This window comes from Euphorbia lathyris, chromosome 8 (assembly GCF_963576675.1).
Source record: "Euphorbia lathyris chromosome 8, ddEupLath1.1, whole genome shotgun sequence".
Taxonomy (NCBI): Eukaryota; Viridiplantae; Streptophyta; class Magnoliopsida; order Malpighiales; family Euphorbiaceae; genus Euphorbia; species Euphorbia lathyris.
In genome coordinates, this window is record NC_088917.1 from 28398965 (window position 1) to 28471053 (window position 72089).

General features: G+C 34.2%; 3 protein-coding genes across 4 annotated transcripts; 2 read left to right on the top strand and 1 right to left on the bottom strand.

Moving 5' to 3' along the window:
* Positions 1-7979: 7979 nt before the first annotated feature.
* On the top strand, positions 7980-19818 carry LOC136202342 (uncharacterized). 2 transcript variants are annotated; one of them, XM_065992903.1, is made up of 15 exons: positions 7980-8151; positions 10782-11314; positions 11386-11659; positions 12211-12491; positions 14174-14356; positions 14474-15223; positions 15345-15439; positions 15540-15599; positions 15683-15771; positions 15925-16452; positions 16990-17049; positions 17294-17364; positions 17461-17518; positions 18303-18576; positions 18745-19818. In XM_065992903.1, the coding sequence occupies exons 2-15, from the start codon at positions 10908-10910 to the stop codon at positions 19437-19439; spliced, it is 3825 nt and encodes a 1274-aa protein (XP_065848975.1). In that variant the 5' UTR covers positions 7980-8151; positions 10782-10907; the 3' UTR covers positions 19440-19818. The 2 variants fall into 2 exon arrangements, with proteins under 2 accessions (XP_065848975.1, XP_065848974.1); XM_065992902.1 differs by having other exon boundaries at positions 7982-8151; positions 11386-11665.
* Positions 19819-49332: 29514 nt separating this feature from the next.
* LOC136204197 (protein phosphatase 2C 56) lies at positions 49333-51633 on the top strand. The gene is made up of 4 exons (XM_065995405.1): positions 49333-50429; positions 50539-50838; positions 50925-51030; positions 51127-51633. The coding sequence occupies exons 1-4, from the start codon at positions 49914-49916 to the stop codon at positions 51480-51482; spliced, it is 1278 nt and encodes a 425-aa protein (XP_065851477.1). The 5' UTR covers positions 49333-49913; the 3' UTR covers positions 51483-51633.
* Positions 51634-52645: 1012 nt separating this feature from the next.
* On the bottom strand, positions 52646-57224 carry LOC136202899 (mitogen-activated protein kinase kinase SIPKK). The gene is made up of 9 exons (XM_065993877.1): positions 56942-57224; positions 56780-56864; positions 55543-55677; positions 54699-54923; positions 54425-54607; positions 54070-54293; positions 53594-53639; positions 53402-53499; positions 52646-52972 (listed from the first exon to the last, which is right to left on the bottom strand). The coding sequence occupies exons 1-8, from the start codon at positions 57022-57024 to the stop codon at positions 53410-53412; spliced, it is 1071 nt and encodes a 356-aa protein (XP_065849949.1). The 5' UTR covers positions 57025-57224; the 3' UTR covers positions 52646-52972; positions 53402-53409.
* Between the last annotated feature and the right edge of the window lie 14865 nt (positions 57225-72089).

Genomic DNA, 72089 nt, shown 5'->3' on the forward strand with positions numbered 1-72089 from the left:
GCTAAGAGTTTCACCACAACTAGAAGAATAATCTCAACAACCTCAAGAATAAATGTTGGTAAAGAGAAATCCACTAGAAAAATGAGAAATACAATTCTTGTTTATTATATTATATATCTTCAAATGGTTGCTTACTTACTCTTGCTAACCTCTTAGTTCGCCGAGCTATTTCTTTAGAAATCTGACCTCTTTGTAATTCCCATGCTGAAATTGATGTCCGTTTTTTATTATCATGCCAGTATGTTGTCTTAGTTTGGAGGAATTCAAGTTTCGGTACTGATTTTGTTTATAACATTTCATATGCAGAATAGTTTATTGATTTATGTAGAAATAGAAACATAGATGTTATTAACATAGATGCTCTGATCTTTTGGGAAATATGGAACAACCAAAATATGTGGGTTTGGAAAAGTAAATGTATCTCGTCTGCAATTGTTGTCAAAATGCTCTCTCCTTGCTTAACAGTTGGAGTCTTGCACGTTCTATTTTACAGCAGACATCCTTTAATTCAACTATTATTACTTATATTTAGAAGGCTTCGGATCATGATTATTTGAAATACAATATGGATGGCTTGATTTTTTCTAACTCAAACTCCATTGCTTTTGGTTGTGTTATCCGTGATGAGTTCGGTCACTTTAAAGGTGCAGCCGGTGGTCCACTTGTTGGTTTTTGTGATCCTCTTTTTGCGGAAGTTTTAAGCTTGAAGGAAGTCATGTCTTGGATTTTTTAATAGGTATTTTCCGTATAGTGTTCGAGATTGACTATGTTATTTTATTTCATGATCTTAATGATAATATCTCAGATTTTAATTATTTGGTCTTCTTGTTGAATACTGTTTTTCTTTAACTAGAGCTTTTGACAGTAGTACATTCTCTTTGTTAGAAGATTTGCGAATAATGTCGCTCATGCGTTAGTGTAATATTCCGAATTTTAAATATGATTTTTTTAAAATATATCTAATTACATTTATGTTTTTTTTTTGTTGTTGTTGTTATTTTCCTTTGAAAAAAAGGATAATTGGTAATTTTTATTTTTTTTTATATTTTTACAACTTATTGATATATAGATATATGAGGTTTTCTAGTATTAGAATTCTAGTATATATTTTGTACAAAAAAAATGATTCTGTTTTCCGAAAAAAAAGAGTAAATAAAATAAAGTGTAGTGGATTTACTTATAATTACTCTATTATCTTAGTAATATATTTTAATATCTAATAGAATCCACTACATCTTTTACACCTTATTTTTCTCCTATTATCAAGTAACCATTTTATTTAAACTTCTACCAAATAAATAAATAAACAAAACCAGTTTTAAGAGTGGAACGTTTTCTTGCAAACTTGAAATCTTCTCTTTTTCGCCAAAATGTTTTATTTAGCCATTATTTAGCCACAATTATCAGATTTGAAAAAAAGTTGGAAAACAATTGCGCTAACTCTTCAAACAGAACTCGCCGCCCCCCTTCTCTCTTCTTCCTCCTCCTTCATTTTTTCTTTTTTCTTCAATCTTCCAAACCGTTAAAGCTTAATCAGTTACAAAAAGAAACTAGATCTTGAGGAGAAAGAAAGGAAGATTGTCTTCCTTCTTCCTCCTCCCATCTATGACTCTATTTTTACTTTTTTAGCTTTTATTGGTGTTTTGTTTCTTTTTTCTCAGTTGAAGTTCATACTTTTCTTTGGTTTTTTTCCGCTTGATTTGCATCTGTGAGCTATATCTCTTCTATTTACACTTTTTCCGGGTTTAGCACAAGCGGAAGCGTCTTATCTTATACGTAGATCCATAGATCCATAGATCTACGGGGTTGCACCAATATAAAGGACTCAGATCCGAATAGTCGGAAGAATCTAGATGATGATGATTGGTTTGAAGCTGCTTTCAGGTGGATTTGGATTCGAGAGAAGTATGAGATTTGTTGTCCTGTTGTTTTAGATATACCTTTTATTGTATTTTTTGCTCTTTGTAGTTTTTATATTCCCTTTGTGGTATTTTTTGCTCTGTAGTCTTTCTATTCCATTTGTGGATCATATATTAGGCTTTGGCCTATATATGGGTAAGGTTTTAATCCTTACTATTGTCATGTTGTACTCGTATTTACTTATCTAATGGAATATATATGCATTATTATCAAAAAAAAAAAACTCTTCAAACAGAAAGGTAATTTACATTAGTTATTTGTTCTTTTGTAAAATCATATATTCATTATATAATATAAATTCACTCCTCAATAGTTTAATTTGATTCCGTCTTATTCGATGTTGTAGAATCGCATTGAGTATGTGATATGAAATTTTGGAGTAATTTGGATATGTTGATCGAATAGGAAGTTTGACGGTGTTCAGATGGGTTAGGAAGATTGATAGCTAAGATTTGGATCTGACTATTATTCGGAGTTCGAGGTGAGTGATAATTATGGTTCATGACACTATTTGTTTGATTTTGAAATCTCTATCATGAAATCTGTTTGATAAAAGTATTTCGTTCGGTCCTTTGGTAATTAATATTAAAAGGTTTGATAAATATAATTCTATCCGATTTTTAAAATTATCACCTATTTTCGTTCCTTTAAGATTGTTGTGATGAACTTTCCTAAAAATGTTATTTGTTCAAAATAGCCCTTATTCTAGTTAGATGATAAAACATTTTCTTGAGCTTAAACTTATTTGTCAAATATTTTTTGCATTAGAGCGTAGGTTTCTGGGAACAGGCCTTTTATACATTTTTTTAGGGTAAAGTACAAAAATAAACCTTGTGGTTACACATGTTTTCGAACAACACCCACGTGGTTTAAAAGTTTGCAAAATGGTACCATGTACTTCATTCCGTTAGCAAACACATACCAAATTGACTAACGGTGTTAAAAGTCAAACGGAAAAAAGTTAATTTGCTCCTTATATTTATTGATTTTATAAATTAACCACCCTTATTATCTAATTATCACAAATAAATCCCAAAATAAAAATTAAAAATCAAATACACCATCTTTTTTATCTCTTTAATTTCTTATTTTTGTTATTCTCTCTCCTCTTTGTTAATCTACGTCTCTAAAAACAAATTAAGAAAATCAAGCTCTCTCAAATCCCCAAACAACCTCCACAACTTGATCATGAATTCCGTCGCTCCATTATCGATCTCCCAAATGTTCCAGAAGTTCGCAATCGCCTTCAAGACTAAAACTATCGAGTTCTTGGCCGACGAGACTGCCGACGATGATTACCGCTCTGATGTCGAAGGTTTCTCCCTCCTCGACTCTTCCAAGGATTTCATTCCTGGCCAGAAAGTTATCATTTTGAAGCCGGACCAACCCCTTTATCAAAATTCAACTCCGGAGAAGAATCTTAAGGAGGTACCGCTGCAACAACCGGCCATAATTAAGTCTCCTGAGCTTACCTAGATCAGGCCTTTGAATACCCAGTTGGCTCCGCCTTTGATTTCGTCGGTGTTTGCTACAATTTCTTCTTTTGAAGCTTCGTATCTTCAGCTACAGACTTCGCGCGTGCCTTTCAATGTGGAGAGCATAAAGTCCGCAGATGATGTTCTGGTTTCACACCTAAATAGATTGTCTGATTTCAAGCAGTTGTGTTTGAATTTGAGGAGGAATCCTGATTTTGGGGATGATGTGAATATTGGGTCGTGTTTGGAAGCTCAGGTAGAGGAAAACTAGAGCAAGCTGAGAGTTTTGGGGACTGTTTCTGATCGTTTACAAGAAGAGATTGATTGAAGGGACAATGAAGTTTCAGTTTTAGAGATTGTTTTTTTAGTGAGAGAAATTTAATGGATTTGAAAGAGAAATCAACAAAAAGAGGAAAGAGAAGGAATTACAAAAATAAGAAATTAAAGAGAACGAGAAGATGGTGTATTTGATTTTTAATTTTTATTTTGGGGTTTATTGGTGATAATTAGATAATAAGAGGGGTTAATTTATAAAATATATAAATATAAGGACCAAATTAACTCTTTTTCCTTTGACTTTTAACACCGTTAGTCAATTTGGTATGTGTTTGCTAACGGAATGAAGTACATGGTACCATTTTGCAAACTTTTAAACCACATGGGTGTTGTTCGAAAATAGGTGTAACCACAAGGTTTATTTTGTACTTTTCCCTTTTTTTATATCATTTATTTTATTTGGAAATGGAAAACTCTTTTGAGGTTATATTTAATTCTGATAATTGATTGATTTATCTGTTACCGTTTGGATTGAAAATCTGAAATTTTATTCGAATTCTGCCGTTTGGATATTTAAGTTATTCAAAAAATATTATGAGATATAAATTATACACTTTGAAACCGGTACATGTGCTCAGTATTATTTGTATCTGTTTTCATGTCTCACTGACCTTCATATTAGGCTTGCATTATTTGTTATTGTTTTATCTGTGTATGTGTTTGTCTTTGTGTCAGTTGTATTAGAATCATGCATATGGTCGGTGAAGACATTCTGTATCTGAATCTGGTAGCGCTACCATCTGTTTCTGTTATCCGGCCTTTGGTGATGTGGAATATCATCACTCTGATGTTACTGTACCGTGGTTTTGATAATTTCTGTGATTTATTATTATTATTATTATTATTCGATTTACTTGATTTTAGAAAATATCGCAATATTATTTAATTTCTCTGCACCATCACGTTTGATAAATTCTGAAAATAAATTTGAAACTTATCTGCATATCTGCCTGTTCCCCGTCTGTTGTGCTATGATTATCACTCACTGAGATTTTCGCTCGTATAGACGGAAATCTCATACCACGTTGATTTTATATTTTTCAGATTAAGATCTCTATAGCTGCGCAGACATTTGGGTTCGATATTGAAGGAGGATATTGTTAGCTAGATATTGTTATTGTACGGATTGGAGACTTTTGGATATTTAGTGATATATATTTATTTACAGTTTGTATCGTCATGTTAGAAGGCTTTATTAATTAGATAAGTATTATTTTAAAATTAAATTCGAGGCTAGCATAGATTAATGTCATCTTAATTTATGCGCCGGTTATGGCCAGATTCGGGTCGTGACAGTTAGGTAGGGTGTCTTATTCTATGTAAGGTCTCGGAGTTTGGCTCAATGTCCCTCCTATTTATATCTCTGATGCTTTGCTGTTTGATTCTTAACAGAATCCTTAATTTTTTTTAAAAATATATTATATATCTCCAAGTAAGGGTGAGCAAAATAACTAGTAACCGATGCACAAAAGGATAACCGAACCAAAATCTTATATTTGGTTTGATTATTTTTTATCTACTTCAGTTCGGTTTTAATTTGGACTTAGTTTGGTAATCAACTATATCTAATTCATTGTCCGGTGAAAAACGATTATTGAGGTTCTTTGCCCCAATTTCCAGGCAACAACAACTTCAACGTGAACGTCATCCGCGGCACACTCTCTCCCCCTCTCTATTTTCTGTTACTTGTTTTGCCTTTAATTTATAACTAATTCGAATTGGTTGGTTTTAGACATTTGTTGAAAAGTGAGACATTTAATTGTTTAATAATTGCTAAAAATTATAAAATGCATTAGATGGTGATCAAATCTATGCGATAGCAAGAAGAGATGACACGACAGTGCTCTTGCGTTGTGGAAATGCCTATTTGTATGTGTTGCTAGGGATGGATACACGATTAGCCATGCATCAGGCTTTTCATTGTTGAAATGCTTTCTAGAACTTAATGTTTGAGTACAAATAATGCAAGGACACTTGGTTATTCTGTATTCTTAGTATCTTTGGAAATGGGACACCGGACCTTAGTGACCTAGGAAGAAAGTTACCTAAACCATGAACTCTAAACATGCTTGTATTAATTGAACAGATGTGCGAAGCAATTGCCTATTCTGTTATGTGCTAGGACCGTGCCTTCCTAAATCTGATTCACACACCTTATCATTCTGCTGTTTTATATGTTTAAATCAACTTCAACCAACAACTTATGCTGTTAAGGTAACATTTCATTAAGCTTATTCCTCAAACCCTGTAGAAACAATACTTGGTTTTGTCCAACTACATCTGACCTAGTACACTTGCTAGCGTCCATATACAAAACACTAGAGACCGAGGTTGATCCAATGACATATTAGGATGTCTGATGTTTGTCTGGTATGCACTATGGATATTAAGCATGGTCGTCACCTATTTGCAGGGTTTCGTGGATGCCTGCTGGTCGAAGGCTCGAATGGACGCCCTGAGTGCTGAATGGGATTGGATTGAAGAATAGGCTTGGAGTATTATGCAATGACTGGATTGGATATGGCGAGTCGAGCGCCTACTGTCCTTTGGGCAATCTGGCAACATCAGAACAGAGTGTTGTGGCAAGCGAAGCTTCGTACACCGATAGTTGTTGTTTCGGATATATTGAGATTTGTAGCTGGTTGGTGGGAGGTAAGGGCGGTTCCAATTTTCAGTTCAACAACTCCTCGATAGGTGCAAGCGGTTGTTAGATGGGAAAAACCACGATTGGCTAGTGTCAAATGCAACATTTGTACAACTATTTTCTCCGACACCCACAAATTTGGTAAGAAGCGGTTATTAGGGATAACAATGTGGAGTTTCTATCATGTTTCAGTTTGTTTGCTTATGGGACTGTAACACCCAATTAGCTGAAGCCTTGGCACTCCAGGATAGTATTTAGTGGGCGTTGGAGTTACATTGTTCTAATATACAGTTTGAAACAGATGCAAAAAGTGTTGTTGACAGTCTTTCATCTACTACTCGGAATTCTTCAGAGGTTGGTGGTGTGATTGAGGATATCCACATTATATTACTAAATCACCAAGATGTTTCTGTGGCTTTTGTCTCACGGTTAGCGAACGGTGTGATCCATATCATGGCTCGTACAACCCGTTCCAATGCTAATCGTTTTAGTTCTTTTATTATCTCTGATTTTTTGATTTCATCTCTTTGAACAAATACTAGTTCTTCTTCTTAATATACTTGTCTTTTCTTAAAAAAATTAATTAGTACTAGTGGTCACAAAAGTTTGAACAAAGTTTCAAAATGTCCCAAAAGTTTAATTTGTCTCAATAAAATCACTTAAGTATGTTTTTGTCCCAATAAAGTCACTTTGGACATTTTTCCATCATTTTTCCGATGTGTTTGATTACGTCACATCTAATCACATATCTCAATGTCATGTGACATAATAAAAAAAATTAACAAAAAATTAACCCAACTCAATAATGATTGTCAATTAAAATTTTAACCACAAATTTACACAGCATATCGACTGTCAATTAAAACATATAGCTATATTTTTTTAATATGCTAGGTGGATGCTGACGTGACGTTGAGATATCACGTCAGCAATTTCGACAAAAAGATAACTGAAAAATATTCGAAGTGACTTTAATGTGAAAAAAGAAAATTTAAATGATTTTGTTAAAACAATTTGAACTTTTGTAACCCCTTAAAGATATTATCCAAGCTTCAGTGACCGTCAATACTAATTACCGAAAAATAATAAATAAAAGGAAAAAGAGAATGGTTTAGGGGATCATATATTCATATATGTCAATATGTGATGATCTTTTAATATGGTATGTTAAAGTGTTTAGGATCTGAGAATCAATACAAAATAACCTGCAATATATTATAAGATATTATGTGGATTTTATTTTTTGGAAGCTAGATATATGTGGATTTTAATACTATAAAATTGTTAAGAAATGAATCTGAATTTGTATAGAAAAAAAGGCAGAAAATAGAAAATAGATAGACATAGAAATAAGAAAAAAAAAGGTGGCTGTCCGAACCAAAGTGGTTAAAATTATAAGACAGTTTGGAGCTCCAAACCTGTTTCCAACTGAAACTTCGTTTTGCAAGGACCTTACACGACCCAACACACAGACTTTAAAAAAATACTATATTAGCCTGCTTCAAGCTGCATACGAGCCGGCTCCACTTCTTTATTCCTCAATTACCCTTCATTCCACCTCTTTTCACGAGCCCATAACGTGGACAAAATCGTCATTTTACTGAAGCCAATTTCCATTGCCGATCAAAACTCAGGGCGCCTCGTCCTCCATGGCTTTGTACGAACCTTCGATTTGAAGCTCCAACTCTTCTTCCTCACCGATATCAATTTCGATTCTTCAAATCACTCAATCTTCACTTCTCCTACATCGTTTAGCATTTCTTTTAACTATTCAAGGTAGAATTCGTTCTCAATTTTGAATGTGTTTCTCATTTTTTTTTCCTATTCAATTCCACGCTTGATTCAGGTTGTAGGTTCTTTTTTCCCGTTAATTGATTTTCTTTGCTGATTTCGGATGGATTTTGCTTCCATTTTCTGGGGTTTTATGTTAATTTTATTCTGTATTTAGCTTTTTTTTTAATTATTGATTTATTTTGCTTGTTTGTTTATCTAATGGTTTTCTTCAATGAAGTGAAATTGGAATGATATATAGAAGAAGCATATATTGAACAGTGTCTGTGAACTTGTGCTAGATTAAGTTTTTGCAATGAAGCAGCTAATGTGATTCCAAAGATCGTTTCCTGATGGGATGTGAAGCAAGTAAACGAAATATTTGGGCGAGAATGAATCGAAGAAGAGGAAGAAAATAGGGATCGGAATTTCATTTTGTTTTATCGTAATTGATCAAGTTTAGTTAGTGGGAAATAAATTGAAGTGATGAAGTAAAGTTGAATGGCGATTGGAGGCCCAATATAGGGAACTATATCCTCGAGGAGCTATTATAGTTAATTGCTGCTCTTACTGAGTACTGAGTGCATATTGGAACTAGTGGGGGCAATGGTGATCATTTTGCATGTGAAGCTATTGGATATGATCCAACACATCACAGGGGATTTATTATCTAGATTCTTTTGGACAGCATAGATAATTAAGTAATTGATTGAATATGCGCATTATTTTCAATTTTCTATTTAACATTTGCTGAATCAAGTTAATTCTCCATGTACTTAATTATCCAAGTTTTCCTATTTTTGTGAACTAGTGTTGATTTTTTTTTCCCCAGTGCAATGTTCATTAATTACTACACTGACTTATCTATATATGCTTTTGCTGAATGAAAAGTGATACATTACATAACAGTTCATGTTTGGAATGCAACTCTTGTGGTTGTTATCAATGCAATTTGGGATCTGTCATATCTGAAACAATTTCAATCTTCTGCATTTTTTTGAATCTCATTTTGTTAAGTTTACCGTTAAGTTTACCAGTCTCTTTTGCAACTGATTAAAGTTGTAGTGTCCCTGTAGAGTTCTCATGTGTTCTTGGTTTATTATTGATCTCCTCGTTAGGTATAGTAAAAACTATTATGGGAATTTTACTTATCAAACTTTTGGGTTAAGTGGTTCTTTGTCAAGCTACCGGAGCTTCTTAGACCAAGAGGTTCATCTCATTCATTAGTTAAATTTCAGCAAAAGGTGGAGTGAACCTGTGCTTGCACACACTTCAAGCCCCAGGAATCGTGTGCACGGATGTGTTGGAGATCATAAAAACTATTCTTGAAATACCTTGAAGCTTTTGGGTTGAGTGTTCTTTGACACTCTAAAATCTTTAACGCAAAGTGAAAAGGTATTGGTAGCATTAGGAACTATAGATTGTTTAGGTATGAAAACTAATCATGCTATTACTTGACTGGATTTAGGATGATTGTACTGCGCTGAAGGTCAAGTAAGTATACTATTGTCTTGGTGTTGAAGTCGGATTTGAGATTTCCTTGTATTGCTTTGCTGGGCGACAATCGCTTATGAAGTATGAATCAATGATATACTTAATCTTTGAATTATTATATTGATAAATCTATAACTTGTCCAATCTAACAACTTTTGGTTTTAGGTATTTACCACATTCAGAATTATGATTGCCTATCCCAAATGTGACTATGTTATGCTTAAAGCCATTGTATTGACGAAGTGGCACTTGAATTTGCAACTGCAATCCCTAAAAACATGCTTGCGTGAGTTGAGAACAAATATTATAATTTGAAATTTGAATTCACCTGCTATATTAAAGTAATCCTTAGTTGAACAGTTAGAGATACCTTAATAAAGTTTATATATGCAGCATGATATGGAATATTTTTTTCCTTACATTGCTGTATTGGGAACTTGTGCTGGGATTATTTAAGAATTATATCAAATTATAGAAAGATTTGCTGGTGTGAAAATCTAGAACTCACGTTGATTAAAAGATGAAACTTGAAAATTTTGATGAGTGTTCTGTATGTGCATATTGATATCAACAACCACAGGGGGTTGAGAGTGATGTGGTTAATCTTGAAGTTATTACAAGAAAAAGGAAGGAAGTTGAATCAAAATTTTGTCTAAGGATTAGTGACTAATGATTAACTAGAGGATACAGGCTTTAAATTGTCAAACTATAAGTGTATATAATGTTGGTTTTACTTGCTCTCCTATCCATGTTATGCTCTATCCAGGTGCTAGAGAGATGTTGGTTTTACTTGCTACTTTTGAAGGTTCAGTTTGCAATTTCTTAGTCTGTCATGATTTAAAAAAGAGTTCATCTTTCTAGTTCATTATGTCTCATGAACCTTTGGACAAATTTGATAGTGGCATAATGCCATTAATTTTAGTTGTTTGGGTTATATGAATCTTAGCATGGTTTAGTATTCATGAATTTCTCACCAAGCAATTTTTATTGTTTGTGCTGGGCCCTAATGTGCAACTTGTTGTTACTGATTACTTTTGTTTCCGTGATCATCGTATAGTAACAAAATTTGTAAGTTGAGGTAACACATTTGACAGTGGAAAATATTTGGTTTGAGTTCTCATCCTAAAGTTTTTCATTTTCAGGTGCATTGCCATTTAATTTCTTATCAAGGCTCAAATCGGGCTTTATGTGTGGCAGTTCTATATTTTTGTCATGCATTATTGTATCTATTGGGTTTGCAATATTGAGGATGTGAGAAAACCCATGCTATGGCAACATCTAGTAAGTTTGATCTATCTTCTGATGGCTCAGATAGGCCACTATATGCTAGTGGGCAGCGTGGATCCCACTTAACTGCTCAGTTGGACAGATCTGGTAGTTTCCGTGAGAGCATAGAGAACCCAATCCTGTCTTCTCTTCCAAACATGACTAGAAGCAGTTCTGTTTTAGCACAGGGAGATGTAGTGAATTTTTTTCAGTGTATGCACTTTGATCCAAAGGTGGTGGCTCCTGAACATAAGTCTAATCGCCAGGGGGACTTTAAACGACACTTGAATATTGCTCTTGGGGTTCCAGTGGAGGATTCTTCATCTGGTTCTTCAAAAGGCAAGTTGCCTGCACCAGAGGAAATCAAGCGGGCTAGAGCCGGTCTGCGTGAAAGCTCTGTAAAGGCCAGGTAGTTCTTTGTATGATGTGCATCTTGTCTGATAATTGTAACTGGTTTATTAAAATGCGATTCATTAACAGGGAACGCATGAAGCTATTTAATGAAGCCTTGTCTGTATTCAACAAGTTTTTCCCGAGCATTCCGTCAAAGAAGAGGTCTAGATCAGATGGATTTTCTAGTGAACGGCCTAATGCCTTGTTATCAAATGATAGATCTACTCTGGGGCCAAGTCTTAGTAAGATGGGAATGCATAATCATGCTGTGGGTGGTGCTTATGAACTTGAACAGCAGAAGTCAGAGGAAAGAACCAAAAATGTTGTTCCAAACAAGCGAACGCGAACTTCTTTGGTGGATGTGAGGGTTTGTGTCCTCTATTCCTTGTTCTGTCCTTACTTCTCATTGCATGTATATGCTTTGCAGTACCTTTTATTAAGCCTCATTTTATGCAACATGAAATTCTTTCGTCATGCTAGATTTTGGTAACAAATCATTTTTTATTATGTCTGCTGCTTTTTTCAGAGCGTTTATTTATTGGATAGTTTCATTGGTTAATACCCTCTTATTATATATTTTCTCATATTTTCTTTTTGAGTAACTTGGCGCTCTAGTATTTTGCCAACTTTTATTTATTACTACAGTTCCTGTTTTTCGATCCTCCATCTTACCTCATCAACATACTTAAAAAATATGCTCAGTGGGAATGGGTGATATTTCTATAGTTTAGTGTGGGTTATTATTGACTGTTCTCTAAAAGTACTGAAGTCCCTGTTTTGCATAGCATAAATGTTGTGCTGATAGTGTTTCTGTGTTGGATCTTTTTTGCTAACTGCCATAGTTTTTGCTGCATCTTGATTTTCTTTGAAAGGAACTTCTGTTTGAACTAACAAATCTATATGGATGTGCAGAGCAATCCTCCTGTCAGACCATCTAGTACTGTAGATAGAGATAGGGAAATGCTGAGACTTTCAAGTAGTGGTGTAGTTCAGGGTGATGATCGAACATTGTCAATTGGTGATGGTTGGGAAAAGGCAAAAATGAAGAGGAAGCGTTCTGGCATAAAAGCAGATGTTTCACCAAGTGTTGGGACTAAACCCAGTGATGGCTACAGAGAGCTGAAGCAGGGAATGCAGCAAAGACCTAGTACTGAGGCTAGATCAAGGTTAAATAGTGACTCCCATGGCTTCAGGTGTGACTTTTTTAGTTCTGTTATTCCTTCTTGCCTGTTGTGCCTAATTTTAGCTGTACCCTTTGCTTTAACCACTATTTATCATCATGGTCATAATCTATTTCTTTTCACATGGAAATCTTAGTGGTGCTTGACTCTCTCTTTGGTTGACCATTTTGTTGCTGGGATTCCTTGCATGTCAAAACAAGAGCGTCAGTTGCCACATGTTACTAGTTGACAACTAGTTTGTTTCTTGCCAGCATTTAGGTTTAATCTTGAGGATTGTTTGCTATGCAACCCAACATCAAAATGCACCCAATATTGTGGTCACTATTTCCAAATTGAACTACTATTTGGAAATCTGGTGGCTAGACAATCTGGTAGCTGGTCATGATGGGTTCATAAATAGTTTTTCTTTCTTAAGGAAATTTGATTCAATAAATTTAGATTTTCTTATTGCAATATCTAGTCGTTTATGTATATCACATGAAATACTTAAAGAAACTTGTTTTCTCTAATGATACTTTGAAAACTTGCTGCTTCGTTTATTTCCTCCATTGACGTTCATCAATCCAGTAAACATGATTTGATAATAGATATGCCAATTACACACAACTTTATCATCTACGTAACTGGCAACTATTTGGACCTAATAACTGTATATCATATATTGTCAACATGAAATTGTCATAATGGGCCTCTTTGATTTTTATTCTTTTTTCTTGCTCTAAAGCAATGCAATTAGAAACTGGAACTTAAAACAGATTGAACTTGAATAAATGGCTGTTTTGGCGACCAAACTCTTTTGGTTTAAGTTTCACATCCAGTCTGGTTTTTAGTGTATCTGCTGAGGATGATGCAGCTCTTATCTTCATAATATTTGTTGTATAAGATTTCTTAGATCACTGCTTGATAGTTTCTTTCTTTTCAATAATTGTGTTCATTTCCTATCTTTCACTGGCAAGTTAAGAATTTATCATTGGGACCAAATTTCGTCTTATGCATCTAAAGTAATTTTTTTTATTGCTTGTTGTTTGCAATCTTTTCTGTGTCCTTCTATCCCACTACTTCGGTGAAATAATGTGAAAGTTGTATTGATTACATATTAGAATATAGCATTATGGAAAGGCTTTTATGATCTATTAATGATTACCTTATTTGTATCTAGTGCCATCTTATTCAATGTTCTCTTTTGTACCACCTGTTTTTGAAGTGATTGGTAACAACTAGTGCAGAAAGGAGTTATCATCTACTGTTGCTTATAGGTCACTTCTGGAGGCAACAATAATTCCTTTAAATGTTTATTTCTCTGGCGACACATGGACGAGCTGTATACTTTGGATGTATATTTGGGTCTCAAATTTCTTATCAAACTTTTCTGTGATGAGATAGTCATCAACTTATCATTTTGTTACCCTATCACGTGGTCTACCTAGGGCTCTGATGATAAAAACATTTATCAGTGAGAACTGCTCATCTGGTTGCTTGTGGTTAATGCATGGAGTTCTTGTTCAGTGATTTATATAAACAAAATCACTGCATAGTTTTAGCTGTAAGAAATTTGTTTTAGGTTTAACATTTTTAAGTTGTGCCTAGCTTAATAACGTATAAAAAATTTCATCTATTTTGTACTTTCTGGTAAGTTATTTATTTTTATGCAATCTTCAGTTGGTGAGGCTATGTTTGTTTCTGTCTTACTATAGGCCTGGAGTTGCAAATGGCGCTGCAAACATTGGAAAATCAGATGGCATCCCGCCATCAACAGGGTTGAACATGCGATCCTCCATCCCTAGGGTTGATCCAGAAAGCAATTCTCTTCTCAGTAACAGAAGAGAACGACCTATTGGTTCTGATAAGGAAAGGGTGAATGTCAGAGGTGTTAATAAGTATGTAAAGAGGTTTTACTGTACTTATTTATCAAATAAATAGTATCCTTTCCTTTTGTTTTTTCTGTTTCTCAGGTAGCATATTGATTCACGTTTTTCATTCTCTGGAATGTGCAGAGCAAATGTTCGTGATGATTCTAATTCAGCCAGTCCCACGTCAAGCACAAGGTTGAATGCAGCTGTACGAGGTCCACGATCAGGTTCCGGAATTGGCCCCAAGTTGTCCCCAGTTGTCTCTAGAGCAACTGCTGCAAATGATTGGGAGCTTTCTCACTGCTCTAACAAGCCACCTGCTGCTGGAGTTAACAACCGTAAACGAACAGCGTCAACTCGATCTTCATCTCCGCCTGTTGCCCATTGGGCTGGCCAGAGGCCACAGAAAATTTCTCGTACAGCAAGAAGAACTAATTTGATTCCAATTATTTCAAATAATGATGAAAATCCAGCTTTGGACAGTGTGTCTGATGTTTCTGGTAATGAACCGGGAGTAGGGTTTGCCAAGCGTTTAACTAGCAACTCTCCTCAACAAGTTAAATTGAAAAATGAACCTGTTTCTTCTAATGCATTATCTGAAAGTGAGGAATCAGGGGCTCCTGAGATTAAATCTAAAGACAAGGGGAAAAGGTCTGATGATATAGATGAGAAAGCTGGACAGAATGTTCAAAAGGCATCTGCTCTTGGCCTACAATCAAGAAAAAATAAATTGGTTACTGGGGAAGATGCTGGGGATGGAGTACGGAGGCAAGGTAGGAGTGGACGGGGTTTTACAACAAGGTCCCTGATGCCAATGTCAGTGGAGAAGGTTGGCAATATTGGAACAGCTAAGCAGCTTAGAAATGCCAAACATGGTTTTGACAGAAATGAGAGGTTAGATTTTTTTGCTTATGGTCTTTTTCCTAGTTTTCAGCCAATGGTTTTTTTTGTAGCCTAGAAATGTTAGACCTTTCAGATCAAAATCTCACTGTTACATGAAATACTTAAAACTCAGCAAAGTTGGTCGTCCACCAACTAGAAAACTTTCTGACCGTAAGGCATATGCTCGTCAAAAACATACAACGGTCAATGCAACAGCAGATTTTCTTGGTAATATGCTTAAAATCTCTTGGAATTTTTTTTTCTGAATATAATTAATTTGTGATAATAGATTATTATCCCATTTTTCACTTTTGGCTTGATTGATTAGTTGGTTCTGATGATGGGCATGAAGAGCTTTTGGCTGCTGCAAATGCTGCTATTAATCCTGGTACCTTTTTGTGGCTGAAAACCTTGTTTTCAATTTATTGCTGAAATTCTTTTTTTGGTTAATTCATTTTGATTGCATTGCAGCACTTGCATGTCCCAACTCCTTCTGGAGGCAAATGGAGCCATTTTTTGGTTTTATATCTGATGCTGACATTGCTCACTTGAAGCAACAGGTAAGGCACGTTGTTCTTCAATTGGTTGTTATTTGCTATTTTTCTTAATTTATAATCTCACAGTTATAAATTTTAGGAGGAAGTACAGCTTTTGATCTGATCTTCCTTGTAAAGTTTGGATGTTTGCGACTTATGTTTGGTCTTCTTTAATAGGGAGATACTGAATCTGCTGCATCATCACCAACACGCGTTTCATCTGATGTAAATAGTTACAATGCTGTTCGTAGTGGATGTGATTTGATAGAATATGAGGGAGAATTGCCAGTAACAAGAGACATTTCCCTTTATCAAAGGCTCCTTGCCGCTTTTATTTCAGAGGAAGATTTTACTCATGCGAATAGAGATCTAGAGTCTGATACATATGAACCAGGAATTGAGTTTGATGGAGACTTGGGATTAAATGGTCTCAGTCATGTAGATAACTTAAAGTATTCTGGACATACCATGTTTAATGGTTTTAAAGTGACTGGCAAAAGAGAACATGATGAGGCAGAGATTAATGCATTAAGTATCCCAACTACGGGCATATGTTCGAACTTCAGTCCTTCTGTAAATGGAGTGCTTGTTGACCAGGCCATGATTCCTGGGATGTTTTGTTCAGAATTTGAGTATGATGACATGCAGATGACTGAAAATCTTCGTTTGGAGCTTCAGAGTATTGGAATTTTTCCAGAAACAGTGGTAGGCTTATTTTTCAGTGTTTTTTTTTTTTGTTTAATGTTTGTCTATGTGAGTAGAGGGTGAGCCTTGGCGCAATGGTAAAACGTTGTTGTCGTGTGACCGAAGGTCACGGGTTCGAGTCTTAGGAGCGGCCTCTTGCCAAAAAAATTGGCAAGGGAAGGCTTGCTCCCAGTACACCCTTGTGGTGGGACCCCTCCCCGGACCCTCGCTTAGCGAGGATGCATAATGCACCGGGCCGCCCCCCGTTTGTCTATGTGAGTACCACTGTCTTGTTACTTCTAATGTTTGCAGCATATGATTTCACATGTTTTGTTGCAAGCTTCTTTTTCATCTTTCTGATTTTTCATTTTCATTTTCCAATTTTATTCTCGGTGATGGTTGGTGGGGGTGAGAGGCAACTAGTCTATGTGGGTTTGCCTTTCATAGGAGAGATGCTTGAATGTTCTTATGTAATGCTGCTGAGGCCTTGACTTTGACTTATCTTACTAATCGTATTTCTTTTCTTCTCCTCTTTTTATAATTAATCCTGATATGCAGATGGAAGATGATGGAGTCTTTGGAGAGATAAAGGACTTAGAGGAGAAGTATCATGGACAGGTATTGTTGATTGCATATTCAGAAACCACTTGCGTAACTTATCAAATGCTTGCTTTACTGACTGAATTTTTCTTTTGTGGTTTTAATGGAGTTAATAAGGAATTTTAACATTTATCTTCTTTCTTTGAGTTGTAAAATGAAAAGCTTAAACTTTTGCTTGAGCTGCAGCATAGTGCTGTTGGACTTGTCATCTTTCTATAACATCATTCCAATGAAAGCTGATTTTTTTTTTGTCTTTTGATAGGTTTCCAAGAAGAAACGTGTACTTGGTAACCTGTTGAAATCTGCCTCAGAAGTGAAAGAACTTCAGGAAAAGTAAAGATTTTGTTCTTCTTGTGGAATAAATCCCCATCTTTTGTTGTTGAAACAATTTTATCTTACGATGCTTAAAAACAACGTATGTTTGTGTAGGGAATTCGAACAACGTGCTCATGAAAAACTTGTTACAATGGCTTATGAAAAGTACATGGTAATTTTCTTTCATTGAAAACTTCTTCCATTTTCTTTTTAATCTCATATTTCTTTGTCTAGGTTTGTCTACAATGTAGTTTTACTGTTATTTGTGTTACCAACTTGTGTAAGTTGTTCTTCTAGAACAATAGCAAATCCCATAACAAGATTAAGTCATCTTGAAAGAAGGCTTCAGTTTGTAATTATGGTTTAAGAGAAGACATGGAAATTATATGGATACCGAAGGCATCTATGTAATTAAGCCCACTCCAAGATACTCTATTTTTACTTACCAGGACATTGTCTGTCCAGATTGGATTGCACCATAGTGGGTGGTGATACAACCGGTATATTTTGATAAGGTTAATTGTGACAGAGCACTACCATCCTTAGGATCCTAATTGTTATGATGGGATATCTTTGAGAGGTGCATTCCTCTGCAATAGAGGTGCAGCAACCCAAAAATATTTAGATTTGTATTTCGTGTTGTATATTTGGTTTGGTATTTAATACTAATACCTTTGTTCAATTTCTGGTGAATCTATCTTTTTTTTTTTCTTCCGGCCTCGGGGCCTCTAGGTTGGTGAATCTATTTGGCATAACATTTGACTCTTAAAACTTGGACATGGTGAAAAAATGTGGTCTCAATAACGTATATCTATTTAAACAGTTGTATTTTTTCTACATAATAATCAATTCACAAAAAGTTGACAAACATTTTGACTGGTGAAATTGTGTTCTTTAGGTAGTTTATATTTTTGCTGGTAAACTTCGTTGTTAACTAATACATCTTTCTTTGATAGTCTTGTTGGGGTCACAGTGGCACTGGTGGGAAGAGTTCTAGCAACAAAATGGCCAAGCAAGCTGCCTTAGCTTTTGTCAAACGGACATTGGAACGATGCCATAGATTTGAAGATACAGGCAAAAGCTGCTTCAGTGAACCCTTGTTTAGAGATATGTTTCTTTCTGGATCTTCCCACCTGAGTGGTGGAATATCTTCAGGTACTCCGGCAGATGGAGAACCTTCTAAATTAAATACCAGTGGCTCAAGCAGATCTTTGGAAGTTAGAGTTTCAGGTATTCTTCTGGCGACTTCATTTACTTTGCCATTCCATGCATTCATTTGGATTCTTTAAGTCGTTCTTGAAGGCATTAGTTGGTCAAATTAATGTCTTCTTTTTCTACTTGTGCTTTAATTTTATTCATGTGGTACAATTTGGATATTCTTTTCTGTCTTTTCTGCAGCTTCTATGGGTTCACAGCCAAGTCCTCGAACTTCTCGGATGACTTTGAATGGGGATGGCTATGTTGCTAATTCTTCTGATTTGTTTTCACCTGTAAATTGCTTATTTGAGCAATCTACTGGTAAAGAAGATACATGGTCAAACAGGGTGAAGAAAAGGGAACTGCTGCTTGATGATGTTGGTGGTACTGTGGATACTTCAGCTACCCCCTCAGGAATCGGAGGGTCTCTCTCAAGCAGTACAAAAGGAAAGAGGAGTGAGAGAGATAGGGAGGGAAAGGTTTTATCAAGAAATGGAACTAATAAAATTGGTCGACCAGCATTGTCTAATGTTAAGGGGGAAAGGAAATCGAAAACAAAGCCCAAGCAAAAAACACAATTGTCTGTTTCTGTGAATGGCCTTCTTGGCAAGATACCTGAGAAACCTAAATCTGTACTGCCTTCTGAGGCAAAGTCTAGGGAAGTCACTAGTAGTAACAATAGGAAGGAAAAAGATGGTTTTGGCTTGGACGTATTGGATGATCCTGAGGCTATGGATCTTTCCAACCTACAGCTACTGGGATTGGATGATGGCCAAGGGCAGGATCTAGGTTCATGGTTGAACATTGATGATGATGGATTACAAGACCATGGCGACTTCATGGGGGGGCTTGAAATTCCAATGGATGACCTTTCAGACTTAAATATGATGGTTTGAAATCCTTCTCTGTATAGTCTTGTTCATTATACTATTTGACAAAGAAACATAATCACTGTTGTCAAAAAGTGACCAGTTACATTTATGGTCATTTGGCCGCGGATCCATAATTAGGTTATATAGATTCTTTGGTAGACTTCACAAGATTTTCAAGTGAACCTTTCAGATGCTTTGAGTTTTATTCTTGTGTTAAGTTGGTAACTTCGACTGTAAAGATCTTTTCTTCAAGGTACAAGTTAGCATGTCACAAGTTAGTATGTCAGTAGCATTAAATTCCAGCAAACACTGTATCCGGGCTGTAGCTTTACAAATCAGAGAACAATGCCTCTTGTACATAACATTTTATATTTCTAATAAAATCTTATTTTTATTCATTGTATGTTGCCTCGTGCAGACTTATTGATTTCGACCTTTGTCCTTTATATTTGAAATTTATATATATGCTTCCTTGCTAACTTTGTTGCAGTTCAAGTTATGGTAGAATAAAACTTATATTTCATGAACTTACTTCTTCTTGGCATCATGTGTCAAGATCATGTCTGACTATAGAACAAGGTACTCGTAACTACTTGGTCTTCTCTTTTCCTGCTTTGGTCCCTTCGGTGGAAATAGTTAAATGTATCAACTAAGCCAATCCACAGTAAAAAAAAGATTCATGGATTTTGCCTCTATTTAGAAGACACTACAGCTGGACTCAATTGCTGTGCACCATGTATTTGATAAATGACATGTTTCAGTTGTGAACTCTAGTGTATTACTTTGTGTGTCCTTACTGATTTAAGGTAATGCCAAATGCAGAAAGCTTCTTCATTTAATCGTTTATAATTTATAGCAGACTAACTTGTGTCTTTTCTCAGTTTTTTACAGAATTCTTTGTCTATTGAAAAGTAGATGTATATGGTTTTTGCAGGAAATATTTTTGGTATCTTTTGTCTTAATGCTTACAGGAAGATAGATGAATCAAGTGCTTTCTACTGTCTATTAACTTGGACGAATGTTTTGATGGAATGGACGAGGTGAATCCATTCTCTCCTGCTGTTTCTTATGATCAGTGATTTAAAAATTCATGCTACAACTGCTAGGTCTTGAAAGGTTTTCTGTTTCTTTGTTTTAAATTGTTTCAGAAAAGTACTTACCTGGCTGTGGATGCATTCATTTGTTCAATGCAGATCCCTTGCAGCACTGCAGTTCTGTCTTGTGCTGGAAGCTCACTTTCAACTTGCAAGTGCTTGGATCAGAACTACTTGAGCCTATCTACAGGGTTCAGTTCAGCAAAAATGTGATGAGAAATACAAGCTAGCTAAGTACATTCCCTATCAATGTCAGATCTTGAAAGAGTAGAGATAGAACTTTCAAATTATACGCAAGCAGAAGCGACAAGTTACACAATTAATGTTTGATTTTGTCAAGAAAATACAGTGTTCAGAGAAAACCAGTAAGGTATGTCATATGAAAAACAAATCTTGTGTTTATCTCTTTCTTGTCTCATTTAAACTAAGTATTTACATATTATTAACACTAGACCAAGACTTATGTAACTGTAAGTTTTGTCTTTTTTGGTATGACTTCAGTTTCAGTTTTCTAAAGTTATAACCGAGTCTGTGTTCCTTTCTTATTTAAAGGTTTGACATTATGTTGCATCCCTCAAAATTTTGCGTGAATAACTGTGAGTTACTGTGTGTGCATTCCATATGATAATATGAACTAAAAGGAAATGTTTTTGTTATTAATGTAATGGTATAAGCCTGGAGTCTCAGTATATGAACTAAAAGGAAATGTTTTTGTTATTAATGTGATGGTATAAGCCTGGAGTCGAACACATTTTGCAATTGCAGACAGACATCTCTTTCTATTATGGTAGATGGTGTATGCATGTAAAATATATATGTGCAGGCAGATCTTGAGTTTTAGGATGTCTAATCAAGACCAGGAATCAGAAAATGATTTATTTTTATTGTACTACATTGTATAAGTCTCATCTTTGTCTCAATAGCATGTGGAATCAAAATGTGGGATGTCAATGGGGCTAAAATTCCTGTGGGCGGGGACAGGGTATACTTCCCCCAAGGGGTGAGGGGTAACGTTGGCCTGTAGGGATCCCCATCCTTGTCATGTTCAGTAGATATTGGGATAAGGTGCAACAATACTCCCAATGTTGGTGGGCAAGAGCAATTTTATCCTAACGTCATAAATGATACAATTATACCCCTAACTTGTGCAAGTTGGACCAATTTTACCTAACTACAATTAACTCTATGCAGTCATGAATCTCGTTTTCACCACTCCATCTCTCTGTCATGTTATCGTTCATTAATTACAGATTAAAGATGCATGCCAGGGTTTTTTTTTTCAAGTTAAAAATAAAGAAATTAATGTATGCACACGTATCTTTGATCAGGTGCAGAACATGATATGTATATTTTTAACCTTTTTCATTTGTGTACACGTGTTTTGATCTGGTACTAATTAGTGATAAGGTGACGCAGGGTTCATGACAGCGTAAGGGTGTTTTGTTATAATGACTGGAAATTGGTCCAGCTTTAAAATGTTAGGGGTAAAATTGATCAACTGGAAAATGTTAGGGGTATGATTGTACCTATCCCGTAGATTTTTCCATAATGCCTTTCTCATTTTCTGTTACTTTCACTTGGTCATTTTGTCTTTCTTCTCCCAGTCTCTCCCTGTGCCAGAATAAATCTCACAGACCAAAACTGCACGCACCTCTTCATTTTTCTGTCACTGCCATCATGGCATCACCTCATCATCCTTTTCTCCTCTCTCTGCTGCGAGATGTCTTCCGTCTTCGCTCTGCTGGTTTTGAGAAGTTATTTTGTCTTCTCTCTTCTGCACGACATCTTCGGGCTTCCCTTCTTTTCCTGAACTGTTCTCTATATTACATTACTGTTGTGTGCTTGGTATGGTTCTCCTTCCGCTTGTTTTCTTATTTTTATTTTTTTTATATGTCATTGACATTAATATTAGTTGTTTATTGAGAGGGGTTTAGCTTTTTATTATTCGGTATATGAATAAACTGAAAGAAAGCACAAGTTATTGGTTTGATTATTTCAGTGACCTTGCTATGAACCATCAAACCGAGCTTAGGCGAGATACTAAGATGACTGCAACCAGATGCCATCTCATATTCTGATTGAAAATAAAGTGATCTCCATAATTATTTTAGATGAAAGAACATGTTTTTTTTTTCCTTTCAAGTTCGATTTCTTTTCTTGTGATTGAGCTATGACTATGAATTTCATTTGGGTTGGTGCTTTAATATGTTTACTTATTTAATTTAGTTATCATGTAAGGTTTTGATGTTTATTGCTTATGCTTAGAGCTAACCACCACATATGTTAACAACTCCTATGTTGTATGAAATTCCGTTATTTTTAAAACATAACCTAAAATAGCTTTCAAATAAAAAAAAAGGATATGGACACTGGCATGAAAGGAAGAAATGCTACTATAGAGTGTGGATGCTGTTTCACGTGTTATTGACAACAAACACTTAAATAGTGCAGAAGTTCTTGAGTTTAGTTTGGTGAATGGGATTTTATTATGAAATAAGCATCACTGTATTTTTTTTTTTTTGAAGAAATCACTGTATATTTTTATTTAAGCAGGGGTAAATAATTATAAGGTCCCTATGTTTTTACATAATACACTAGTTAGTCACTGTGTTTTTAGAAATGATTATATAGTCTATTGGTTTTTATTTTTATAAACTCTTTAATCCTTATATTTGAGTGAAGGGTCCAATATGAGACTAAGGGTCTGTTTGGTTCAGCTGTTAGCTAATAGTTGTTGCGGTTGCTGTTAGCTGTTTGCAGTTGCAGTAGTTAGCTGTTGCTGTAAGCTGTTTGTTATTAGCTGTTTAATTACTAGTGTTTGGTAAACTATATTGAACTGTTACTGTTCAGATTTAAAATATCTAAAATAGACATGTTTTAAATTAATCAATGATGAAATTATAAAAGAAAAAATGTGAAAAAAATACCCATAACGTTTACAATTAGGAATAATTTTACTCTTAACGTCTAAAATGATGCAATTGTTAGGGGTAAAATTGTTCTTGGTTGGCAATATGCACAATTTTAGACGTTAAGAGTAAAATTGCTGACTATAAATATTAGGGGTATTTTTGCACCTTATCCTATTATAAAATAAAAAAATGTGTTACACAAATTAATAAAAATAATATATATAAAAAATAAAAAATTTATTGAACACAACAAAATCTTGTTCCGGTAATCATGTTGTAGAAATATAAATAATGTTAAAGATTAAACATATTTTATGGAAATAAGAAGGATAATTTTGTTAATAGATAACTACAAACAGCTGTCTATGAAAAGCTCCAAATATGAGCTTTTTCGTGGAACGCTCCAAAACGCTGCAGTTTTCAGAGAAAATGCTAAATATTGCGGTTATATAAACCTAACCAAACACTATATTTCCTGCGGTTTGGAATGAAACGCTAAACGCTCATTCGAAAAGCTGAAACAAACACCCTCTAAGTAAAATTTAAAATACCAAAATTACCTTTTACTATATGCTTTAATAATAAAATATCTATTTTTTCTATTTTATGTTTTTTTTCCTTCATAATAATAATTTTTTCACTATTAGTTAATTGTTTTATTGATTTTCATATAACTATAAATTTTAATTTAGTAGTGTAGAACTTATTCATTAAAAAAATGAATAACAAATATTGTAAAGATTATCAAAATAGGAGTATAACCGTATAAAATTATAAAAGTGGTTTTTTTAAGAGAATAAAAAATATAATTTTTTATAATTAATATATACAAGTATAAGAATTTCGGTATATGTATACTACATAGATTTTATTAGAACTATTTTGATTAAATTTAAAAACTAGAATAAGAAGTTATTTATTGTATAATTAAGGACAATTTTGTACTTTTATGTATAAAAATAAATAAAGGGACTAAAACAGTTGATTAAGATAAAACCTAAGGACCTTATAATAACATGATAAATCTACTAGCGAGTTAAGTAAAAACACAGAGATCTTATAATTATTTACCCTTTAAACAGAATTTACATCTTTATAGTAAAATTTTACTAGATGATACTGTTTTGGTTTTGTTGGATGAATATGTAATGTTTTATTCTTAAATTGGAGGAATTCAATGACAAAAGAATCAGGGACAACTCCAGACGCAGATCCTGGCCTATGATTAGTAGCGGAGCCAGGATCCGGGGGGTGGGGCTGAGTTTAGCCCTATATAGTAAAAAAAATTACAATTAATGTGACAGTCAAATTTATAGTCTTACAATTAGAGTAGCAAACAACAAATTTACCATCAACATTAATGAGTTTAGGTAATTTGAAAATAATTCATCAAAATGTCTTTCCAATGATGAATTTTGTTATTTAAGCTTTCCATTAGTAACTGATCACAAGTGAACAAATTAAAAAATTATACTATTTTATACAAATTTGACAAAAAGAAAAAAAAATCGGAATTGAAATTAGAATCGAGAATGAGGTTAAATCGGAATTGGAATGAGTATTTCAAATAAGTTTTAATGAATCTGAATCAAAATTAAAAAATAAATTTTAAATAAATTCAATACCAAATTTCAGAAAAGCTTTCTAGAAGGACTAGAAAACAACCTATGTACAATAAAACAATCTATGTACAATATAGGGAAATTTATGCAGAAATTTGAATTTAAAAAATTATTTACAACTATGTTAAATACTAATTTAAATAATGTTAAATTAAGTAAATTATTGTTTATATATATATATATATATATTTTAATAACTAGGTTTATGAATTAGGGGTCTAAAATCTCTTTTTAGAGTTTAAGATTTATAAATTGAGGTTTAAAATTTATGAACGATGATGTAAAATCATAATTTATTTGTAATAAATTGAAAATAATAACAAATTAAGAATTAAATTTTGTAATATAATTTAATTGTAATTTTATAATTAGATATGATTTTAACATAAAAAAAATCTCAATATATGTATACAAGGGTTTAAAATGAAATTTTGACAAAAAAATGGAAAGCACTGTTTATGATGGGTCTGTAAATATAAATGGTTCAGCAATATGAAAGCCCAACAATTAAATATCAGACTCGGATCAAAGGAAGAATTCTTCTTCTTCCTCGATCGCCCAGCCATGGCGGACTGGGACAGAACTAGAGACGGAGAACCGCTCCCTGTGGTTCTCCGCCCTTGCCTATGCGTGGAACGAGGAGAGTTTCTCCTTGTTACAAGGTAATGTATAAGAGCAGAGCAGGGGTATTTGAATCTCCAGTTATTGAAATAAACAAACACTAACGATGGAGCTGAGGTGTCACTTCCTCCTTTTTTACTGATAAAAATATAATATATTAACTTTAGTTATATTATTATATTTATTTATAAAAGATTATTTTATCCGTACTATATCTAAGAGTTCTACGAAATTTAAATTAATCCCTAAAATCTCTCTAATTCTCTGCATATCTATATCTAAAAGTTCTACATAATCTAAATTAATCCCTAAAATCTCTATAATTCTCTACATATCTATATATAATATAAAACAGTAACGATGGAGCTGATGTGTCACTTTCTCCTTTTTTACTGATAAAATATTATATAAAATATAATCTATCTATATATAATATAAAACAGTAACGATGGAGCTGATGTGTCACTTTCTCCTTTTTTACTGATAAAATATAATATAAAATATAATATATTAATTTTAATTATATTATTATATTTATCTATAAAAAGATAGATTTTATCTGTACTACATTTAAGAGTTTTACAGAATTTAAATTAATCCCTAAAACCTCTCTAATTCTCTGCATATCTATATATAATATAAACAGTAACGATGGAGCTGGGGTGTCACTTTCTCCATTTTTACTGATAAAAATATATAATATAAAACAGTAACGATAGAGCTGAGGTGTCACTTCCTCCATTTTTACTGATAAAAATATATAATATAATATATAATATATTAATTTTTAATTATATTATTGTATTTATCTATAAAAAGATAAATTTTATCCATACTACATCTAAAAGTTTTACAGAATTTAAATTAATCCCTAAAATCTCTCTGAGTTTTACAGAATTTAAATTAATCCCTAAAATCTCTCTAATTCTCTGAATATCTATATCTATATATAATATAAAACAGTAACGATTGAGCTGAGGTGTCATTTCCTCCTTTTTTACTGATAAAATATAACATATTAATTTTAATAATATTATTATATTTATCTATAAAAAGATAAATATAATCCGTACTACATTTAAGAGTTTTACAAAATTTAAATTAATCCCCAAAATCTCTCTAATTCTCTGTATATCTATATATCTATATATATAATATAAAACAGTAACAATTGAGATGATGTGTCACTTCCTCTATTTTTACTGATAAAAATATATAATATAATATATAATATATTAATTTTTAATTATATTATTATATTTATCTATAAAAAGATAGATTTTATCCGTACTACATCTAAGAGTTTTACAGAATTTAAATTAATCCCTAAAATCTCTCTAATTCTCTGCATATCTATATATAATATAAAACAGTATCGATGGAGCTGTCACTTCCTCCTTTTTTACTGATAAAAATATATAATATAATATATAATATATTAATTTTTAATTATATTATTATATTTATCTATAAAAAGATTATTTAAAGTAAATGTGAAAATAAAATAATAATATTTAATTTATATAGCATCTTTATATCATTAATTATAATTATTATATTATATTTTTGAATTTTAAGATGAATCCGTGCATCGCACGGGCCAAAAACTAGTTCCATTCTATAATATCCCTTACCTTTAGCAATAATGCAGCAATAATCTAAATTTTATTTATTTATCGCTTTTAAATTTTTAATGTTCTTTTTTTAAGTTTAGAACTGTGAAAATGTATTGAAATTATGGTTGTCAAAATCGAACCGGTCAAAGAACCGGAAAGGACAGAGAGTTATAGATTCAATTGGGTTCAATCGGTGTTAATCGGGTTTAAAAAAATATTGTAAAAATTATATTTTTATTAAACTTATAACGTAATTAGGGCTGTAAATGAGCCGAGCGGCTCAGTGGTCGGCTCAATAAAAGCTCGGCTCGATTTGTAAACGAGCCGCTCGTGAGCATGATTTACTGACTTGGTTCGTAAACAAGCCGAGCTTGAGCAGACCAAAGCTCATGAGCAGACTCGATTAGAACATTTATGAATAAATTTTAGTTTTGTAGAAAACTATATAGTTTTGTATTAGTTCACACATATCTAAATTTAATATTATTTCATTTGCTATTAGATGAGTTCCTTCACAAACATAATAAATGAGTAATAGATGAACTATTTATAAGTATTTTGTTTATTTATTCACAAACTTTGCTTGTGAGTAGGAGCGAATACAGGGGGGCCCGGGCCCCTCCGGCCGTCAGAACTTCCATGGTTACGAGTAGTTTCGGCCCCCCTAATATATTATTTTCATAACACTTTTAAACTCATTTTTATTATGTTTTTTCCATTAAAAAAACAATTTCTTATTTTTGAGATTCAAACAACTAAATTTCTAAATTAAATTTTAAAATTTTAAAACTAAAAATAAAAAAAAATGTAATTTTTTTAGAAACTAGAATTGAACTAATAAAAAAAATTAAATATATCCCATTACGTGTTAAGCTTGTCCAAAATTTAAAATTTCAATATTTTGGACCTATTAGGTACTCCATAAATCTAAATTTCTAATTTTTGTAGGCATGTCTAAATCCAAATTTCTAATTTTTTTTTTGGCTTGTTAGGCCTTTCTAATTCTAATTTTTTTTGGCTAGTTAGGCCTCCATAAATCCAAATTATTATTTTTTTTGGCCTGATAGGCCATATGAAATCAATTTTTTTTAAAATTTTTTTACATGTTCAGCCCTCCCTAAATCCAATTTTTTTTACTATTAGGATTATTAAACGAAATCTAGCTTAATTTTGAGAAATTGTACATTAATACTTAAAATTGGTTCTTGACCATTCAAATTATAACACACACACACACACACACACATATATATATATATATATATATATATATATATAGAAAGCAAGTTCGATTTAGCAATTTTTTTTTCGAACGCACATGTAAAATCGGCCCCCCAACCGAGTAATCCTGTATTCGCCACTGCTTGTGAGCTTGTTTATACACACAATTAAAGAGTTATTTACGAGCAAACTTCACAAATATAATTAACGAGTTACTCACAAACAATTCTTGGTTAGATAATTTTTTTAATGAACCAAGCCCAAAGAAGATTCTAGGCTCGAAACAAGCTCGAAGCTCGGCTCATGCTCGTTGAGCAAGCCAAAACTCGGCTCGGGCTCGAGCTCATTAATTTTATAGCGAACCGAGTTTGAGCAGGTCAAAGCTCGGCTCGGCTCAGCTCGATTACAGCCCTAAAAGATAATACTATTAATAAAAATGTTAATAATAATATTTCTTTAATAAAATTTATAATATTTTAAGATATTAAATTAATAAATTTAATATAATAAAATTAAAAATTTATTAAAATTTAATATATATATAAATTAAAAAAGAAATAAAGATTTAAATTTTTATTTATATTATTACATATAAATATAATAAAATAATATGATATCTATATTTTATTATATTTTTAAATTTTATTATGTATTTAAAGTTTAAACATTAATTAAATTTTATTAATATTGAAAAGATAAAATAATTTTTTTTATGAAATGTGAAACAAAATAAAAAAATAATACTCATTAATATTTTAATTATTTAATTTATAATATAAATATATATTCTTAAATGTAATAAAAATAATATATAATGGTTAATAATAATCATAAGTGAAAGTGGTACAATAGTAAGCATTAATCCTACACTTGCTTAAAATTTATAATTTTTTTATGGGTGAAATCTAACCGGATCAAGCCGTTCAATTGGATCTGGTCAACTGGTTCACTGTTAACTCCTCGATCGGTTTAAACGATTTTAAACGATTTTCAGAGAAGTAAAAATTGAACCATCTCCAATCGGAAATGTGAGTGGTTTCAGTTGACCCAGTGGGTTTGTTTTGAGGCTAACTTCTATACTTGAAACTTAGAAAATATATTCAATTCATTGTTTAAAGCTAATCATGTTTAAGTTTATGCATTAAATAATTTTGAGTGTTTTTAAATCAAGACACATTAATCGCTCATTAATCTTAACAAAATAAAAGTAACCGATATTACGAAATATAGTATTTGTTAACAGAATCTTGACACTATCTATAAGTCTTGGTAATTACTTTTTCTTTTTCTTAAACGTCTTCAAACCCGATAAAAAAAAAATATACGTTAGTATTGAAAATATGTCGAACATCAAATTTCAAATTATATTTGAAAAACTACATTAGTTATAACATAATCCAAATTTAACCATTTAATAAATTTTAGGGGATATTTGATTGCTCATTTTCATGCTCATGTTTATATTTTTACTTCAAAATGAAGAGTTTTAGGTATTTGATTAGTGACCATGTTTGCCTTTTACAACTGAAAAATAATTTTTTACAAAAACAGAAAATCCCTACTTTTTGTAAAACCGCCAAATAACAAACCGTAACAACAAACATTAGGTAAAATAAACAGACTTTTAAAAATCAAATAATTTTACCATACAATAAAATAATTTGGACTGGAAAAGACAGAATAATATGTTAATAATTGCATATTGTAGTTGGAAATAGAATATTGCCATTTCCTTTATGAAAATATCTTCCATGAAAAACTATCTTCATAAGGGTTCTTACGGTAATAATCAGTCGGAATATTTAAGCTTAAGATATTATTAGTCTCCTCTACTATTTAAAATATTGGTTTTTACCATTTTATTCAAGTCTATTATTTAGTAACATCAAAATTAGTGAAATTTCAAGATAAATTAATACATTTACATGTCTAAGAAAGTCAACTGCTCGGTGTACTTTGAAAAATTTATATCTACTCACTGACTTTGTTTAAAGTGACCAATTAAATCTCTAAAATGTACCTATTAACCATTTGAACTTTTTTAAAGTGATTTATTAACCCTGGACTTACTTAAAGTGTACACATTTTAACTTTTTCAAAATCTCTCTATACTCTGCCACGTGGATTTTAGGGAGTTAATATGCGACTTTGAAATATAGAGGGGCAATTGATTTTTTTTTTTTTTTTTGGACAAATACAAAGAGTTAGAGATGTATTGAGCCTAACAGTTTTGTTAAATTTTTAAGACCTTTGTTAGGTAAGTTAATGTTTTAACCGAACTTCTTACTTAAATATTGTTTCATAAAACTGAAAATTAAATGTTAAAAAAATATTGAATTTTAAGTATTTAATATTATAAGTACTGAAACTTGGTTCAAAAAAATATATTATAAGTACTGAAACTAATAAATGATGTAGCTGTTTGATAAATATTAAAACTAAGTATTAATTATAAAAATATTAGTTTATAATGTTTAACTTAAAATTTTAAATTAAACATTTTGGCTTATGAAAATAAGTGATTTTTAACTTAATTGAATAATTTGAATGATAAAAAAATAACAGTTATCAAACACACTTGCTTAATATCTTAATATAAGTGATTAAATGGGTTACCAGATAAGATCTTATTATCCATCTTGGTTGAGTTTTTATCAATTTTAATAGATCAGGAGAAAATGTTACCATATAATAGATCAGACATAACGACTAACACTGGATTATTCATGGGAAAAAATTACAAAATAATAAATCATGATTGAAGACCAATATTTTAGATAGATGATGGAGTTAATAGTACTTTAAATCGAATATCATTTTATACAAGTTATATTACGAATAATTATTTATAATTTTTTAACAACTAAAAGTCGGATGTAAAATAATAGAGGGAGGTAGTTAGCAAGGTAAGAGAAATAATAGAGGGAGGTAGTTAGCAAGGTAAGAGAAGCATTTTCTAACCTTACAACATCTATTTGATTCAATTGTTTATATTTACTATTTGTTATTATTTCATAACAAATGTGAATACTTGAGATTTTCGACATGAATACTTCATGCATGGACACCAAAGAAGTTAACATGACCATAATTAAAGCTACTAGAATGCCTCTAGTGCCACCGATGAAAAATGTTACTAGCATCATTCCTGCTATATCCATTGTGTGCCTCACAGTGTAACTGAAAGTATCGACATATCAACCATCCCGACAAGACATATTGGTGCCTCATCCTCCCTAGGGGCTATAGGTAACACTCTTCCCTATGACGAAACAGATGATAAAGTGATCTAAGTTTATATATATACACATATATTTGATTTTACAAGTTTATTTATTTTTATTATTGTTGAGATAAAACCCAATATAGATATATTTTGAAAGTATTTCAATTTTTGTTGTTATTGAGGTAAATTTAAGGAGAAAATATAGTGATTTTTATTTGCTATTTTTAACTTAATTCGGTTTGTTCAGTTTAAACCGAATCGCATATTTTAGTTCGGTGTTAATTCAGTTTTACCTATCATTCGGTTCGGTGTCGGTGTGAATTGTTTTGAATATATCGGTATTCGGTTTTTTCGGTTTGGTTCGGTTTTATACTGATGCACATCTCTAGAGGTCACTCATAAGGTCGTACATATTAGTGAGACAAATTGAAGGTTGTACACCAAAGTGTGAAATGAGGTAAATGTTATACACCATTAATAAAATTTATCCGTATTTATAGGATGCCCAGGTAGGGGTGGCAACGACACGGAACGAAGATGCATCCCCACTTCACTGCAAAATTTACAAGGACGGTTTTGAAGAATCCCAAAAACAAGATTCGTGAATTTTTTCATACCCGCACCCTTCCTGCACGGGTGCCGAATAATCCCTATCACCCAAAACCTAAATTTGAAACTGAAGGGATCAATTACTGAATTAAGTCACAAGGAGTATGGTATAGAATTATAATTTACAAATTACTACATTTAGGATTTATAGTAATTAGTATTTATCATTCATTTGGACAAAGGCAGTAGCCTCGTTATAAAAAGGATAAAGTATCAAAACAGGCCTAAAGTTTTTAGAAAAGTATCAATATGAACTCTTGTACATAACCTAATAGAGTAATATGAATGACATGTGACGTTCCATTATCGAAGCCTAAATTGGTACTCTTTTTTAAACGTTAAACCTATATTGGTGTTATTTTATACGTGAAGCCCAAATTGATACTTTCCTAAAAACCATATGTTTATTTTGGTACATTATCCATTGTAAAAATAAAAGGCCCATTTAAGCCACTGTATGTGTTAAATGTTAATATAAGTATTAGTATATTAATCTTTAAAAAAACAATATTAGTATATTAATAAAATATATTAACCTTGGAAGGAAGCCTGCCAGCCTAAGAGCAGGGAGGGTCTTGGTATAAGGCAAGCTAAGGACAATAATAAAGTCCTGTTAATGAAGCTTCTTTGGAGAATGTGGCAATCCCCCTCCTCCCATTGGGTTCGTCTTCTGTGCGGCAAGTATAGGAAAGATAGAATCTTTGGTGGCCCGAAGGAGAGGGTTGTCAGCTGTTCCTTCCTCTGGAAAGGGCTTAGTGCTGTTTTTGCTGAGTTCTGTACGGGGATTGGCTTGAAGGTGGGTAATGGGAGATCCATTAGTTTCTGGTATGACACCTGGATTGGTGACAAACCGTTGATTGAGGTGTGCATCGCCCCTCCGCCGAATGATCTCCTCTCCTGGAGAATTGCTGATGTGGTGGACTCGGAGGGAGACTGGATCTGGTCTAAGTTCGACTCCTTTCTTAGCCTGGAGACCCTCCTTAATATTAGAGGTGTGAAGATTAGTAATCAGGAGGAGGATAAGGACACACACTGCTGGGCCTTGACTAATAATGGTTCTTATTCTTGCAAATCGGCCTATGAAGCTTTTACCCCTAATAGGGCTGATCCTCCCTTGGAAATTTGGAAGTCCATTTGGGCCCTCAAAGTTCCCTACCGCATTAGGAGTTTCCTATGGCTGGGAGTCAAAGATAGGCTCCTCACGAATGCAGATAGACACAGAAGGCACTTGGCTGTATCTGGTGCCTGTAGCAGATGCAGCGGCCATGTGGAAACCTTGTGCCATGCTTTGAGGGATTGCCCGAATAGTAGAAAGGTTTGGGAAGGGGTCCTTCCTCACCACATCCTTCCTTCCTTTATGGGGTTCTCTGATATTGACTGGTTCTCTGAAGGCGTTAATGGGAATTTGTTGGCCAGTATGGAGCACGGGGCTATTCTCTTCGCTATTATTTGTCACCAAATGTGGAAATGGAGGAATGAAGAGTTATTTGCTGAGAAGACTGTCTTTATTCCTGACCTCCGGTTTTACTTCTCGAAAAAACTCTCTGTTATTACAAAGAGTTTTGAAGGAGAGCCCCTGGTTCACCTTTCCCCGGTTAAAGAGGTCTAGTTAGTTGGTTGGAGGAAGCCCATGGAAGGGGTTGTCAAGTTGAATACGGATGGCTCCTGCCTTAGTAATGGCAGAATTGCTGCTGGTGGAGTTCTTCAGGATGCTGGTGGCGCCTGGCTGGCTGGGTTTACCCATAACTTAGGTACGAGCTCCTCCTTTACTGCGGAGCTCTGGGGGATCTTGTCTGGCATTAAACTCGCCATTCGCATGGGTGTTAAAAGGCTTTCAGTGGAGTCTGACAATTTGGAGGCTATCAACAGGATTTCGGATAGACAGGCTGTTTGTCTTAAGAGTCAGAATCTCATTAAAGCCATCTTGAGGCTTCGTCCTACCTTCGATTCTCTTACCTTCTCCCATATTTATAGGGAGCAAAACCGCGTGGCGGATCGCTTGGCAGCTGCTGGGCATGGGGGGATGTTAGGTGTTTCTACCCTTTCCGTTCCTCCTTCTTTTCTGTTACCTTCTCTTCTTGAGGATAGGATTGGGGTCAGTCTTCCTAGACTGATCCCGGGTTAGGTTTTTGTTTGTTTGTTTTTTTTCTTCCCTTCTTACCAAAAAAAAATAAAAAATAAAATATATTAATCAATATAAGCTAAATTTATATATATGTATATATATAATATTTTTAATATTTATATAATTTTAATTTATATAAATTTGGGGATCTTCACGAGGATCTTTTTGAAGCCGGTACAGGAATTCCCACGATTCGGAGATAGTAACCCCCACTTCCACCCATATTTAGGTTTCGAGGCTAAAATAATGCCCCCCACTTCCAAAAATTTCGATGCTTCTCCGGCCTCCGTCGGTTCAGATTCCCGCCGGTATTAGGGATTCCCGTCTTGCTGTCACCTCTATATCTAGAGATAAATCCGTTAGTTAATGTTTTTAGATTTCTCGAAACACAACTAGATAATAGACGTATTTTAGATAGTTTGAATTATATTTTATTTGAGATTCACTAATCTTAGGCAAAATTAAAAGTTCTAATCTGATGCGGAATTCATTAATTTTATTTCTATTTAGTTCAGTCTGATAATTTAGTTCAAGTCTGATAGCTCCCGATAGTTCAGTAATTGACCTCTTCAGTTTAGCAGAGTGTTAAACAGAGTAATAAGAAATTAGGAGTATTTGCAATAAATGTGTGTATGACGTATGATGTTATGACGTATTTATAGGATGCTCAGGTAGGGGTGGCAACGGCACGGAACGGAACGGAGATGCATTCCCCATTTCGTACCAAAATTTACGAGGACGTTTTCGAGGAATCCCAAAAACAAGATTCATGAATTTTTTTCATCCCCGCACGGGTGCCGATGAATCCCTATCACCCAAAACCTAAATTAGAAACTGAAGAGGTGAATTACTGAATTAAGTCACAAGGAATATGGGATAAAGTAGTAATTTACAAATTACTACATTTAGGATTTATATTAATTAGTATTTATCATTCATTTGGACAAAGGCAGTAGCCTCGTTATAAAAAGGGTTATAAAAAGGGATAATGTATCAAATAGGTCTAAAGTTTTTAGAAAAATATCAATATAAGCTTCACATATAAAATTGCACGAATGTAGGCTTACCGTTTAAAAAAGAGTATCGATTTAGGTTTCGATAACGAAATGTGATATGTCATTCATATTACTTCGTTAAGTTTTGATTTCTCTCTCCATATACAACAGAACCTAACGGAGTAATATGAATGACATGTGACGTTCCGTTGTCGAGGCTTAAATTGGTACTCTTTTTTAAACGTTATGCCTATATTGGTGTTATTTTGTACGTGAAGCTTAAATTGATACTTCCCTAAAAACCATATGCTTATTTTGGTACCTTATCCCTTGTAAAAATAAAAGGCCTATTTAAGCTACAGTGTGTGTTAAATGTTAATATAAGTATTAGTATATTAATCTTTAAAAAAAATATTAGTATATTAATAAAATATGTTAATCAATATAAGTTAAATTTGGGAATCTTTCCGATGATCCTTTTGAAGCCGGTGCGGGAATTCCCACGGTTCGGAGATAGTAACCCTCGCTTCCACCCATATTTAGGTTTCGAGGCTAAAATAATGTCCCCCCACTTCCAAAAATTTCAATGCTTCTCCAGCCTCCGTCGGTTCGAATTCCCGCAGATTTTAAGGTTTCCTGTCTTATTGTCACCTCTATATCTAGATATAAATTCGTTAGTCAATGTTTTTAAATTTCTCGAAAGACAGCTAAATAATAGATGTATTTTAGATAGTTTGCATTATATCTTATTTGAGATTCATTAATCTTAGGCAAAATTAAAAGTTCTAATCTGATGCGGAATTCATTAATTTTATTTCTATTTAGCTTAGTCTGATAATTTAGTTCAAGTCTGATAGCTCCGTCTGGAATGCTGTGCAACGGTGCCGTAAAGTTGCTGGTAACGTGATTGAAAACAGGGTGGCGAAGTGGCAGAAACCACCTCCTGGTTTCTTGATTTGCAATGTAGATGCGGGTATTAAAAAAAAGTCTGATAGCTCTCGATATTTTGCATGATATCTGGTATATTGTTAGAGATATTTAATTTTTGTAAAATATTATAGTTTTTTATATATTTGAAGGTATCAGCCCTGATGTCACATTTTGTTCTGCTGGGATGCTGATACGGGATAATAATGGTGTTTGCGTCCGGGCTCGTAAAGCTGGCCTTGCCGATTCAGTCGATCCAACCTTGGCCAAAGCATTAGCAGTACGGGAAGCTCTTAGTTGGATCAAATTTCTTCAATTATCCCAAGTCACAGTACAGTCTGATCGTCTTAATGTGGTCCGGGCTATACAAACACAAGAATTCAACCTTTCTTATTTCTCTGAAGTTATTAAAGATTGTTGCATTATTTTATAAGATCTGATCTCTGTTTCGATCTCTTTTGTCAAACAGCCAGCTAACTTGATAGCTCATTCTTTAGCAAAAACTGTTACTACTAGATTTAACTGGGATGAGTGGGCATGCCCACTACCTTTCCTTATCGATGTTCTTTCATTTGATTTGATTTAATTTAATACACTGACAGCTCCTGATATTTTGCATGATATCGGGTATATTGTTAGAGATATTTAGTTTTTTTAAAATATTATAGTATTTTTATATATTTGAAAAAAAAAGTGAGAAAGGGCACGAAAACAATAATCCAAAGCCACAGTTCAGTCTGATTGTCTTAATGTGGTCCGGGCTATACAAACACAAGAATTCAACCTTTCTTATTTATCTGATGTTATTCAAGATTGTTGCATTATTTTATAAGATCTGATCTCTGTTTCGAGCTCTTTTGTCAAACGGTTAGCAAACCTGGCAACTCATTTTTTTTTGCAAAAGCTGTTAGTACTACATCTAACTAGAGTGAGTGGGCATGTCCACTACCTTTCCTTATCGATGTTCTTTCTTTTGATTTAATTTAATACACATCATTCTTTAAAAAAAAAGTCTGATAGCTCCCGATATTTTGCATGATATCTGGTATATTGTTACAGATATTTATTTTTTTAAAATATTATAGTATTTTTATATATTTGAAGGTATCAACCCCGATGTCACATTTTGTTCTGTTGGGATGCTGATACGGGATAATAATGGTGTTTGCGTTCATCTCGTAAAGCTGGCCTTTCCGATTCAGTCGATCCAACCTTGGCCGAAGCATTAGCAGTATGGGAAACTCTTAGTTGGATCAAATTTCTTCAATTATCCAAAGCCACAGTTCAGTCTGATTGTCTTAATGTGGTCCAAGCCATACAAACACAAGAATTCAACCTTTCTTATTTATCTGATGTTGTTCAAGATTGTTGCATTATTTTATAAGATTTGATCTCTGTTTCGATCTCTTTTGGCAAACGGTCAGCAAACCTGGCGGCTCATTTTTTTTTGCAAAAGTTGTTAGTACTACATCTGGCTGGAGTGAGTGGGCATGTCCACCACCTTTCCTTATCGATGTTCTTTCGTTTGATTTAATTTAATACACATCATTCTTTAAAGAAAAGTCTGATAGCTCCCGATATTTTGCATGATATCTGGTATATTGTTAGAGATATTTAATTTTTTTAAAATATTATAGTATTTTTTTTATATATTTGAAGGTATCAACCCCGATGTCACATTTTGTTCTGTTGGGATGCTGATACGGGATAATAATGGTGTTTGCGTTCAGCTCGTAAAGCTGGCCTTTCCGATTCAATCGATCCAACCTTGGCCGAAGCATTAGCAGTATAGGAAGCTCTTAGTTGGATCAAATTTCTTCAATTATCCCAAGTCACTGTACAGTCTGATTGTCTTAATGTGGTCCAAGCCATACAAACACATGAATTCAACCTTTCTTATTTATCTGATGTTATTCAAGATTGTTGCATTATTTTATAAGATTTGATCTCTGTTTCGATCTCTTTTGTCAAACGGTTAGTAAACCTGGCGGCTCATTTTTTTTTTGCAAAAGCTGTTAGTACTACATGTGACTGGAGTGAGTGGGCATGTCCACCACTTTTCCTTAACGATGTTCTTTCGTTTGATTTAATTTAAGACACATCATTCTTTAAAGAAAAGTCTGATAGCTCCCGATATTTTGCATGATATCTGGTATATTGTTAGAGATATTTAATTTTTTTAAATATTATAGTATTTTTATATATTTGAAGGTATTAGCCCCGATGTCACATTTTGTTCTGTTGGGATGCTGATACGGGATAATAATGGTGTTTGCGACCTTTCTTATTTATCTGATGTTATTCAAGATTGTTGCATTATTTTATAAGATTTGATCTCTGTTTCGATCTCTTTTGTCAAACGGTTAGCAAACCTGGCGGCTCATTTTTTTTTTTGCAAAAGCTGTTAGTACTACATGTGACTGGAGTGAGTGGGCATGTCCACCACTTTTCCTTAACGATGTTCTTTCGTTTGATTTAATTTAAGACACATCATTCTTTAAAGAAAAGTCTGATAGCTCCCGATATTTTGCATGATATCTGGTATATTGTTAGAGATATTTAATTTTTTTAAATATTATAGTATTTTTTATATATTTGAAGGTATCAGCCCCGATGTCACATTTTGTTCTGCTGGGATGCTGATACGGGATAATAATGGTGTTTGCGACCTTTCTTATTTATCTGATGTTATTCAAGATTGTTGCATTATTTTATAAAATTTGATCTCTGTTTCGATCTCTATTGTCAAACGGTCAGCAAACCTGGCGGCTCATTTTTTTTGCAAAAGCTGTTAGTACTACATCTGACTGGAGTGAGTGGGCATGTCCACCACTTTTCCTTATCTATGTTCTTTTATTTGATTTAATTTAAGACACATCATTCTTTAAAGAAAAGTCTGATAGCTCCCGATATTTTGCATGATATCTGGTATATTGTTAGAGATATTTAATTTTTCTAAAATATTATAGTATTTTTATATATTTGAAGATATCAGCCCCGATATCACATTTTGTTCTACTGGGATGCTGATACAAGATAATAATGGTGTTTGCGTTCGGGCTCGTAAAGCTGGCCTTACCGATTCAGTTGATCCAACCTTCACCAAAGATAGTTAATAATTAATACACATCATTTTTGAAAAAAAAAAGGTTCGATAGATCCCGATATTTTGCATGAAATCGGGTATATTGTTACAGATATTTAAAATTTTTAAAATATTATAGTATTTTTTATATATTTGAAAAAAAAAAGTGAGAGAGGGCACGAAAGTAGATGGTTTTAAAACAGAGAACAAAGGCAAGTGTGTCAGTTCATTGCATGTATCTGAACCATTGTATAGATACGGTATATCTGTATTTTCATTTTACATTTAATTATTATACTTTTATTTACCCAATAATCTTACACGTCATCCACCTTCTCACTAACCGCCCATCGTTACGTGTCACTTTCTCAGTGGCACTTGGATGACTCCTCTCCTCTCTTTTTTTCTTTCTTTGATTCCTTTATTTTATCCAATTGTATACATTATTATTTATTAAATATTGTTTTCATATTCATATTATTATATACTTTATCTCATTGCCCGAAAATGATTTTCAAATTATAGATAAATGTTATCTAGTGTAACTTATTTTAGAACGTGACTTTTTCAATATAAAAAATACATTTTATTTTACTAAAACCAATAAGAAAAAGTATTATACTAATTAAAGTTTGTTTGAATAGTTAAAGATTTCAAGTCGCTTAAACTGTATCTCAAATTCGAGTTTTAATATACTTCAAAAGCTTTAATTACGGGAGGATTTATCTAACGGGTGTCTAACGAGTCTCGAATTAAATAATTAGACAAACTATAAAAAAATATTATATTTAAGAGTTTGTTTGCTACAATTGTTGATATCTACTGGTTGTTATTAACGGTTTATAACTGTTTGCCGTTGCTGGTAGAAGGTAAATAATTTTTCCTTTAAAATAGTTAAGTAGATTTTTCTTAATGTTAGAATTTATTCGGGTTATGGGACCAAGCCCATCCAAAAAGATGGAGGATTAGGATTGAGATTTTATAAGCTAAACCTAGACTATTTGTATTAGGATTATTTGTTAGGATAACCATTTCATTGGTATCAAAACCACATATCTCGTCTTCTATCTATTTTGATCCACGAATGTGAAAAAAATAGTTTTTGCATGCTAGGATTAATATTAACATTAAATCTGTGTTATATGGGCATGTATACGTTTTTTTGGGACTGTTTTTGGTGCCAAGCGGCACCAAAATCGTAAAAATTTGTCTTTTTTGTTTGTGTTTGGGAGTTTTCTGTTTCGAATTTATACGAATTCTAGTATCGTCTGGGAGTGTTTGAGTCTCAAACTCTATTTTCCATTTTTCGTTCATCGTATGGAAAACAAACTTCACCATTATGACTAGGGACCCGAAAACCCTAGACTAGACCAAATTCCGAGAGCAGCATATGACGAGAAGGCGGCGCGTGGCAAACATTTACCACACACCTGGTGTAGGCTCGTGCGCCAATCACACGCGTGATCGCTCTCATCCAACCATATCATGCCACATGGCATGTATGAAGCCCACTCACCAAGTGCATGTGCAGTGTGTGTAGGCGCGCGGGGGGCCTTTCCCAAACCCGTTTACGACCTTATTTTTTCCAGCACGTGTTTTGGAATTTTTCTGATTTTCTAGTATATTTTTGCACAATCAGAATATTTATGTTTGGATTATTTACTATTCTAAAATCACTTAAATATAAAAGAAAACACTTTTTAGTTTTTCAAAATTACAAAAATATTTATAAAAATTCTATTAATCAGAAATATTTTTTTGAAGCATTTTTGTTCAATCAAAATGTGTTTGATTGATAAAAATATTTTTGTATATTTATATGTATATTAATCCTTTTTTTCTTTTCATTAATCATTTTTTGACAGTAATGACTTCCACAAAACATACTCACATGGTTCCTCGGACTCCTGCTCAATTCACCAAGTTGCGAAGATTGTAGAAGGAGATAAGGAAATGCAAGATGACACGCTACGTCCGGTGGGACGATGTTGATTCAATTTTGTGTCATGTGGTCAAGATGCATAACGTGATACAAAAGTGCAATTTTGCTAGTGGTCTAGCACAAGCCCAGATGCCCATCCTTATTTTCAAAATGTTGAAGAGATTGTTTACAGCTCCACAACTTAGGCGTTTGTATGCCTCAAGCTGGATTGAAGTCGGGATGAATCACTATAAGTCGATAACTATCCTAATGAATAGGTTAGACAGTATGCTTGTTACAACCGTTGCTGGACATTCTGGTATGGAGCTAAAATTGGATAAACTTCTTTATACGCCTTGGTACAAGAGGGAGTTTAGTGGGATATTATCGGACTTATATTTTAAAGTGGTTTGGATGGTCCCGGTAAAAATCCGTTATGATTATAATTCGAATGATAAATGATTTTTGAGAGTAAAAACTTTTTGTTAGTTTTTGTTTATCTCTTTTAAAAACCTTTGGTTTTTTTTTTTTTGCCAGTTATGGTTGGATTTTTTTTATTTGTATGGAGATTAATTTTATGTTGATTAATATTTGTGACCATTTATTAATGTTTATTATTTAGTAATTTATTTTGTGAGATAAATTGTTGTTTTATCTGAATAGCTATTTATGGATAGTGCCTTATTAAGATTGAATAATAAATCCAAAGTCAACATTTTCCATTAGTAACCACTTTGTAACAAGTTATATACGATAACTAAGATTCTCTAAGCATGTATATATCTAGTTAATTTGGTCAAACACTAGAGTGTAAAGGGTAATTTGAGCCATCTACTTTTCGTCTCAAGTTCGACTATATTTAGTGTGACAACTTCATTAGGTATATATAGGTTGCTAGAGATTCATTGTGTGTATTGAAACCTTTACTTCTTACTAAGTCATGCAATTCCATTATAGATCAAGTTTAATAATGGCATCAACTGGACAATCTATTGTAGCTAAACTGAACAAAGACCCGAAATTAAATGAGGATTACTATGAATTATGGAGTATAAAAATAAAATGTGTGCTGGAAGAATAAGAGGTTATGAAGTTCTCGAAATAGTCCTAGCTGAACCTGAAGAAGGTACTCCTGCTCAACATAGGAGGGATATAGATGCTTATTTTGTGTGGAAGAAAAAGGATTCCACAACCCGCATCATCCTCTTAAGGCCATGCATACTGACTTCACTAGAAAATTCTATAAGTATAAGACTGCAAAGTATATATGAGCGATCCTGAAGGAGAATTTTGTAGGTGTCTCTCTAACTAAGCTCTGCTCTCTCACTATCAAAATTGATACTTGCAAGAAGAAGGCTGATCATACTATAAGAAAACATCTAAGAGAGATGTCAAACATGATCAATGAGCTTAGTGAAGAAGGTCATTTGTTGATCAAGGAGCAGAAGATTCATGTTGTTATATGTTCTTTTTCGAACAGTTGGGAGCATATAAAGATTCACCTAACCCACACCAAAGATCTTAGAACCTTTGATGATCTTGTTCGCCACCTTAAACTTGAGGAGGAACGCCTTGCATCGATTAAGATCAATGTAGAGGCTTATTATGTGGTTTCACACTCAAGTTTGAGACGTCCCAACATTTAAGGCATAAAATGTAAACGTTTCAATGGTAAGGGAAAAAAGCAAGCTAATGAGCCTAATAAAGCAGAAGGGAGCAACGAAAAGAGGCATAAGAATAAAAAGAAGGCAAACATCTCACATGTCAAGTGTTTCAACTACCATCTTAAAGAGAATTATGAAAAAGACTGCTAAGGTACATTCAATAAACTCAAATATGAGTTAGATAAATGTATCAAGTACTGTGCTTATAACTGAATTTATCTTATGTGGGTTATTGATTCAAGTGCAATCGACCGCGTGACGAAGGAAATAGAAGCCTTTGTTGAGTTCTAATGAATACCTGTCAGAATAAGGTGGATCTATATAGGAGACAACTCAAGAGTTGAAGTCCAAAGGATTGTCACGTGTAGATTAAATCTGTTAGGTGGTCAAACTCTTCTCTTATAAGCCATCCTCTTTGCGCCCAAGATTCAATGGAATCTTATTTATGTTACCTTGTTGTTGTTGTCTAGGATAGGCTTCAAATTCCATTTTAGCTATAATAGTTTAGAATTGTGTTTGAATAATTTTTATTATGGTTCTAGATACATTTCAAATGGTTTAATAATTTTAGATTTTATTTTGAAAAATTACAATGAATGCCTTTCCCTTAAATCTTCTTCCTCTTCTATGAATGACAAAGATGTTACTTTATGGCAATGCTAGATTAAACCATATCGGTCAAGATCGAATGAGTCGATTGGCCAAAGAAGGTTTACTAGAGTGTTTAAGTAACATTGAACTACCACCTTGTGAATCATGTGTTAAGGGAAAATGCATATAAAACCATTTGGATCATATACAATAGTAGAATTTCCTTTGCAATTAATTCATTCAGATGCACGTGGTCATGTGAACATGAGGGCTAGACATGATGCCTACTACTTTATCACTTTCATAGATGACTATACCAAGTATGATCATATCTACTTAATGCCTCACAAGTCTGAAGCTTTAAGCTGTTTCAGAAAGTTTATGAACCTTGTTGAGAACTAGTTAGATTAAAAGATAAAAGCTTTAAGAATCGACCATGGTCGAGAGTGCCTCTCAGAAGATTTTAAAGATTTATGCGATGAAAGGTAAATAGAACACTAGTTATCTATTCCATACACTCCACAACAAAATGGTGTTACCGAGAGAAGAAATCGTACCTTTCTCAATATGGTTAAGTATATGATGGATGAAGAAAATCTACCCATCTCCTATCGGGGAGATGCTTTGCTCACAACTACATATGTCCAAAACAAAGTTCCCTCTAAATGTTCCACCTCAACTCCGCATGAGTTATGAACAGATTGCAAACCCGAAAGTATGCTTAAACACCAGGATTGCACCATTTTCTCCACTATACCTCAAACAAGTTTAGTAAACTTGGCCCAAGAGCTAAGAAATGTATCTTCAACAGATACCCAAACGTATCAAAAGAATATGTTCTAGTGGAAAAAAACAATGTAGGCCATGTGACAGAAATATATTCATGAGATGTTGTCTTTTTAGAGAACAAGTTCCCAAAACTAGGGAAAGTAGACCATGATCTGACTTTATGTGAGGAACCTAATTCAAATGGACCTCTCCATTCGAGTGGAAGGAATTTTGAAGGACTTCCCAGTGGTTCAAGACCATGATCAAGTACAAGAACTTGATCATGAACCTCAAAACATTTCGAATAAGATAGATCCTAATTTAAGTGGGAGCATAATTCCTGACTCAGATGAGAACAGATATAAAATATATACCAAAAAGTTATTAAACCGTTTATTGATAAATAAATATGATTTGTCTAAAGGTGGTATTTTTTTTCTTATTTATTATTCTTTATTTCTAGTTTGAGAGCTTTTACTTAAATTTATAATGAATTGGGATCTGACAAGCCGTTAAATTAGGTAAGAGTTGAATTTGGTAAATGAGTCATATGCACACGTATTCATTGTCGGCTTCAGATGTGGGCCAAATCTTTTTTAAAATGAGTCATATGCACACGTATGCATTACCGGCTTCAGACGTGGGCCAAATCTTTTTTAAAATCCAAACTGTTTTCTCCTTTTTGAATATTTTTAATAATTTATTTGAAGGAGACAAAGATATAGTTTTTATGGTTGTAACAGTTAAAGCGTTCGTTTAATTTCATTATAAAATGCTAAACTGTTTTGCAGTTTTAAATTGGAAAAAATATTTGCAAATATTTAATTTATGTCAGTTTCTTTATTCAAAGCCTAAATTTATCTCTATTTTTTATTTATCACATATCAAAAAAATTCATTCCTCACTTATTTTTTCTCTAGATAAGTTGTCAAATGATGGTTTGGGCTCCTTCATGGCACAAATTTCCTTAAGTCCTTTTTTTAGGGGAATGACATTCATGGGAGTAGTGCACCTTATACACCTCAATAGAATAGTGCAACCAAAAGGAAAAATATAACCCTTAATGAAATGATGAATGCCATGCTTTTGAGTTAGGGTGTCTAGTATCATGCGGGGGAAGTTGTGTTGTCTACTTGTTATATCCTTGATAGAGTACCTCGTAGAAACTAGATAAAACACCTTATGAGTTGTGGAAAGGTTTTTCACCGAATTTAAGTCTTTTGAAGGTTTGATGTCTTGTTAAGATTTCCCTACAAGTTCTTAAAAGACCCAATATAGGATCTAAAACATTTGATTGCATGTTTATTAGTTATGCTAAAAAACAATTTGCTTATCATTTTATGTCTTTAAGTGATAATTCTATTGATGAATATATAGATGCTTGATTTTTCTTAGAATATCTTTCATTTGAAGAAATATGTTTTGTCTAATGATGTTGAGCTTTATTTTCCTTCTTCCATTCATGTTTCTTTACCTATTACTTGTGGTTCTATTGTGAATGAAAATGAGATTGAAAGTGAAAATGAACTTACATGAAGTAAAAGAAAGAGAACAACTAGTAGTTTTGGATCTGATTTCATCACCACTTTTCTATTAGAAAATCATGATATCATAATGATGAAACCATATTAGCTTATGTTATAGAATAAGATCCAAAAATATATGAAGAGGTAATAACCTCTTTCGATGCTAATTTCTAGAAGGAAGCAATAAAAAGTGAACTAGATTCCATTATGAGAAGTCATAATTGGGACTTAGTAGACCTACCAAAAAGGACGAAACCTATAAAATATAAATGGGTCTTTAAAATAAAACGAGTACCTGGTAGATATGTTGATACTCTTTACCTGGTAGAAAACCAACCTCTTGCTCTTGTTACTTCAGTTCTTTCTTCTTCTGTAAGTTGAACTGTCAACAATTAATTTCTGAGAAAATCTAAGTCTAAAGCTAGACTGGTTGCACTAGGTAAAAGTCAAAAGAAAGACATTGACTATTTTGATACTTATTCTCATGTTACTAAAATCTCTACTATTAGAACTTTATTAGAGCTATACAGAGTCTTGTGGTACATCAAATGGATGTAAAAAAATGCTTTTCTAAATGGTGATTTAGAAGAAGAGATTTATGTGCTACAACCCGAGGGACATGTTCCTAGTTAAGATAAGAAGGTATGCAAATAAAAAAAATCTTTATTTATATGGCTTTAAACAAGCTCCCAAAAAATGGTATGAAAAATATAATGGAACTCTAGTATCTAATTGGTATGTTTTAAATGGTTTAAATACTTGTGTTTATTACAAACCGTTGGAACCAATTATGTCATTATATACCTATATATGGATGACATGCTAATCTTGTGCACTAATAGATGTAGTTAATGAGATAAAAATGTTTTTATCTTTTCATTTTGATATGAAAGATATGTGAGAAGCAGATGTAATCTTTGGTATAAAGATTACAAAAATTGAAAATGGCTTTTCCTTAAGGCAGCCACATTATGTTAAAAAATTGTTGAACAAAATTCAATAGTTTTGATGTGATGCATGCTTGAATACCTTATGATCCTAGCACATCATTGAAGAAAAATACAAGAGATGATGTTTCACGGGAAGAACGTGCTAAGATTATACGTAGTGTGATATTTTTTAATGAACCATATTAGACTATGCATATTATATGCTATTAGTGGATTGAGTAGATATATACTCGTAATAATGAACATTGGAATGCACTTCAATGTTTACTTAAATACTTGGAAGGTACTATAAATTTGAGTTTGCACTTTAATAAATTTCCTCATGCTTTGGAAGGTTTTTGTGATTAAACTAGATATCTGACAAAGATGAACTGAGTTTTACCAGTGGCTATATCTTTATCTTGGGTGGTGGCATCATTTCGTGGAAGTCATCCAAACAAACATGCATTGCACGTTCAACCATTGAATCTAAATTTATAGATCCTGAATTGGCAAGTCAATAAGCAGAATGATTAAGAAGTTTGTTAGCAGACATTCCATTATGGGGGATGTCTTTTATACCTATGTCACTACATTGTGACTCACAAACGTCCATAAAAATTGCTAAAAAATAGCGTTTATAATGGAAAGGGAAGACACATAAGCATTAGACATAATGCAGTAAAACAATATTGTAGTTTGTTAATCAGTGTTAATATTTTACTATATAGTATTTGTGTGCCGGATCAATAACAAATAATGTAATATCATATTATAATCCAACTAATAAAATATTAACACAGTATAATTAATCAATTATACTTTTTTAGTTAACTACTTACATATAATTTTAGATCCTTACAAATAAACCATGGCTAGAGTTTTAGGTTCCTTTTTATCACTGATAAAGAGGTGTTACTCAAATTGGTTGCCCAATCACTCTCAACTTTTTACATGAGTACATTTCTTCTTCCAAGATCTATTTATTATAAACTCTAGAAGATGATGGATCCATCTTGGTGGGGTACAAAGGATGACGGTCAAAGAGACATCAATTAGTTTGATTGGGCTTAGTTATGTCGGAGTAATGGGCAATAAGGTATTGGTTTTCAGGATCTCTGTGATTTCAATTTAGCTCTCTTGACAAACATGAGTGGAAGTTCATTTTGAAACCACACATTTTAGTGGGTAGGATCTACAAAACGAAATACTTCCCTATAGATAATTTCTTATCTTCCAAGCTAGACAATAATCGTAGTTATAGTTGGAGGAGTTTGTGAGCTTCTAAAATTATTCTTACTAATGGCTTGAGATGGCGGATTGGGCATGGTCAACAAATAAAAGTCTGGAAGGATCTTTGGCTAAATCTGGATTCAGGCTTTGTTGTAAATTCGCCTTGTGTGTAGGGGTGTGAAGATCTTAAGGTGAGTAATCTATTTAATAATGGTACATGAATTTGGGATATAAGTGAAATAGACTCATTGTTCATTGTAACCAAGCTAGAACTATTTGCAGCATGGTGGTGTGGTAATACGAAAAGGATGATAAACTAATTTGGCACTTTCCTCGTGATGTACAATACACTTACAAGTACATTTATAGAGTGCGTTTCGAGCTTTGTATGCAGAATGACATTGAGGATGGTTGGAAGACCCTATGAAAGCTTTGCCTCCCTTGTAAGGTAAAGATTTGCTTGTAGAAGTTAGGTTCAAAATGTCTCCCACTTGTACTCGCCTTTTGTCTAAGCGGATTAGTGTTCCTAACATCTATGTGTTATACAATGACATTAAACACGACTTTCACTTGTTCTTGTCTTTTCCTTACACAATCAGTTGTTGGAGCTCTATTGGTATCATCATTTTCATATCGGTTTATTCATTTCTATCCTACTGAATGTAAAGATGTCCTAGTTACTATTACGCTGGTGCTTGGACAATTTGGAATCAAAGAAACAATATCTGGAATAATAAAAGGCAGTCTGCTGACGTTGATTGCTCCTAGAACTAGTGTTGCTATCCTGCGTGTTAGCATATTAGAGAAACCAAATAAAGGCTTTTTGAAATGCATTATCGATACGTTATTATTTTCCGCAGATAACAGGAGTGAATAGAGCAAATGAATAGTTTCCATTCGAGAAAGAAGAATCTATCTATAGTGATTATATAAAAGTAATGTTTTATTTCAAAGTTAATGAATTGAGGTTGTTGATATTGTTGCATGATAATTCCATTTTGAATGCTAATTTTTTTCTCTTTCTACATGATAGTTGGTTAAAGGATATGGTAAGATCTTTTTCTAAAGAATTGATTGAGTTCTTCCAAGCTATAAACTTGGAAACCTTAAAATATAAAACGTGATTAGTCCAACATACAAATAACATAATAATATAGCTATTCCCTTTGCTTAAGTCCTTGACAGTTCACATGAAACAGAAGTGCTTTTCATTGTTTAATTCCAATTTAATTTAACAACAAAAAAAGTTATTATTTTTCTAAAAAAAGATTAATTTTCAGTTTAAAAACGATATAGAAAAACAATTAAAAAAACGGACACGTGTATGTTTACCAAATTTTTTATTTCCTTATTTGACATGATTTCGTTTATTTGAACTCTGTTCTTCATTGCCAGCTTTCTCTCCTTCTCTGTTCCGTGTGCTGTTTCTTGTAAGCTCAAGCAACAAACAAACTCTCTTCCTTTTTCCCCATTTTTCTTAAATGCCTTTTCTCCTAATTCTTTTTTAACTCGCTTACTTCAAAAAACCCCCAATTTTTCATCAAGAGGCTCACAAAAATTGCCTCTCTTTCAGGGAATTTAATTCGGGTTTGTGTTTTTCTGGGCATTTCTATTTTCTTTGACTCTTTTTTTTTACTTTTTTTAGATCAATTTTTCTCTTCTCTCTCTTTCCCAATACTCTAGTTCTAGACCCATCTTCTTCTTCTACAATTTTCTGTGTAATCTTTGATTTCTTCATCTTATAATACTTTAAAGTTCAAGTCTTTGTTCAAACATTTCATTGATTCAGAAAATTTTGATTCTTTATTTTTGAATGGAGGATATATCTCCTGCAGTTGCTGTTCAATTCAGGATGGAAATTTCAGGGCTAAAGCGTATGTCTGATAAACCAAATTTGATATCAAACCCTACAAGGAAGCCAAATATGGGGTTTGAATCTGTTAATTTTAGGGATGAAAATATGAGTTGTCAATCTGCGGGCAGTGATAATACCTGCTATATGGAGGCTAATTGCAATAGGGATTTTAATGATGTTGGTAATTATAATATGATTTCCGAATCCCCAAATGATGAAATTCAACAACCTATGGAGGGTGAAAATTACCCAAAATTGTCTATTGATCTTCCTGAACAAAACAAGATATGTAAATCAGGTGGCAAACCACTTTGGGGGTTTACTTGTATATGTGGAAGGAGACGTGAGATGGAAGATGCTTTTGCAGCAGTGCCTCATTTTCTGCAAACTCCTTCTCAGATGCTAATGAATCACAAACTTGGTTGCTCTTCTGCTCACTTCTTTGGTGTTTATGATGGACATGGTGGAGCTCAGGTATCAAATGCCCTGATTTTCGGGTTTTCGATCTCTATATGTGTTTATCAATTGCTTAATTCATAAGGGTCTTGATCAAAACTGAGACTTGGTTTGTTTCTGTATTTAGGTTGCTGATTATTGTAGTAAGAGGGTTCATTTGGCTTTGGCTGAGGAGATAGAGACTGCAAAGGCAGGCTTAAGTGAGAATAGTTGGCAAGATCAATGGGAGAACGCCTTATCGAATTGTTTTAAAAAAGTTGATGCTGAGACAGGAGAAGGAGGTGAAGAGATTGCCCCGGAAACTGCTGGTTCTACTGCTGTAGTTTCTGTTGTTTCTCCATCTCATGTTATAGTTGCAAACTGCGGTGATTCCAGGGCGGTCCTGTGTCGTGGAAAAGTCGCTATGCCGTTGTCTGTAGATCACAAAGTAAGCAATTCTTTGTTTTTGCAGTACTTTAAAGTTTCAGCTTAAGAAGATCAATGTTCTTAACAATGAGTTTATGTTGCTTGCAGCCCGATAGAGAAGACGAATACGCAAGGATCGAGGCAGCAGGAGGCAAGATCATTAGCTGGAACGGGTCTCGCGTTTTTGGTGTTCTTGCAATGTCAAGATCCATAGGTATATATGCATCTCTTCATCAGATCCATAGGTATATGAGATGTGCTAGCTTGAAACACATTGTTAATGAATTTCTAATTGTTTTGTTGCTCTCAGGTGATAAATACTTGAAACCATGGATCATCCCGGATCCAGAAGTGACGTTCACGGCACGAGCGAAAGAAGACGAGTGTCTAATCTTAGCAAGTGATGGTTTATGGGATGTGATAACAGATCAAGAAGCCTGTGACATTGCAAGAAGAAGAATACTTCTTTGGCATAAGAAGAATGCTGATACGTTGTCTGTCGAAAACAACAGCGACGACGACGGAGTTGATCCTGCTGCACAAGCTGCAGCAGAATATCTGTCAAAACTTGCTCTTCAGAAGGGGAGCAAAGACAATATCACTGTTATTGTGGTAGATTTAAAAGCTCAACGCAAATTTAAGAGGAAAACACTTGATAATAATTAGTATTTTCTTCACTTGATAATATCATATAGTTGTAGCAACAAAGTTTGGCCCATCACTTTTTTTATTTTGGGCTAAACCAAATATATGCAATTAGCCTTTTTTTCCTGCACTAATGTAATAGTAATATGGAAGCAAGCTTATAAAATTTTTTTATATCACCATCTGCAACCTCTGTTACATGGAAATGGATGCAGAAACTGAAACCCACAAGGACATTTTTGACGGAAATAAGGACATTTTTGACGGAAATATGCAAAAACATGTAAATAATAGAAATATAAGGGTATAGTTATAAATTTTTAAAATTATAAGGATTTATGTTAGTTTTTCTATATATGTATAAATTAAAAATAAGTATATACAAGAGAAAAAAAAATAGATATTTTCATTTTAAAAATTTGTAGAAGATATAATATTTGATAGGAATTTACTGAACATGTGATCATTACATTCTAAGAAATAAGAAATTAGTTTCTTAAATTTTCAAAATTACAGAAATTTTTTGAGTTTCAATTTTATTAAAGTTTTCATACACAACTGTATCTTTTCTAAGGCACATGGAACGAGTCACTATTTCTAAGGCACATGGAATGAGTCACTATTAAATGAGTGATGCATCTGTTGGTTATTTAGATGCCAAGTCCGACAACACAGACACAGCTAAACCAGTATAGAAGCTGTAAAAAACCTAGACAAAGAGCGGTCGTAAGGTATAATGATAGAATCATAAACGAACTGAATCTCACGTCAAAAATAGAAAGAATGACTAAAGTTTATTCGTAAGATTAATATCCAATACATGTAAATATGTTTTAAAAGCGTGAAGCTCAAAGTATTAGATTTGAACTAAAACATACAATATCTACGTAGTATTTGACCAGACTGTACTAGAAACTCTCTTCACTCAAAAAAGAAAAAAAAAAAACAAATCCAACTTATCTAGCAAATCTTACTTGCGAGAAACTTACCATAACACCAACAAGATTAGCCCGAACGATAAGAAATTGATATCTCTACTTGTTAGGTTTGAAATTCAATTTCTCACCCAGCCAAAATTTAACTTTTATTGGTGGGTAGTCGAGGTCTATGGTTAACCTTGACATGACCAGGAGTAGGTAGACTTATCCTACCCGAACTTTTTGTAACCAAAAAAGAAACTTACCTTCACACAAGGAAACAGATTCCGTAGATTAAATAAATTTCCAATCCTAATACTAATAGTAATTCATCTTTTTTAAAGTAATGCATGGTAGTTGGATAACTATTCCTTAAGACTTCAAATAATAATACAAAACCACCTCTCCCATAAATGATAAGCCCTCACTCAATTCAATAGAATGCGACTGTGTTTTCGTACGAGAGTTCTTCTCGCACAGCAATGTTCTATCAAGTAGTGGTGCTTTTAAATAGAGCCTGTTGCTTGTCATTGTTAAAGCAGCAGCTAAAATCTTTGTCATGTTCAAAATTCCTGGCGCTAATTTCCATTCTACCTGTTTACCAATGAAGCCCTTTGAGTTATGAGCTTGTATATTCAAACCTCAAAAAAACATAAATCCACATAAAAATACAGTTCGATATGCAGATTGCCTAACTCACTTTAAAGGCAGTTCAGACTCTGAAATTACATTAGACAACTAAAACCAGATAGCTTAGAGTTTAGAAATAATTTATGAGTGATTCATCACACAGAATGGCCACTGGTGAGGCACCAGAATGTGCCTGCATATTAACACCTTATTATATATGCGTACGCTTGGTCTCCAATAATGAAGCCACAAAAAGGAAGACTGTAGTGGATTAAACTTTGTGCAAGAAAATCCAAAACTAGTGCCACAATAAAGAAATTGTAACTCTCGACTCAATGTGAAAAATATTGGTTTTGAGGATTAGAAATTTAGAAACAGAAATTAAAATTTTACCATGGGTTTCAAAAGGTTGCAAGTGGAGAGCCTGCGTCTTTGAAGTAAGATGCGAGATCAATATGCCTTTCATCATACATGCTCAGAAAAGGATGTGTCTAATATTACAAAGACAAAATCCAGTCAGAAGTCAGAACATAATTAAGTTATTTGATTTGGACTTCAACAGGGCAAAAGAGAAATATCACATACCATAAGCTCATGAGCACCCAGTCTGTTGTTAGGTTCCTTCTGCACACTGAAAAAAGAAAATAAAACAACAGATGAGGATCAGTGGCCCTATAAAATTCATAGTATTATCCAGGCTACAAGCAAAACCAATTAAATGTTAGCACAAGAGCATAGATGAGAGTTATTGTTAGTATTTTTCCTATTTATTTTATTACAATTCAACTGGAAACATGCATCCTATAGAGAAGAGATACATGATACAAACGCACAAAATCTGAATTATCCTAAATATATAAACAAAATAATTTGTATTGAATTGTTTGACACTCAGAAGAATAAATCAACATGTTAAGTAAACAAACATGGAAGTTATACATAATAAATCCTTGAGTATTAACTTAACATTAGGAAATTGAAAAAGCATGAATTACTCCCAAAACTAACAGACAGAAAAGATTTTATGGAATTATGTGTTGTGGAAGCACCAAATAATTTACCAGGAAGATATGAATGAGCAAAATTCTGAAGAAAACTGATCAGGGGGAGCAGACGGTTGTGGTTTGTCAACAACAGCTTCCATAAGCTCATAAACATTAATCCAGCCCTCTCCTTGATCTGGAGGGGAATAAGGGAACTGACCAGTCGCACATTCCAGTAACAACAAACCTAGACTCCAAATATCACTTTTATGGCCATACTTTCCACCACTAATTCTCTCGGGCTACAAAAACACAATCATAGACATATAAGTTTCGATGAAAGCAGAATAATTGTGAACCTGCGGAGGAAATATCCTTGCAAATGAGGAACCAAAAGGAATGGAAAAAGAGCATTTTGCAATTAAATACTTACAGACATATAGTTGTATGTCCCAACAAAAGTATTTGCCTGCCCAGATGTGCTTGCCAATATGGCACTCACACCAAAGTCAGTAATCTTGACTTCTCCTCTATGATTTATTAATAAATTTGAAGGTTTCAAGTCCCTGTGGATAATGTGTTTCTCATGATGTAGATATAGTAGACCCTTTAGCACCTGCAGCAATTGGAAAAGGAATAAGTAAAGCAATTGGGTTCGAAGCGAATAAGAGTCTAATCATGAATTGAATGATTTCCAAATATTTCACCTGCTTACAAATTGCAGCAAGATATGCTTCTGGAATTGATTTAACTTTTCTCAGAAGATCTGCCAAAGATCCACCATCCATATATTCTAAGATAATTGAAATGACACCATTGTCATAAAAAGACTGGTAACACATGACAACATATGGACATTGTGACGATTGATTGATTTTTAGTTCCTTAGCAATTGCTTTCCTAGTGGTCTCCTCAATTGTCATTTGTATAACCTGGATGCAAACAAGAATAATAAAGTTTAAGATAAGAAACCATGTAAACACGTCCACAAGGGAGCAATGGTAAAGAAAATTAATAGTATGACTATCAAAACCAATAACTAGCAATCACATATATTAAGAACAGCTCTTCAACAACCCACTTAATCTGAAAGAAAAATTAATACATTTAAGAGATCTCTCACTCCCACATTTCATATCATTAATCCATTATACATATCAGAACATGAAGGATAGGGGCTACTGGAACTGCAGAACTATTAGCCTTATGTTTTTAAGCATATTGTTCGAGTAATGCAAATGCTTATTAGAAGAATCTGCAAAGAATTAGACAACAAGAATGACAGAGGTGACACCATTTTTAAAATTTGAATCTTGAAAATCTTCTAGCATGAAAAAGAAATGAAGGTCTATAATTGAAATGTGATAGAAGCGCCACATGTATAAGTCAAGGAAAATGTGACAAAATGCAAAGTATCTTTTCTCTAACCAGACAATTAAAGAAGATACTTATTGAGCGGTGATTTTCATTACGTCAAGAAAAAAGTGCAATTGAAATAACTTGAAACGGATAAGCCATAGGGTCAAATCATTCATCCGGAATGTACCATACCTTTAAAGCAAAAAACTGGCCAGTCCATTTGTGTTGCACCAACTGCACAATTCCACTGCTTCCCTTCCCTATGACCTTAATGGTGTCTACATCCGCTAAACTCAATTGGTTGTCCGTTGGTTTAATAGGGGCTGGCTGAAGGCAGGATGCATATAAAACAAAATACAAATTTGTAAGACAGAAAATTAAACTGTAGTTTATATACATCCAATAAGGAGAAAAATATGAATATTAAAATTTAACTCACTGATAATTTGTTTATTAATTCATAAAAAGAAACACAGATTTACAATAAATTAGCATTCTACCTAGCTTCATTTATGTCTACTTATCATCCCAGTCCATTCTGATTATATTACTGAAAAGATATAGAAGAAAATCCTGTAGGAAGCTAATGAAAAGGTATAGAAGAAAATCCTGTAGGAAGGTACTGATGTCGCTGTAAAATATTCTTTAGTCTTATGAAGGTATTCAACTTTGATAGGACCAGATTGGCAATGGAAATTCGGCAATTTTAAATAAACCTTGATTAGGTGAGTGACTTTCTAGATTTCATTCAAAGAGGATAAGCTACAGAAAGGAGCAACAAAGATCGCATATAATAATGGTAACCAGTGTTGCACGGAAACAGAATCGGACACTGAAACGGAAACGGACACCGGAAAACATTATTTCTACAAAAAAATATAGCTAGGAAACCGAACGCTACTACTGAAGAAGAGTTTCCGTGCAACATAGATGGTAATATTCCATCGTCAACCAATTCAGATAGCTTATATATTCATAGAACTATTGTTTAGTGCATATTTTAACAGATTAAATAAACAAAAACAGAGGATTAAAATTATTATAGCATCCTTCAAGTTATTGAACAAAATCTACAATCATCAGGATAAATTTCACCGTCGCTAAACTTGCTTAGCACACTTTTAAGTAATTTTACAATTGAAGCAAATGTGCAGACTTAACCGAATAGTCGGAAAAAGTATATATATTATTATATATCAGTGTTAGTTATAACAATTAAGTTCCGCCAAAATTGAATATTCCCAAATTATTACTACACAAACTATAAAAAAGATGAAGATTCGAACTAAGAGCCAACGTCCTTAAATCCACGATCCAATTAATGTCTAATCTTCGTAATTGGAAAGATTCGGCTTCCATTCCATCTCTTAACAACGTATTTCACAAATAAACTGATAGTAATTAGTAAAGTAAAAGAAAAACAGCTTACAGCTTCGGTTTCGTTTTGGGAGACAATTCGAACTCCGTCGCGATTGACGAGCAGATCGCCATCCATGAAAGTACCACTTTGGGTCCTGCGAAGAATCAGACAGAAGAAATCAGCCAAAAAATGCAACAAAAAGGAAAAAAAGAGAAGAAGAAGAAGACATACAAGAACTTAGCAAAAGAAACTTCATCAGGAGGAGGAAGATTGAGCTTAAGGTTCATGTTAGGGTTCAAGCCAGCTCTCTTCATGGTAGAAAAATTAGGAGAAAACGGGGAATTGAGAAGCAGAGTCGTTGGAAGTCTATGGAGAAGAAAAAGGACTAGTCGTCTAGTAGTAGTAATAATACTGGTTGGTAAAGAAGATCAGTCACCATTACAGAAGCCTCATGGAAGGCGATACCACATTTTCCCGTTTACTTTTCGTTATTTCCCTCGCGCTTTTTCTTTCACTGTCCATCTCCTTTTTAACTCACATCTTTTTTGAAAAAAAAATTCATTTATCCATTCCTGCAAAAATCTATTGGGATCGCATCCAAATTTACTACTCCACATTTATCCAAATCTATTTCGCATCCAAATTTACAATTTTGAAATATAGGTTTAGTTTAAAATATATAAAAAATAATTGAAATAATTAAAAGGTTAATAATAATAAAAGGTAAAATTTTTATAATATATTTTTTAAAATAATAGATTTTTTTTTTTTTGAAGTAAAGTTTTATTAATCAGCCAAAATATTTGGACTAACATCAAAATCAAACACATAAGGACTAGCATTTTGGGAAGCAGCTCTAGCCAAAGCATGAACTACTCCATTTGTTTGTCTTCTAATGAAATGGATAGTAAATCCGTTGTTAGAATTCAAGAGATTACGACATTTTGAAACCATATCCCCAAATTCAGACTGATCCAATTTATCCGACTCAATAGCATTTGTCAAAATTTGTGAGTCCGACTCAAATAATACCCGATCATAACCAACCTCCGCCGTCCAAGTAATTGCCTGCAACAAAGCCCAGGCCTCCGCCTCCCTGACCTCCATTAGCCCCTCCCTAACCGCCGATCTAGCACCTTTGAATCCTCCATTTTCGTCTCGGAACACAACCCCGCAACCAGTTTTTTCAAAAATAGTAAAAATGTAAGACGTAATAAATTATTTATTCTTTTTATCACAAAAATAAAAATAAATTATTTATTCATTTAACTATATCTTTTAAAGAATTTGAATAAATTATTTATCGTTATTTAATTGCCATATCGAACATTACAATACTCTTAAATTGATCCTCCTTATTTTTAATTGATTCAATTTAACATTTTTGTTTTGTAAATTAACTCTGCTAGTTTTTTTTTTTTTTTTGAACCTGAAAGCACCGCTTAAATAGATGATGGATTTGCATCCAAATAAATAGTGTTCACAAGCCAGTCTGGCACAACATTAGAAACAAAATCGCTAGCATTGGAACAGGCAAGCCCAGCTACCAAATGAGCTGCACTGTTCGCTAAACGAGAAATATACGCTAATTTAAAAGAACGGGTGGATCTTAGCAGGGTTCGACAATCTACCACAATCATACCAAATTCAGAAATGTCCTACTTATCAGAGTGAATAGCATCTACCACAGCCTTAGCATCAGATTCAAAAATAACAGAAGAATAACCCAAATTAGCAATCCATAACAAACTCGTGCGGATTGCAAGAGCTTCAATGACACGTGGTTCTTTTATGCTTGGGATAAGACTGCTGCTACAAAAGAGAAAAGCTCCCTTTTCATCCCTAATCACTGCTCCCATTTCACTACTCTCTAATTCTTTGAAAATGGCCCCATCTATATTGCATTTGATAAAGCCCGGGCTAGGCGTATACCATTTATGTTGGGGAATTGGCAAGTAGTGGTTACCTCTCATCTGTGTGCCCTGTGCTTGCAGGGGTGGCTGGGCGGCCCACTGCGGTGTCGTCTGTATGTGTGTTGCTTGCAAGTGTCGGTTGCTCAAGGGTGGCGTCTTTTGTTGGTAGGCCTTCCAATCCTGAACAGCTTCTAAGCTGATTCGCCAAGCCATGTCTGCCGGCCACCATCTCATGTGCCACAGGACTCTGTTTCTGTGGTCCCAGATTGCTTTGAGTGCACAACAGGTTCTAGTAATATCTTCCAAATTCGAGTTGCTCAATGCTTGGAGGAGCCACTCGTCAAGGTAGCTGTTGCCCACTCTCGGCACAGGAATGCCTGCTACACGCCAAATGTCACCTGCGAAACAACAATCAACAAATAAATGGTTATCCGTCTCTTCTTGCTCCACACATACTGGGCACTCAATTGAAATGGGAACTCTTCTCTGGACCAACCGAGTTCTAGTGGGTAAGCACTTTGAACACAGACGCCAAATAAACTGTTTCAGTTTAGGGGGAATCATTAACTTCAACAACCTCTTCCAACCTTCATGGACTCTGCTAGCTTCAACTAGCCCCATACCTGACAAGTAGCCTGAGTGAACATTGTAGTGTCCATCCCTTGACCAATGCCAGATTCTCATATCTTCCCCTGCATTGTATGGTAAGATAATATCACTAATAGCTTGCACTTCCACTTCACTAAAGCAGCCATTTAGTTTCTGCATGTCCCACCCTCTCCCATTTTCAAGGAGTAAGTCTGCTACCATCAAATTCTCCATTCCAGGGACCAAAAAGGAGTTTATGCAAAAACTCTCAAGGCTAGGAACCCACTCATCCTCCCAGACTCTGATTGATCTACCATCTTCCACTCTCCATCTGACCCATGTTTTAAGTATACTAATGCCTTCCCATATGCTTCTCCAAACCATACTAGGATTATTGCCTAATTTGGAGAGAAGTAAGTCCTCCCTAGGGTAATATTTAGCTTTGAACATTTGACTTACTAGAGTATTTGGGAATTTTAGTAGTTTCCAACCATGTTTACCTAACATTGCCAGGTTAAACACATGTAGATCCTTAAAACCCATCCCACCAGAATCTTTAGGCCTACACAATTTACCCCAATCAAACCAATGAATGTTACTTCTGCCCTCAGGTTTCATACCCCACCAAAAAGAATTCATTAATTTTTGCAGCTCATCACAGATAGATAAGGGTAAAAGAAACGTACTCATACAAAAGGTTGGTAGGGCTTGAGACACAGACTTAAGAAGCACCTCTTTCCCCGCCTGGGAAAGGAATTTAAGACCCCACACTCCAAATTTCTTCCGAAGCCTATCAATCAGAAAAGCAAAAATTCTGCGCTTGGAACGACCAATGAGTGACGGTAACCCCAGATATCTGCCTGTGTCAAGAGGAGAGCACACCCCCAATAATGCTTTGATCTGTGACTGCAAAGGTTCAGACACATTACGACTGAAAAAAACCCCTGATTTGCTCAAGTTTACTGCCTGACCCGACGCTACTTCATACTCAGACAGGATGTTCATGACCTTTCTAGTCTCATCAATAGTTGCCCCAAAAAACAAGAAGCTGTCATCAGCAAAGAAGAGGTGTGTAACTGCCGGTGCCCTTCTGCAGATCTTACACCCTGAAATAAGCCCTTCTACTTCAGCCTTTCTGATAAGTTTAGATAAGACTTCAGCACACAGGATAAAAAGGTAGGGAGATAGGGGATCCCCTTGCCTCAATCCTCTACCAGGGACAACTTGCTCAGAGCACTCCCCGTTAATTGCTACCTTGTATTTCACAGTTGTTATGCATAGCATCATCCAGCCAATCCAAGTTTCATGGAAGCCCATTCTGCCCAAAACTGCTTTAAGGAAATCCCAATCAACTCTGTCATAGGCCTTGCTGATATCAATTTTTAAGGCAACTCTGCTAGTTTTTAATTGCTTCAATTTAATTCTTCCACTTCATAGATTAACCCAATATGTTTTAAATTGCTCCATCTTACAAAGTTACTCTAACTATTCAAATTGTGTTCGATTGAGCCCTACATATTTCAATTCGACCCTATTGTTCGAATTAAGTTCAATTGAGCCCTCACATATTCCAATTGCTTCCTCAATTTATCTAATTTCTTAAATTGAGCCCTGTTTTTTTATTATCTTTATTTCACCCACATAATTGTCACTTTTTTTCATAAATTGGAAAACCGAGAAATTAATTATATGGTGATTAGTTGATTAATCAAACACTGACAATTTGATTTTTTTTTTTTTATAGAAATTGGGACGAGACAGACCTTGAGCGGGGAGAGCACCCATGGCCCAAGAACTGTCAAACCCGCCATATATAAATAAAAGAAAATGTGAGTATTTGAACAAGAGAAGATGAAGGAGAACAAACAAGAAGAAGGGGGGAGGAGAAAAGTTAAGGAAAGATCAAGAAAAACACAAATGAAAAATATTACAGATGTCATCATTGATAAACCTCTGACAAAAAGCAGGAGCAGAAGGCCACCAATTGATGGCAGAGGAAGAGACTCCAAACTTTGCCAAAGAATCAGCAACGCGATTCCCTTCCCTAAAGATGTGAGTAAAAATAATGTTCATCCTAGAGCAAATGCTAAGACAGTGCAACCACTCTTGACGAATACTCCAAGGAACATCCATGGAACGAAATCGAAGCAAATTAACTACATACATGGAGTCTGACTCAACCCAAAGATGATGCCAATTTTTCTCCCAAGCAAATTCAATTGCGAAAATAGCGGCTCTCAATTCAGCCATATAAGCAAAAGAAGGAGGGGTAGAAAAAGCAAAACAACCTTTGGGGAAGCCGCGATAGTTACGAAAGATACCGCCCGCTCCCGCCTCGCCAGGAGTACCAAAAGCAGAGCCGTCCACATTGACTTTAACCCAACCCGGAGGAGGTTTAAGCCAATGGACCGGAATAATGTTGGGAGCTGGAGGCGGCCTTGGAGAAGCCAGAAGATGGGATAAGATATCAGCATCTCTCCTCGAAGAGCAAAAACCTTTAGAAGAAGCAAATGACTCTCGAATCATTCGAAATAGGGTGATCTTTGAGTGTTGAATAGAAGGAGAAACCTCCTTAAAGGTCGCTTCATTCCTACAATGTCAGATTAACCAAATGCAAGAGATAGCGGCAACACGCCAGATCATCGACACTTGAGAGCCAAAATGAATGCTACGAAGAGTGCTGAAGAAGTGGATGAATCGGGAAGGACGAGGTAAAGCGCAGTCAAAATGAATCTCAAGGGCCCTCCATAGAGAATCTACAAAAGAACAGCTAATGAATAAGTGGTTAATGGACTCAGCATCCCTACCACAAAGAACGCAACGAGAGGCAAAAGAGAAGCCTAGACGTTGCAGGAGGTCGTGAGTCGGAACCCTTCCATGCAAAACTCTCCAGGATGTGAAGGAATGAGAAGGGGGAGTGTGAGCATTCCAAACAAATTTATACCAGTCCACCGAGTAGGAACGAGGACTGATAATCGAACAGTACTCTTTGATAGAAAAAATACCCTTCGTAGAGGGCTGCCAAGCGCATAAATCAAAATCGTCTCTGCCCCTGTGAATAGATCGAATACTATTTTGAACAACTGAAGGCAGAGTGCCTAAGCCCAGCCATTCCGAATTGACCAAAAAATCATCAACAGAATTAAAGCGTGAACGCTTATCCTGATGATCAAGACCCAATCTGTCTACCACCGATGGAATGATCCACCGATCAGTCCAGAAATTGAGCGTTGAAGACTGGCCAATCCACCAAAAGGTCTGGTCCCAAATGGATGAATAAACACACTTACATGAAGACCAAATCGAGGAAGGAGCAATGGTAGCTTTAGGCAAACCAGAGACAGCCATAAATCTAGACTTCATCAGAGAAATAGCAAGACTGTTGCCTTGAATTAAATCCCAACACATTTTCCCCAAGAGAGCCTGATTAAAGATCCTAAAATCCTTAATGCCCAATCCACCACCCTCCAAACTTTTGCAACAAGTTTGCCAGGGAACCGTGATTAACTTCCTCTGATCAATACAACCCGTCCAAAGGAAATTCCTAACACTTCTATTGAGCTTTTTCAACAAACCCACTGGCCACTTATAGATCAAGAATGAATGAACCAGAGAGCCAGTAATAGCAGACTTAATTAGAGTTAAACGTCCTGCAAAGGAGAGAGAGCTACCTTTCCATTTGCTAAATTGAGATAGAAATTTTTCTGCAAGGCAGCTGAGGTGACGGGCCCTAGGAGCACCTTTAAATAGAGGGACTCCTAAGTAACTGAAGGGGAGAGACTCTAAACGGATGCCAAGACAGTTAGCAAGCCGAACCCTCCTCGGAGGACTCACCTGAGAACCAAAAAAGATAGCAGATTTATCCCAACTAACCTGCTGACCGGATATCTGTCCATAGAGTAGGAAAAAATCCTTAAGAGCATGCACATTGCTTAAAGATGCCACTCAAAAAATGAGCATATCATCAGCAAAAAGAAGATGAGAGGGAAAGGAATTTCCACCAGAATAATACATAGGAGAATAAGTACCCTCCCTAACCATTTTAGTAAGCCAACGAGAGAAAAAATCCTCAGCAATGTCAAACAGAAGAGGAGAAAGGGGGTCCCCTTGTCTAACCCCTCTAGAACAAGAAAAGTAACCATTTGGAGAACCATTAATCATCACAGAAATACGAGCAGATGCAAGAATGTTTAGGATCCAATCTCTGAAAGTAAGAGAAAAAACAAAGGAATCCAACACAGCCAAGAGGAAGTTCCAATCTAAAGTATCAAAAGCCTTACGAATATCAATTTTCAAGGCCATGTGACCACCAAAACGTTTCCTGTCAAGCATGTTAACTCCCTCAGAAGCCAAGGCAATGCATTGATGAATGCTTCTACCTTTAAGGAACCCATACTGGTTGGGAGAGACAATCCTCGCAGCAATAACTGCAAGGCGATCCGCAAGAATTTTTGAGATGATTTTGAAACCAAAGTTACTCATCACAATTGGACGAAAATTCTCAATTCTGTCAGCTTCAGCCACTTTAGGAATAAGGGCCATAATACTAGAGTTTAAACCAGGCAGGATGCAACCATGATCAAAGAAAGCCTGAACCATATTGCAAACATCCTTCCCAACAATATCCCAAAAGAAGCGATAAAAGGTTCCTCCAAAACCATCAGGGCCAGGGGCACTGTCAGGATCCATGGAAAAGACCGTGTCTTTAATGACTTCAATAGAAGGTTTAGAAATTAAATCCTCATTTTCTAAAGAAGTTACTAAGTTGGGAATTACCTCATTAATTGGAGAAAGATCGATATGGTCCCTAGAACCACGGAAGAGATTAAAGAAATAATCAATTACATGATCAGATAATCTAGCCGTGTCGGAAGTGAGACCTCCATCGTCGATCCTTAAATGATGAATATCGGCCCAAGTCTTTCTAACTTTAGTAGACCTTTGGAAAAAACTAGTGTTCCTATCCCCTGCTTTAAGCCACTTAACACGACTTTGCTCTTTGTATATCATCTCTTGCCGAAGAAGTTGTAAATCAAGATTGGAGCAGGCTGCAGAAGCAGCACTACTCAACTCCGGAGAATCACCTTGTTTAGAAATTTGCTTTTGAATATCGGCAAGATGAACTTCTGCCAGGTGGATATTAGATTCAATTCTTCCAAACACGTTTTTATTCCAATCCCTGAGAATAGGCCTAAGAGTGCGAAGTTTATGACATAATAGTTGTGCAGGAGGGAGAGAGATGTGGGATGCGGACCAGTGATTAGCAATTACCCCCTTTAAGGAATCATTAGTGGTCCACATGGCATGGAATCTGAACCTAGCAATCCTTGGTTCCCCAGTTCTGCATTGAAGAAGCATCGGGCAATGATCAGAACTATACCTTGCTAAAGCCGTGCAGTAGATAGAGTCCCAAGAATCTAAAAAGCCCTCTGACACTAAAGCTCTATCCAGTCGACATTCAACATGAGCCGCCCCATGTCGACCATTGGACCAAGTAAACCTCTGACCTAAAGTATCAATATTAATAAGATCACAATCATCAATAAAATTCCTGAATTCCCTGTAGGATCCAACAACAGGAGGGGGACCAAGCTTCTCATGAGAGCCCGTAACAGCATTGAAGTCCCCAAGCACCAACCAATTATTATTTGGAAACGCACAACTATAAAGAGATGACCACAACTCCCTTCTTTCCGAAGCCAGGTTACTACCGTAGACAAAAGAGAGAAGAAAAGATTTATCACCCAGCTAGTGTTGAACAGTAACATGTTGAGCATGCGAAGAATGAAGAGAAAGAGAAGAAGCATCCTTAGTAAGAAGCTGATAACAACCCAAATTATTCTTGAATAAGGAATAAGGGAAAATTAATAGAAATAATGGCAAACCATTATTCCTTCTAAAAGAGATATTTATGCATGATTAATGTGGAATTAATGATAATTAATGCAGGATTAATGTAGGAGCGAATATGCAAATAATGAGGAAAATGAAGGAGTCTCTAGCATTATGCCACACCACGTGGACCATGGCGAGATACGCCATAATGAGATACACCCGATGAGAGCGAGTAGTGGAGACCCACCATAGCTCTCAAGGAGAGCGTACATACGCCTTGACAAATCTAAGAATACCAAAAGGCGCCTTTATTACCATCCATGAATGGGAATAAATACAATTAAATGGCAATTAATAGCCATTAAAGGGGAATAAAGACTTGACTGTTCGAATACCTCAACTCTGAGGGTTTCAATGCTAAATACTAGGATTAATGGAGAATTGATAGCAATTAAAGACGATTAATGACACGACTCTTCACCTGCTTCCCCATTAATGTTGAAGGTTACAAAAACCTATATAAATACCCCAGCTTCCTAGGATCAAAGGTACACTTACTGATTCTCTACTTTTGTGCTTACAGTTTATTCTCAGAAATATTACTGACTTTGGCACCGGAGTGTCCCCGGCCGATCCCAACGGCGCCTCACAGGGAAGTGCTCCGATTAAGGATTTTTTCACAAGTTATCAGAAGCCAAAGAGTCGGCGAATCCTTATCATTCCAGGCAAAAAGAGAAAGACCCAGAGATCTCCAAAATCTATCAGCAGTGTCATTAAAACAAACAAGAGGTTCTGCAAGACACAAAAAATCAGGACGATGTTGTAGGCACAAAAGCTTCAAGGCTCGTTGAGTGCGATCATTACCGATGCCCCTACAATTCCAATATAACACAATCATTGAAATCGCACAGGCGGCTTGCAATGCCGTTTACCACTGACCTCAAGGGGGATGCTGTTGTCTTTTACCATTGACAATTTGATTAATTAATCGACTTCCCATTTAAAGTTTGTTTATTCCTTTCATTCTTGCAAAGTTCATTATATATTTTTATTTATTAATTTTTCTTTTCATTATCAAATTATTTTACTCGGTCAAATTTTCGATTTCAAAATCACTGTATAATCCATCATGGCTTCTATTGCATTGTATATATAGAATGAAAATGAAAATTAATTTGAAATGTTATTTCAGATCTAACTAACGTTTTATACATGTAAATAAATATATACAAGATTTATTTCATATTTTCCCGCGTACATGTCATATACGTAAAATTAAAAATAATACGTGTTGTCTTGAGGAATGGTAAAAAAATTTGTAAAATCACTTTTGTCTATGCTTCTCCTATCCCGTGGAATCATAAGCTCCTTTAGGAGAATATTGCAGCTATTAGTAATGATATCTCAGGTCTGTGGTTTGTTTTGGGCGACTTCAATGATATATCTGTTGGAAATTAGGCTAAGGTATAGCAGCGGAAATATAAATTTTTTAACCTATTTCCATTTAACCATAGGATCCGTTAATCGTTATTTCATATAAAGAATGATAAGAAGAATTACCTTTTGATGATCAATCTACCGTTGTTAATGAAGTGCCCACAACTCTTCTCCGAGTTCCCAAACACGAAATAAAACACGGGAAGATTAATTTAGAATCAACCGTTGAATAGCAACCAAAGTAGATTGCCTCTAACTAATCAACACAAGATCAAGGATAAGAGAAATAGATGGAATCAATCGATCGGAAAGAAGCCGTAGAAAATCTCGTCTTCGAACTAGGGGTGTCGAAATTTTCTCTCTCTTGCACTATATAGATTTCGAAAATCTCTAGGGCTTGCTCTCTTAGATTTCGAAAATCACTAGGGGGAGGGGTATTTATAATCTCTTGTATCTAATCCCTAGTTAGATAGAATTAGGTTACTGAATAGGAATTCAATTCGGAATAGAATTCCTAATTATTATCTCACTATATATCTAATATATTAAGGATAATAATAATAACCTTATTGGATAATAATAGGAGTATAATAATCTAATTAAAACTCCTAACTTATTTATCTCTTAATTAATTTAATTCATAATCCTAATCTAATTAGGATTAACAAAATAAAATTAATTATTCATGTATTTCCTTACATGAATTTCGACCCCCCTTGGTCCATGGGCCTTCTTGGGCTCAATTGGGCTTTCATTAATTAATTAACATCTATCTCTCTTTTAGGTTCCAAGTCTTATGTGTGACCCATTAGGTTCTTATTGCTTCTAGCCGTATACAACGTTATTAAATTAATTTTCAAAGAATTATATTTAATCTTTGCATAACGGAATGATGTACAGAGTATGTGATTAGCAAGTCCGTAATCATTCCCCCAGAGCTATAAGAAGACAGGTTGATTCTATCGTTAACCTTTCCGTATTAGTTATAGTATAATTCGATCCTTTATCAACTACATCCTTGAACTGAATCTTATGACTATGGGTGATGTCAAGTCACATATAGCGAGACGTTCGTTTTACTTGTACAGGCCGAGTCAACTCAAAAAGATAGGTTAAGTGAAATCTGTATTTCAACTCTTAAGCTATCACCTTGCAAGGATTTAGAGTCGAGTCTTCCACAAGCGATCCATGGATGTATCTCCCATTTATCGGGAGTGATAAATGCTCAATCCAATATATAACAATCTCGCAATCACTTCCTGTGATACCCAACGTCTACTGTTCACACCCCATAGTCATCTCTGTTAAGGATCGTGTTACACCAGAGTCAAAGCGTCACATTCCGTAATCCAGAATACCAATTAATATTCCTTTGAGTCTGAGGATTAGTTACACCTATTAATACCAATGAGATGAACATGTGACAAGGATGAATCTATCCATCCTGTTATCTCAAATCGGATCCCCAATCCTAATGAACAACTTTTCATCGGATCTATGTAACTGTCCAGATATCTGTATATATGAAGCTTGTGAGATCAGCTTTCTGTCGGACAGAAGACATTGTTACATACAAGTCTCAACAGTGATATATCAATCCTAAACATATCACTTGACTTGGGGTGGTTTTAAGTTTATTAGTTTATTATAAAGTTTTGTCTCACTTCATGCTTGTATGAACACTTTATAATCACTTTAAATAAACTTAAGGATTTCCTTTTATTAGACTTTATTTAGTGCTTAAAAGGGATTGCCTTTATATAGCTATAAAACATATATCTCATTAAAACAAATGATATAAAGAACAATTCATTTACATTAAGTTTGTATCCTAGAACAATTGTCTATAGGACACTAAACCCCAACATACTCCCACTTGGACTAAAGCCAATTGTTTCTAAAACTTATCCCAGTAGAAGTTAAATGACGATCATGTACTCTCTGGGTTAAAGGCTTTGTCAACGGATCTGCAACGTTGTCCTCTGTAGGTACTCTTTCTATTCTCACATCTCCTCTAGCCACAATCTCTCTTATGATGTGGTATCGCTTAAGGTAATGCTTGGATGCATTATGAGACCGTGGTTCCTTTGCTTGCGCAATGGCTCCATTGTTATCACAATACAGTGTAATGAGATTTACAATGTCAGGCACCACACCAAGTTCTGTAATGAACTTTCTTATCCAAACCGCTTCCTTTGTTGCTTCCGCAGCTGCGATATACTCTGACTCGGTCGTAGAGAAAGCTACGCTTCCCTGCTTGGAACTCTTGCAACTGACTGCGCCGCCATTCAAGATAAACAGGTATCCTGATTGGGATTTAAAATCATTCTCATCTGTGAGATGACTTGCGTCTGAAAATCCTTCTATTTTCAGATCACCTTCTCCGTACACTAGGAACATATCTTTAGTTCTTCTCAAGTACTTAAGAATGTTCTTGACGGTAATCCAATGCTCGTCTCCCGGATTCCCTTGGTAACGACTCGTTACAGATAACGCGAACGCTACGTCAGGTCTAGTGCATAGCATAGCATACATAATCGAACCGATTCCGCTAGCGTACGGGACTACAGCCATGCGTCTTTTGTCATCATCGGTTTTAGGACATCGATGATTGTTTAACTTTACTCCATGTAGCATGGGTAAGTTACCTCGTTTCGATTCAAGCATGCTAAACCGATTTAGCACCTTTTCAATGTATGTAGCCTGTGAAAGACCAAGCAGTCTTCTCGATCTATCTCTGTAGATCTTTATACCAAGTATATAAGCTGCTTCACCAAGGTCTTTCATTGAGAAGTTACTAGATAACCATACTTTTACCGACTGTAGTAGAGCAATGTCATTTCCCATTAATAATATATCGTCCACATATAGTATGAGAAATGCTATAGAGCTCCCACTTGCTTTCTTGTAAATGCAAGCTTCTTCGCAATTTTGTTCGAGTCTTAAGTGAAATCTGTATTTCAAGTCTTAAGCTATCACCTTGCAAGGATAATAATAATTAAAATATAAAATTGGAAAAAGAAATTCACACGTGGACATGTGAACAATATGCCTCCACCATAGGTGGGGCGTGATGTTCATATGCCTCCACCAGTGGTGGGGCGTGATGTTCATACGACCCACCTGTGGTGGAGGCATATTGTTCACATGTCCACGTGTGAATTTCTTTTTCCAATTTTATATTTTAATTATTATTATTCTAAACAATTATAATTATTCTAAAAAATTTTAAATATTATAATTATTAACATTATAATTAAATAATATACATGAAGTATCAAATACGTATTAAAATTTGTTAAAAACAATAAGTTCTAAACAATTCTAAATATTAAAAAATTACAACAAGTTAATTCGTCTGGTTCCATGGAATAATAATAATTGAAATGTAAAATTAGAAAAACAAATTCATACGTGAGCATGTGAACAGTCTTTTTTAAATCTATCACCGATTCATTGAGGAATGGAACCGGACGAATTGGTTTGTTGTAATTTTTTAATATTTAGAATTTTTTAGAATAATTATAATATTTAGAATTTTTTAGAATAATTATAATATTTATAATTGTTTAGAATAATAATAATTAAAATGTAAAATTGGAAGAAAAAAAATCACACGTGGGCAGGTGAACAATCTTTCTTAAATCTATCACACATTTGGAGAAATGGAACCGAACGAATTGACTTGTTGTAATTTTTTAATATTTAGAATTCTTTAGAACTTATTGTTTTTAACACATTTTAATACATATTTGATACTTCATGTATATTATTTAATTATAATGTTAATAATTATAATTCAAATTATAATGTTAATAATTATAATTTTTAGAATTTTTTAGAATAATTATAATATTTATAATTGTTTAGAATAATAATAATTAAAATATAAAATTGAAAAAAATATTCACACGTGGGAATGTGAACATCACGCCTCACATTATTTAATTATAATGTTAATAATTATAATTCAAATTATAATGTTAATAATTATAATATTTAGAATTTTTTAGAATAATTATAATATTTATAATTGTTTAGAATAATAATAATTAAAATGTAAAATTGAAAAAAAAAATTCACACGTGGGCATGTGAACATCACGCCTCACCACGTGGTGAGGCATGTGGCTATCACGCCTCACCACGTGGTGAGGCATGATAGCCACATGTCTCACCACGTGGTGAGGCGTGATAGTCACACGCCCCACGCCCGCGTTTCGTAGAGAGAGAAAAAAATTTCAAAGGCCAAAACTAATAAGGGCAGTTTCGTCATTTCACGGACTAGGGTTGGGAATTTGTGGCTTGATATAACAACACCCTTTTATTAATGTGTTATGCATGTGAAAATTCATGTATGCATGTGACATATGAGAAATGTTGTAAATAATGAAAGGCGCTAGTCGAGCGGACAAAGCCCTCGATGATCAATCGGGGATTAATCGAATTTGTATTTTTATATTTTTTTATTTGTTAATCAATAAATTTTTATATAAATTCAATTAAAATATGTATTATACTATCTAAAAATAATAATACTGTATAAAATTATTTAATACTGAAAAACATGTATATTTGTAGCATATATATTTAAAGATGTGCAAACATCAATATTTCAACAATAACACCATTGAAACAACTCAAAAGTGAATTATAAAGCAAAAATAAGTTCACGCGAAAAAAAATGTTTTGGTTCATCGTCGCTTAGGTGGAGCCTAGTCGGCAAAAAATCACCTATGGACTAAAAAAAATGCCTAGAGAGACTAATCAGAGAAAATGGGGGTGGATTCTCGATTTCGAGCGCTTAGGAGATGCCTAGGCGGTCCAAGTGGCTTTGGTTTTGAACATCGTATGATATGCATGTTCATTTTATTTTTTAGTGTGACTTATATTTTCTTTTGTACTCTGTAAAGCCGCGTCTAACGAGAGGTCCAACTCAGGGGGCATAGCGAGGAGCGGAATATGGCTCTAAAGGAGGAAGTCCGATGGTTTCGTATGTCTTCTCCTAGGGAGGCGGGTTACATTAAGTGGCACGAGGGAGGGGGTTCCTCTTGGAATCAACATGGAGGCCGCAAGACTGCGGAGGGTCAGATAGAGGGTGGAGATTTCCCCTCGAACAAGACACCGGTACCTAGGGCCGATTATGATAGTTGTGTGGCCATATTTGATGCTGAGAGTGGCATTTTGGACATTTACATATACGTATTTGTGTATTAATCCTTCAAAACTGACTTTTCTAATTAAGCATTAATTAAGGTGTGATTAAAGTCTTTATCAATGTCAATTACCAAACATCCAGTTTGCTTCAATCATGCCAGACAAGTAGCTACCAAATGCCATTAACATTTAACACAACAGCCCCACATCTTTACTTAAATTTCAATGTCAAATTAATGAAAAATAATTCATAAATCAATTAGGTACTTACCATTTCTATAATTACCCACATTGCTTAAGTACATAATCAATCCCCAATTAGATTAAAACCTTGCAAGCTCATTTATGGAATTTAATCCAAATTAGTTAACCTTTCAATATGAAGAAATCTAGTCAACAACAGACCCAAAAATAAATAAATAAAAAATTGAAATCCAGAATTACTAATCA

What these genes read in the sequence shown, in the direction of transcription:
- LOC136204197 (XM_065995405.1), top strand. Translation starts at nt 49,914, where the DNA reads ATGGAGGATATATCTCCTGCAGTTGCTGTTCAATTCAGGATGGAAATT. An exon ending in CGTTGTCTGTAGATCACAAA is followed by an intron (nt 50,839 to 50,924) that starts GTAAGCAATTCT and finishes TGTTGCTTGCAG; the next exon opens with CCCGATAGAGAAGACGAATA. An exon ending in TGCAATGTCAAGATCCATAG is followed by an intron (nt 51,031 to 51,126) that starts GTATATATGCAT and finishes TGTTGCTCTCAG; the next exon opens with GTGATAAATACTTGAAACCA.
- LOC136202899 (XM_065993877.1), bottom strand. Translation starts at nt 57,024, where the DNA reads ATGAAGAGAGCTGGCTTGAACCCTAACATGAACCTTAAGCTCAATCTT. An exon ending in GTTTCTTTTGCTAAGTTCTT is followed by an intron (nt 56,865 to 56,941) that starts GTATGTCTTCTT and finishes GATTCTTCGCAG; the next exon opens with GACCCAAAGTGGTACTTTCA. An exon ending in GGACATACAACTATATGTCT is followed by an intron (nt 54,294 to 54,424) that starts GTAAGTATTTAA and finishes GTGTTTTTGTAG; the next exon opens with CCCGAGAGAATTAGTGGTGG.
- LOC136202342 (XM_065992902.1), top strand. Translation starts at nt 10,908, where the DNA reads ATGGCAACATCTAGTAAGTTTGATCTATCTTCTGATGGCTCAGATAGG. An exon ending in AATGTCAGAGGTGTTAATAA is followed by an intron (nt 14,357 to 14,473) that starts GTATGTAAAGAG and finishes TGGAATGTGCAG; the next exon opens with AGCAAATGTTCGTGATGATT. An exon ending in TTGCTCACTTGAAGCAACAG is followed by an intron (nt 15,772 to 15,924) that starts GTAAGGCACGTT and finishes CTTCTTTAATAG; the next exon opens with GGAGATACTGAATCTGCTGC.